General features: G+C 33.6%; 2 protein-coding genes across 2 annotated transcripts; both read left to right on the top strand.

Moving 5' to 3' along the window:
- Positions 1 to 33958: 33958 nt before the first annotated feature.
- On the top strand, positions 33959 to 34341 carry LOC124936589 (uncharacterized oxidoreductase At4g09670-like). The gene has a single exon (XM_047477101.1). The coding sequence runs from the start codon at positions 33985 to 33987 to the stop codon at positions 34282 to 34284; it is 300 nt and encodes a 99-aa protein (XP_047333057.1). The 5' UTR covers positions 33959 to 33984; the 3' UTR covers positions 34285 to 34341.
- On the top strand, positions 34311 to 35156 carry LOC124936588 (uncharacterized oxidoreductase At4g09670-like). The gene is made up of 2 exons (XM_047477100.1): positions 34311 to 34446; positions 34539 to 35156. The coding sequence occupies exons 1-2, from the start codon at positions 34357 to 34359 to the stop codon at positions 35154 to 35156; spliced, it is 708 nt and encodes a 235-aa protein (XP_047333056.1). The 5' UTR covers positions 34311 to 34356.
- Positions 35157 to 72089: the final 36933 nt, after the last annotated feature.

Here is a 72089-nt window from a genome sequence, read left to right as displayed (position 1 = left end):
GATCGAAGCCCCCTGAGATGTAGGTTTGTCGGCTTTGCTTGCCGATGATTCTGTGGGATTTGGTGGATGAACTTGTTCGGCTACGTTCTTCTCACCACCCAGATTGGCCGTAGGAATCTCCACATTGACCGGAATAGAATTAGAAGAGGTCGCGCGGTTGGCCGAGTCGGATGGTTTTATAGATAGAGTTCTTTCAGAGTCGTTTGACTGACTCACTGTTCTATCAACCACTGGCTTTTTGCCTTTCTTAGACATTTTCTTGACCGTAGGCTTCTTAGACTTTGGTTCGGTTTCATTTGTTGTCGGCTTCTTCGCCTTTGGTTCGGTTTCCTTTGTCACTTTTTCCCGTAGAGACTTTTCGTCTCTTTGCATGCTCTTTTCAATATATTCGGAATTTACGATTTTGGATGTGAGGAGAGGAGCACCTAGTCCGGTTGGGATCTCAAGATGCTGTAGGATCTTGCCAATCTGCAATGGCATACCCTAGAGACCGGTTTTTCGTTTCTACTACCATTGCACATTGGTTTTCAAACAACACGCCGACCCAGTCAACCTTATCCCCTCAAATTATGTTGGCCATCATCTCAAACTTGGGCGGAGTCAGGTTATCAAAATTACCTCATTTCCCTTCAAGGGACATGGAGAGAACATGAAGGAGACACCGAAATTCGAATTTTAACTTGCTCTTCTTCCTGGTGTGTTCGAATTTGATATTATCTTCCGCACCTCCACCGCTTTGGCTTCCGGTAGATTGGTCAAAAAGTCGCGCCCTTCTGAGTGCAGATTAAGGGATGCAGCAAACGTTTCCTCGAAAGATCGAAGGTCTTCCCACACACTATCGAATAGATCACCCTCTTCTTTAGACTAGCATGGTAGAAGAACTCTGTAACTTTCTCTTCATAGAGCGTGAATGGTCCATTCAGGAAGGTTTCCAGTTCAGAATCCTTCAAAGCATCTATCATCTTTTTGATTTCGGCAGTTCCATTTTCTTGAATCTCCTTGAAATCGACCTGCAAGATGTAAACGAACAGTGCACTATCACGTCCCATTTTGATTAGAATAGGCTTGAAGAGAGATTGAGAGGATTTGAGATCAAGAACAACAAGGGTAGTTTAAAGGAGAGAGAATAAGCGTAAATAATGTAATGAGCCATCATCCCTTTATATAGGGAAAGGTTTTGTGACGGTTATGTAACTATGCTGTCACGTCTTCCTGAAAAATGGCGCCAAGATTTCCCTCCAAAAGTTACTACGGTAACTGTTTGGCGGTAAATTGTGGGCGGTAAATTGTGGGCGGTAAACTATGGGCGGTTTAACATATTGGCGGTTAGTATAAATTTGAAGTGATCCGGATTATTCTAGTTTTACTGAATTTAGAGATTAGCCGAAGTTTTAGGTTTAACTGAAACTTTGAAATGTTGACCGAATTTTGGAGTTAACCGAAATTTTGTTGAGTGAACCGAAATTTTGAATTTGCACGAAGTGATTTAGCCGGAATATTTTAAAAACATGTGATTTAAAATAAGACATGCATTTTATGGATAATACAACCGGTCGTACAACAAAAAGGCCGAATTGTTCATAAAAATACATATACGTGAACAAGGATTTAGTCCGAATTGTTCACTCTCTTATCCCATTCTTCCACGGTTGCATCGGTCCTTAATTCGATTCTCCGAATCCATCATTCCAGTGAGTCAGCGGTTAGAATATTGTCCGGGCTCACCGGGATTCTTGGTCCAAGACTAGGAATGATGGAGCGAATGTATCGACCGATCTGAGGAGCAAAGTCGATCCTTCTTTTACAGGTTTTAATAAGATCCTTTAGATTATCGAAGATGAGAGAGACCCAGTTGATGGGCGCGGATTGATTTATTGCGATCATGATTTCAAACACCTGCCGATTGTAGTGTTGGTTCGGCATGTATCCCAGGATGGACCGCTGAATGATATCCTGGAAAATTTGAAGATGGGGAGCTAGATTGTCTTTTAGGCCGTGACAATCGACCGAATTTGCGGTGCTAGAGAATATGTGGCCGTAGAGTTCATTTGTCTAGGTGGAGAAGAATGGAAAATCCGAAAAGCCTTCATATGGAAGATCGAAGAGATCTGCGAATGAGTCCTCAGTGAGCCGATAGAAGTCGTAATCTATGTAGGTTGTGATACTTCCATCATTTCTCACCTCTGCATTGTTGAAGAATTCGGTAACCTCCTCTTCGAGGATGTTATCTGATCCTTCAAGAAATTTCCTCAGCCCAGTTTCAATTAGCATGTAAAAGAGGGTGTCTTTTGCTCTTAAGTTTCGGATTGATTCGAAGTTGATGATTATGGAGTTTCGGAGTTGAGCATTCATCTTTGAGGATGGTGAGATACACCAGTTTTTAGACTTAGAGAGAGTGGAAAAGAGGTGTGATTTGATTTATGAGTGGATGGGTTCCTTATATAGGGGAGCGGTTACAAAGCATTTAATGAGAATATTTCAAAATATCTGACCGTTACGTGTTATCAATATTTTCACATTGAATGTTTTGAAGATATGTTACATTTTTCAAGAGAATATGTCTCACTAAGAAGGTACAATTGTAGACTATTCGGCCTATCTTAACTAGTCACGACTTTTGAGGAATGAAGATGCCTTTTCCCAATATTTTGATTTTGAAATTTTTCGGTTTTAGTTGATTTTCGGTTTGAATAGGTGAAAGAAGCAACAGCTTCTCCCTAAGAGGATGCTTGGTTTAACAATGAAAGTTTGAACCGAAATTTTGAAAGAAAGATAGATTTCACTAACCGCAATACCTAACCGATATTACAACAAAATTATCGGTTTGGTATTGATCATTGAAATTACATAACCGATAAGGTGACAAAATTAATCAGTTATGAGAGGACAAGTGGATCCTTGAGTTAGTAGTGAGATGGACCAATTTTGGGGTCTTCTTGGCTTTTTCTTTATTCCATCGGTCGATTTGTTCTTGGATCCTTTCCTTCGTTAGAAGCTGATTCGGATGAAGTGTGATACCTGCGCCGTGATGGGTGTTAAGATCAATGAACAAACCGCTTAGCTGGGGAGCGTAGCCGGTTTGTCCCTTTTTAGATAGGATCATCTCCTCCAGGTTATCAAAAATGATTCGGGACCAGTTTACCGGAGTTCCTTTGGTGATGGAAACCATCATCTCGAAGATTTGTTAGGTGTATGATTGAATCTTTTCCCTGGCTAGAACGACCTTACCCAGTATTTCACTTAAAATCTGGTATTCATTTGCTAGCAGACTCTTGGGTCCCCAAGTGTTAACTGGAGTCATAGAGCCGGAGAAGTGATGGCACATCTCGTTGATGACCACCGGAGAGAAGGTAAGGTCGGTGAAACCTTCAGTGGGTAGCTTGAAAGTTATTACGAAGTTTGTTATTAAAGAACAACAAGTATTAAGTTGTATTTGTGAATCAAGTGTATTGTAATTCTGTGTGAGAGTTGTAAAGTGAATATCGAGCAGTAAATAAGTCTCGATCGTGTGTTGTATTGTGTTTGAATATTCCTAGTGAATATCCTTCTCATTGTTTGAGAAGAAAGGGTGACGTATGAGTTTTATCTCCGAACATTAATAAAATCTTTGTCTCGTGTTCTTTTTCTTTTTCGGTCATTTTTTATCCGAACCGATTTCTTTTTACCCTAACCGATCCTTCCTCATTCTTCTCTTTATCTGATTTGTGTGTGTTACTTCAGGTTGAAACAAGCTACTTCTGCACATGAACCCAATTCAAGAGCTTGTGACAGACCGTGTAGTGTTGAGACTGGTGTTAATTCTTAATCGGATTAGCGCCAACCGTTGTGAGTATGTAAGAGTTCTTCTTTAGCCGGACCCTGGTCCCCTATCGGCGATCCCGATCCCAACAAAGTTATATATTTTTATAAGGAAAGGTTCAAAGGGTTACACATACCTATCTTATGTAAATTCAAATGTTGAACCTTTCACCGGATTAATATGTAAATTTCTATTAATGTGGGAGATTTTTGGAATTTAAACTAATTCATAAATTCTATTAATGAATTGAAATGAGAATTTTTTGGTAAATAAAATCATAAGAAATTCACACGAAATTCAAACATGAATTAAAGTGAAATTTGATCCAAATAATTAAATTATTATAATTAATTTTTAATTGTTTAATTAATATTTAATAATTTAAGAAGAAATTAACAAATTAAATTAATTCAATGTTTTCAATTGTCATTGTAACCTTTATAGGATTATTGCTATAAATTTATTATCAATTAGTTAAAATCATGTAGCGTGTATTTCCTATTGAATATGAAATACTAAGGGCAATGGAGAGACAATCAATGTCAGTCAATGAATCAATGATTAATGATTGGTTTTATTATTTCAACAATATAAATGGCCCTTCTATCTAATTCTCACAACACATCATCTTATTCTTTCTCACTCTAGAATTCTAAAAGTCCTCCCCTTATTTTGTGAGTAATCTTTGATTTCTTCGCTTGACATTTTCTATTGAAAGTCTGTGATAATTCAAGTAAGCTGATCAAGTTTGATGCGTAGTGATTCAGTGTAGAATCACTACTAGATTTGTTGTAACATGGGAGACATTCATCTACGATAAGCTCGCACAAACGAGAGACGAATGAACTGTTTTTAAGGGAAATGTGCAAAACACATACGTCGAATCAACATCTCAAATTAATGATTTCGTTTCTTTGTATTTTCTATTTTCTTCGATTTATTTGTAATATCGTTGTTTTATATATTTTTTTATAATTTAAAGACAATAATATCTAACATTGAAAGTATTGACAACAAAAAAAAATCATTCAAAGTCCAACCTATTAAGTTAACTATAGCACAATAATAGTAAGAATAATTTTCATAACATTCTTAAATCTCAAGCAAACAAAGTTATTTTTAAATTATTTATATACAAACTCATATCACAAAATTACCACTTATAGTTAATTCATAACCGACTTCATATTAATTCAATATTGATTTAATTATTAAAAATGTTGGAGAACTAGATAAAATTTGTGTTGTTGGATTTTAAAATATTTATTCAATATTATTATTATTACAACGTTTTTAACGATTCGTTCGATAAAGATGATGTAGTTGATCGTCATTCTCTAATGTTTACAAGCTCGATAATTTGTTGGGCGACAACGAGTTCTTAGTTCTTATTTTAATGGTTTGTGTATTTTTTATTTTAGTTATCTTTACTGCATGTTTGTATTAATGTTTTTAAACCACGGTAATTTTTTTATTATAAATGAACTGTATTCTTTTTGAAAAACGATCAATACCATTTCATTAAAAATCTTAAAAGTGGGAGGGTCAAAAATTATAACTAGACAGACCCTAACTATGATCTAGCTATGAATTAAGGATGACAATCAACATACCCTAAAGTATATGATTAGTAACATTCACACAATCATACAACAAAGGTTACAAACTAAAAGAATACAATCAATAACAGCTCATAATTATCCAATTAGAGTGTTTATTTTTATATAAGCTAACAACGTCCTGTGGCCTTCTTCCCATTCCTCTCTATCCATTCCCCTTGCGATGAAAAAGAGATTGAATTGAAGAAGATGATGAAGCTTGCTTATTCTCATTGAGTAATATTTCTTTGAATGAACCTGTGCTAATCTGATATAAAAGATTCTTTTTCAGGATTTCAGGATTCTTATCTTTGTTGTTCTCAACTTCAGTTTCAGGATTTTTGTTTTTGCTTCCTTCAGCTTCATCATTGGTATCCTCTACAATAACCTTGGCAACCTCTACTTTAGCTTGATTATTCTAAGTATCATTATTTCTAGTTTTCTGTATTACAACTTGAGTTATTTGAGAATTAACTTCATTCATTATCTTCATTCTCTGTTTCATCACTAAATTTATTCTCTTCTTCAACAGAAATCTCCTTAACATTCTTCCTTCAATTTCATTTCGTTCTTCATTTTCAGAGTCCTCTTTAGTTTCTACTTCTTTCTCTTTCTCTTCCTTCACATTTATCCCTTTGCTTTTAAACTCATATGTTTCTTTTTTCTAAATTTTTGCTTCTTGTCCTTTCAGTATCTTCTGCTATTTTCCTATAGTTTGAGCACACATTTCATGCTGGTATATTAGAAAATATTGCAAAATGCACACTTATTTAGTCTTTACTCATAAGTAATTCCCATAAAATTAAATTTTCTTTTCCTGTTTAGCACTGTCATATTATTGGGCATTATGCTAAGAGGCCTTCAATTTAGTTTAACATGTTGCCTTAATTCCCTCAAGTTTGAATATTAATGAGAATGAAACTTTTATTTATTTTTAATTTATTTAAATACTTTTTTAAATAATATTTATTAAACTCCATTATCACATTTCCCTTTTCATCAATCAAATTATTATATTTATTAAACAAACTACTAGATTATTCTTAATTTAAATATTTTTATAATTTTATAACTAAATAAAATAAGGGTATTTGAGTAATATATACTTAAAAAATTATTTTTTATTTCCAAATCATATCAAATTGTTTTTTAATTAGTTTTTATCCCAAAAACCAACATAAAATGGGCTCCAATAATTTATCTTCTCTTCATTATTTATGTTTCTCCTCTCTTCCTACTTATTAATTTTTAAATGTATATATTTTTTAACTTACTTATTTATATATTTTTTAAAATAAAAAAAATAAAATGAATAAAATGAATCATTCAAATAATAAAATATATAAATATATATTTTAAAATATATATTATATTTGATAAATATATATAACAGAATATAAAGTTAAATATAAAAATTATTAACAATTTTTTTTATCTAATTAATTATTATTTTTTATCTATTAATTTTAAATATATAATTTATTTTATCTATTTATTATTTGTACTTTTTATTTTGATTTTCTCTTTTTTCTCTTTAGAAGTTTTTCTATTTTTTATGTCAAATTTTCTTATAAATTGGATTAGAATCTCAATCAAATTATACTCAATTAGCACACATTATAAAAAAAAAATCTATATTAAATTGCATTTTTCATATTATGTTAATTCTTATTTTTAATGTTTTCTTTTTATCCATGATAAATATTAATAGTTAATAAAGTGGGAAATTTGATCAAATAACCTCAAAGATGAGGTTATTTGATCTGATGGTAATTTGATAATTTATTTGCGCTCGTGGTGATTTTATTTTTTTTGGACGATTTTGCCCTTGTCGCGAAACGCTAAATGACTTAGCGTTTCGTGAAGTGACGATATGTGAAATGTCCAGATTACCCTTACTATTTAATATAACCTCCGTACTTTTTTTTCATTTCTTTTCTTCTCCTTCTCTCTCTTCCCGCTCTTCTCCTCCTTCTCTCTAAACTCCGGCGGCGGCGAACTCGTTGGAGATCTCGGCGGCGACGGTTCATTCGAAATCCACTATGAGCTCCACGACGTGCACGAGCACTGTTCCAATAGGTATGTCTATTTTAAGCATGTTTTATTGATGTTCGGTTTCTGAGATTGATTAGGGTTTACTTCCCGTTTCGCTAAGTGCCTAGCGATTCGCAAAGGACTTCCCGTTTCGCTAAGTGCCTAACGATTCGCGAAGGACTTCCCGTTTTGCTAAGTTCCTAGCGATTCGCGAAGTATTAATTATCCGTCTCTAAATCAAATCATGTTTTTTTATTGCAGCTGAAGTTTTCGTTTTCTATAATGGAGAGTGGAAACTAGATGCTGATGGAATACTGTATTTTGATGCATCTTCAATCAAAACATTTGATCTACCCCAAAGTACTCGTTATGCTGAATTACTTGATATACTCTACGATAGACTTAATGTGCAGATATCAACATACGATTTAGTGCTCCAAGTGAAGTATGATATTCCGAATATCCGAAATCCAAAACCGGTTTTTATTGATAATGATGGTGATTTGAACACATATTTATCACGCTTGATTTTGGGTCGAACAGTGTCACCATTGTGTGTATCTGTAGTGGAGAAGTCAGCATTTACTAAAGAAAAGATACCACTACTTACATACCCAACTCAAGAAAGTATACTACCACCACAACTTACTCAAAAATTTGTACCACCTGTTGTACCCTCGGAATTCTTTGTTGAAAGTCAAAATGAAGCCGGAGAAACCTCTTTGCCTCACATCCCCCTTACTTAGGACTTGCATGTTAATAGTGGTGAAAAAGCATCAATACCTATACAACCAAGTGCAAGAAGATCATCATTGGGTACACCAACTAGTGCAAGAAAGGCAATAATGGGTACACCAACTAGTGCAAGAAGATCATCAATGGGTACATCATCTAGTGCAAGACGATCTTCAATGGGTACACCGTCGACAGACCCGACAGACACATCACCGCCAGACCCCACATTTGCGATGGCATTAACTAGTGAAACCGTATTGGAAGTCGGTTCGTTGTTTGAAAATAAAAAAGAACTTCAACTTGCTCTATATAAATATGCGATGACCAATTATTTTGAATTCAAAGTGGAGAAGTCAAGAAAAAATCTTTGGGAACTCAAATGTTTAGATGAGACATGCAAGTGGAGCTTGCGGGCTGTGAAAGGTAAGTTTTCTGAGATGTTTGAGATCCGGAAATTTGAGCAACAACACTCATGCTCAGGTTTGTCGAGGCCCAAGAAAAAAATGCAAACACCAGCATGGGTTATTGGGCAGTGCGTGAAGAGCAAGTACATGGACCATCATCATAACCACTTGCCGAAAAAAATAATTGAAGACATGCAGACAACTTATGGGATATTTTTGACTTATAATAAGGCATGGAGGGCAAGGGAAAATTCTTTAATAGCTGTGCGAGGAACGGTTGAGGATTCCTATGGAATACTGCCATCATACCTTTACATGTTGGAGAAGTGTAATCCTGGTACCATAACCGACATACAGACAGACGAGCTCGGCCATTTCAAGTATATGTTCATGTCCCTAGGCCTCTCAATTAGGGGTTTCAAATCCTTTTGTCGTCCTGTATTATGTGCTGATGCTAGTTTTCTTAAGCACAAGGTGGGTGGTCAATTATTGGTGGCTATTGCATTGGATGCGAATGAGCAACTATATCTTGTCGCATTCGGCATTGTTGATTTAGAGAATAATAATTCATGGACTTATTTCATGCAAAAACTGAGAGACGCAATTGGATTAGTTGATGATCTCGTCTTCGTATCCGATAGACACTCAAGCATTGCTAATGCCTTGTGTGCTGTTTTCCCAAAAGCAGACCACGGTGCGTGCACATATCACATAAAAATGAATATTGTGGCCAAATTCAAAAGTGATAAGTGTCATGCGGAGTTTGATTCGGCTTCAAGGGCGTACACTGTCCACGAATTTAATCGGTGGTTTGACAAGATCAAGGTTAAAGATCATAGGATTGCTGCCTATTTGGAAGAAATTGGGTTCCAAAGATGGAGTAGAGCATTTTTTCCCGGTAAGCGATACAATCAACTCACAAGCAATTATGCTGAGAGTTTCAATAGTTAGAGCAGGGAAGCCAGAAAGTATCCCATTTCAGAAATGGCTGAGTATTTAAGATTCACAATACAACATTGGTTTAACGATAGAAGAGAAAGAGCGTCTAATCACGAAGAAGTTTTATCTCCAAATTATGAGAAGGTGTTACGTGAGGGATTCGAGAAGGCCAGATTCTATACAGTCCAATCGCTTAACCGATTCGAGTTTTATGTGCATGACAATCAGTCCCATTTCAAAGTCAATTTGAAAGACATGAACTGCACTTGTAGAGTATTCGAAGTTTCGGGTCTTCCTTGTACGCATGCAATGGTTGCTGCCCGTAGTCGGAATTTGGTTTCTTATGACTTCTGTTCAAGGTATTAATATTTAGCTCACGTGTTCATTCTGTTTAACCAATTAATAATTCGTTATATTTTCCCTGTACACAGGTATTACACAACTGAGTGTTGGATAAATTCATATGCCGAGACATGTTATCCTCCTGGTGATGAAGAAAATTGGGATGTTCCCGAACATATCAAGCAACGTTCGTGTCTTAAACCAAATGTAAAGGTTAAGAAAGGCAAGCCACTAACAAAGCGTAGATCATCCCAGGGTGAGGTCCGTAAGGTCCCGAGACGATGCAGCTCATGTGCTGGGCTAGGACATAATAGGGCAACATGCAAAGCAGTGATGCCTGCACCATCTACTGCAAGAGCTTCATCATCTAAGCAGCATGAGTCATCATCTCAACAATATGAACCTTTAGCTTGATAGATACTATGTTGTAATATATGTTGTTAATTGAACTATGATACTGGTAAGATACTATGTTGTTAATTCAGGTTTAAAGTTTATGTTGTATGTTATAGTAGTAGTATATGAGTAGGGAAACAATGAGTAATAACTTTGCAAAACGTGAGGTACTTAGCGAATCGGGAGGTACTTAGCGAAACGGGAGGCACTTAGCGAAACGATGAGTACTCAGCGAAACGAAAAGTACTAACTTAGCGAAACGATGAGTACTCAGCGAAAAGAAGAGTACTAACTTAGCGAAACGAAGAGTACTAACTTAGCGAAACGAAGAGTCAATTCGAGGTTATCTTTTTTGTACATTGAAGGGTCAATTCAAGGGTTACACTTGTTTTTTATGTTGAAGGTTTTCTGCAAATCAAGTTCAAAATAAGTTATCAATACATCAAAATAATTTATCATCCAACTTCCAAAATATTCATCAAGGTTTACAATACATCAAAATAAGTTATCCAATTTACATAATTTACTTCAAAATAATGTTTACACTAAACTAAGGTTCGATAATCTGATGGAATAACATGACCGCCGTCTTCTGCCTAAAAAACTCCATGTTTTCTGAGGTCACATTGTGCACGGCTTGATTAGCGGTCAAGTGTTCCATATACATTAGAGTGAATACCCCACAGTCCCCGCTCTCTGTTGCCCGTGGGACTTCTCCAACCTTAGCTGCAGCGGTTTTCACTTTGGGGTGTGGTAACCGTTTGTAAGTCATTGGTTGGATGGGGCCTTCGAAGTTGAATTTAGGATACCTTACCCTCTCACCAGGAGTGATTGTCTTTGCGAATATATGTGGAATCATGCCGTAGAAGGGTTTCAAATAAGGATCCAGATTCTTATAAAGATAGGCATCACAGTCGTACACGTCAATGCGGTACTTTTAAAGACGTGCTACACACAAAATCCAGTGTTTCTGGTTAATGTTCACAGGCATGTAGACATCGTCAATTGTTGATCATTCTGGCATATATCTATGTGGTGATGCCATGTAATAGTCTTTGAATTCGGCGACTAGATAGTTAGCAGGATCCTTAATAAAAGATCTGTGCTCTCGCCTGATTCTGTCCGACAATAAGCAATCCCCAATTGTCACATGTGAATTTTTATATGTCTTGGGATAGTAGGAAATCCTTTTCCGCAAAAGATGGCAGAATGCATCGATTTCCTGCACAATGGGAGTATACAACATAAATTCAGTATATATCAAACAACATTGACTAAGTACTTAGCGAATCGATAAGTACTTGGCGAAACGCGAGGTACTTAGCGAATCGATAAGTACTTGGCGAATCGATAAGTATTTAGCGAATCGATAAGTACTTAGCGAATCGATAAGTACTTAGCGAATCGATAAGTACTTATCGATTCGCCAAGTACTTGGCGAAACGATGAGTATTAATGAATAATGAATTGATTTGCACGACTTATAGTGTCTTCAAGCCATGTCAACCTTGTTATAACTCTAACAAACACATCCTTCTTTGCTTGGCAAGTATGTACATCCGTTGTCAAATTATCGGTTTCTGGATCAACCAACCACGCTTTTACTTTATCCAGCAGCTCATCTTCAAATTTTTGAAGGTGATTCACTTTCATTGGATCCTTTGTCTTGGGCATTTTTGACAAGGAAGGGTTGGTGTACGAGTCATCTTTCATTGGATCCTTAATGACGAACGAGAAGAAAGCAGAAATGATCAGCCTTGACAAGATTCAGTGAAGAGAAAATGGGTTAGAGAGAGAGAGTCGGGCGGTTGAAATGAAATGTTCTGAAATTTTTGAATATATAAGGTATAGCGCGTGTGCGTACGCGCGTCTCTTCAACTTTCGTAGCGAGTCGGGAGGCACTTAGCGAATCGGGAGGCACTTAGCGAATCGGGAGGCACTTAGCGAATCGGGAGGCACTTAGCGAATCGGGAGGTACTTAGCGAATTAGGAGGTACTTAGCGAATCGGGAGGTACTTAGCGAATCGGGAGGTACTTAGCGAATCGGAAGGTACTTAGCGAATCGCGAGGTCAACGAGCTCCAGCTAAGAGAGGATGGTTTGAATACGTTTTCGCTACTATATTTGTTTAATAACGAAATCGAATTCAAACCATTCTCCTAGCTGGAGCTCGTAGTATTTAGCGAATCGTCAAGTACAAAATTTTTTATTGGTTTCATAGGTAATCTATCTCGTTTGACAAGATATCAACAACAAAGTCATGGTTTTGAAGCGAACATGTGTTAGTAAAATAAACCTTATAATTTTACATGGAAACATTTAGATTCTTCAGAAAAAGCCTTTGAAGAAGCTATCATTGAACTCCAGATAAGAGAAAATTGTTTGAAATTTATTTCTTTAGCTTAATGACTAACGAAATCAAAGTCAGCCAATCTTTGCTTATCTAGAGGTCAATGATAGATTCTTCAAAGGCATTTTTCTGAAGAATCTAAATGTTTCCATTAATGTAAAATTATAAGGTTTATTTTACTAAAACAAGTTCTCTTCATAACCATGAAGTGATGTAGATACCTTGTCAAATGAAGTTCATGATTAACTATAAATAACAAAAAATCTTGACACTTAGCGAATCGCGAGGTACTACTTAGCGAAACGGTAAGTCCGTAGCGAAACAGGAAGTCCGTAACGAAACAGTAAGTCCGTAGCGAAACGGTAAGTCCGTAGCGAAACGGTAAGCAGATCTGAAACGGAAACACATACGCTCTTATCAGACAGAGATTTTCTGCAAATATGAACGAATAACAAATAATAACCTAACGAAATGTTCAAACATGAACCAATATGAACCATATAACAAATAAGAATCAACAAATACGACCAAATTTGAACCAGAACGAAATATGAAAAGGTTTTTGAAATGAAGAAAATGTAAACAAGAACATAACTGTTTATCACATCTGAAATGAACATCTACCTCGACGACCTTTAAATAGTTAGAATCGGAGACCTGCACCTAAACCCTAGAATCGGAAACCTGCATGCAAAATAGATTTAGGGTTAGAAATCGGCAATAGATAAACATAAATGAATTAGTTAGGTTAGAAGAGCTTGTAAATCTGATCTGTATAGATTTATATGGAGTGAAGGAAACTCCGTCGCCGCCGTCGTCGCTGCCGGCCGCCGTCGCCGCCGGCCGCCATGAAGTGAAGGAGAGAATTGGAGAAGAGAGAAAAAGAAAATTAAGGAAATGAAAATATTTGAGTATTTATACAAACCCCTAATCCACTTCGCGAAACGCTAAGTGACTTAGCGTTTCGCGACAAGAGCAAAATCGTATAAAAAAATATAGCACCACGAGCGCAAAAAAATTATAATATTACCATCAGATCAAATAACCTCATCTTAAGATGAGGTTATTTGATCAAATTTCCCTAATAAAGTTGTATTTATACTATCATTTTATAGTTTTATAGCAGTTTGTGATATGTGTTAAATCATCTTAATAATTAAATTTTTATCTCTTGGTGACAAAATAATATACATCAACATTTATCTTCTTATAAAATTATATATATATATATATATATATATATATTAATTATTTTTAAAAAGTTATTTATAATACTTTAATAAAATAAAGTAAAAAAGTGAAAAATTATTAAATATTTTTACTAATAATAAATTAAAAAAAGAAAAATTATTGAATGCAATTTATTGTGACAGGTATAATTTAAAATTAAAAAAATATATTAAAATGATATATAATAATAAAAATGTATATATAATTAATTTAAAAAATATTTGAATTTTCAAAATTTTAAAAAAGTATATTTTTTAAAAACAAGTAACAGTATATAATAATAATAAAATATTAATTTGTGAGTTTATTTTAAAGTGTTGTCTAGTTATAAAATTATAAAATTAAAAGTTTATATAAAACTATATAGATAATTTTATAAGAAAAACGATAAACTCAATCAAAAAATCAACGAAAGTTCACCGATCAACATTACATAACATGCGGGTAGAAAAGAAAATTTTCAAAATATCTCAAAACGCTTATTTCGGGTCTCGAAACAGCTTCAAAATATCCTGAAACGGTTTTTTCGGGTCCCAAAACAGCCATTTCGAAAAAAAACAATAATATTTTTTAATGTCCCATAATGAATGTTTTGGACACGAAATGAGCGCTTTCGGGACCTAATATGAGCTTTTTCGCGATCGAAATGAACATTCTGAGACCTGATATGAGCGTTCTAGGACCCGAAATGAGCGCTTCGGGACGGGAGACAACATGACAGGCCACGTTGGATTCGTGGACTTTCTTTCGTTAATTTTTTCGTTGAGTCTATCCTTCCTCATTTTATAATTATATATTATTTATTTATAAAGATAAATAGATTTACACCTCTCATTCTAACAAAAATATAACAAAATTCATTATATTAATTCATTTAAATAATTATTAGAAAATACCATTTTTTATTTTTCAAAATTGTTTCTACACCAACCCACATAATTTTCATTTCATTACAATTTGTTTGTGTAAATAATATTAAACTTCATTAAAATCACTAATCAGTCAACTCAAATTAAACTCATCCAAATAACAAAAAGAAACATTAACAAGTAAATAAAATACACAATTAAATTCAACATCTAACAAAAATTTTCATTAAAAGAAAATTAAATTACCTTTCCTCTCATAAACATATGAAACTAAACTATGACCTAATTCAATGGTGTTTTCACCTGATCATAAACGTACAAGGAAGTATAAACATAGATGAATTGAACTAAAAACAAAAGGAAACATTAACAGCAACCACAACTCGTCATCTTCTTGATTGGAATGAAGCTGAAAGGAGGAAATCTTGCTCTGGAGAGAAGAATGCATTATGGAATCGAGGTCAGAGTGATCTTTGTGATCAAATATGGTCGAAGCAGTACATGTATAGTCCGTTTACGATGGTTTATACCGAATCATGAAGACATGGTTTGATATAGGAAAATCTGGGTTTTGTATATACAAATACAAGCTAGTCAGATTGGGAAACCAATCTGTCACTCACTGGAAGTTCCATTCTGAAATTTCCTGAAATCCTTAGAAATGGATTACACAATGGATATTTCCAATGGAATAGAAAAACAGACAGTTTCCCTATTCAACGATGTTGACAATCATCAAGAACCGATCCATCATATATACATTCCGACAACAACCATAGACTATGGTTGAAGTTTAAAGAGGCAAACCACCACTCCCTCTCTATATAAACCATCATAGTCATGAAGTTCACCATTTAAAACTCTTTTCAACTGTGCGTCATCCTCGTCTTCAATCTCCTGATCAGAACTCTTTCTACGATTTTTCATGGTTACAGACAAATCTTGATTATTTTGTATCCTCCATTGTAATTCTGAACCGGTTATTTATATATTTTGAAAACATTGAAAAAGACGGCGGCTACAGTGGATAGAGAGATATGTAATTAGGTTTACAGTTTCTTTTGGGCCAGCCTTTTATCTAAACTTATTAATAAAACAATAAATATAATTTTGTTTATTTGGGTCGGTCTTTGTTTATTTGGGAAAAGAAAATCAATTCTAATTTTAATTCTAAATGAAACTAATTTTTGTTTGGGTGTAAGTTTTGTTTATTTTTTCTTTTTCAGTTGGATGTCTAAGCAAATTTCCTACCTAATATTTATTTTTTATTTTTTTATATTTCTTTATTTTTTATAAAAAATTTGTAACTATTTAAAGATTTATTTTTCTTTATTTTATATTAATATTTCTTTTTAAAATATTAATAAGGAAAATATTTAAAAATAATTTATTAAATAATTTAAAATAATATATTTTAATAATGTTATTTAATTTCTTTTAATATATATATATATATATAACTATTTTTTATTAAATATATATAAAAATGAAACTAATTTTTGTTTGGGTGTAAGTTTTGTTTATTTTTTATTTTTCAGTTGGATGTCTAAGCAAATTTCCTACCTAATATTTATTTTTTATTTTTTTATATTTCTTTATTTTTTATAAAAAATTTGTAACTATTTAAAGATTTATTTTTCTTTATTTTATATTAATATTTCTTTTTAAAATATTAATAAGGAAAATATTTAAAAATAATTTATTAAATAATTTAAAATAATATATTTTAATAATGTTATTTAATTTCTTTTAAAATATATATATATATATATATTATTTTAATTTTTTTTAAAACAAATGATTTTATAAATATAATTTATTTATAGATAAAAAAAATAATTAAAAAAATATATTATTTAAATAATCAACAAAGTATATGAGTTTGTTATTTAAAATATTATATTTAAGTTATTTTTATAATTTCAATTTATTAATATTTTATTTAGTTATTCCTTAAATGAAAGTGAAATTGACATTTTATTTAAATCTCTACCTTGAACAAAAATTATTTTTTTTTTTTATAATTTGCAATATTTTAATTAATCTTGTTATACATATTATTAAAATTATAAAATTTAGTTGTTATGTATAATAAATTAATATCTTATCCCGCTAATTAATTTAAAATAATATATATATATATATATATATATATATTAAAATAATACTGGTTTTTGAATAAATAAAAACAATGTTTACTTGTCTTTGTTTTGTTTTGTTTTGTAGGAGGGTCTATAATCGATGCCACAAAGCTAGCCATTTTAACTGATTATCGTAAGTATTGTGGGCTTCACCACGAGATTTTCATGCTAAGCGATATAGCACCCTTTGAGGAAGTGACTTAGTCATAAAAGTCACGATCAACCACAAGTCATATGCATTTTACTCTTTCGAGCGGAACAACATGAAAACGATAATGATCTCGACAAGGAAAGAGATTTGACATTTGTGGCTAAGTTTCTACAAGAGGAATGTCAATGCAAACGAATAAGTTGGAAGATCAAATGACGAGGAAATGAGGAATTCAAAGAAGACTCTATTTTCTTTTTCTTTCCATTGAACGTAACATATTTCTTCCACTTTGTAAAACATTGTGTGCATCGTAAGGTGAGGATGAGGATTGAAATTTTGTAACAATTTATTTTGTTTACTATTAACCCCACTCTTTAAATTACTTTAATTTTAAATAAAAATGACGAGTTAGAAAATGTGCACATGATTCTCCTTAAGTATGAATAAATGATGACACGGGTTGTCATACGATTGATGTGATTTCTCTTCTTAACAATCTTTCTAAGATTCACAAGTTATTCATAACAAACCAAAAACGATATTCATTGATTTTGAAAGTCTAAAAAAACCAAATAGTTGATTAGGCTTCACATGCACAACATTTGCATTGCATGTAAGTATTGAAGGGTCATCACTCTATAAGACGCGTTCATTACATTTTGACTTTCTTTTACTTCAAGACAAGGACGATCATGTCATCTAGACAAAGACATTTCTTGATTTACACAACGATCATTAATAATGCAAGGACGATAATAGAAATTGTTTACTTAAAGTCATATACATTGGTATGCTGAACCTAAATGAACCCACCAAGGTAGCATATGGTAAGAGACAACTTAAGAGACTTAAAGGTCACATGTTCGATTTCATCTGGAAGCGCTTTGAGTTGAAGTATGGACCATGGTTGTGGGGTGTCATTATAGTTCTCCTTCATTAAAAAAATAATATTTGAATTCATTCAAACAAAAGAAGTAACTAAAAAACTAATCACGTGACAATGGAGCAATGTAGTGTGGATAAACAAATATGCAAATAATGATAACTCGAGAGATTATGCACTCCATTGATGGGATACCTATTATAGTATAATGGAGCTTTAACAAACTACCATATGTATAAATGATGACATCTTAAAATAACTCAAGTGTGTGAAGATGTTAAGGATGAATATATGATTTGAGATGGTCACTCCTATTCATCGACCTCCAATCATGGACATGATTTTTTATCATAACCATCAACTTCAGAACCCTAGAGCTCGGATGAAGATCAAATACAATGACGATAATAGACATCACTCCTCAACATTTTATATACTAGTCGCTTAACAAACTCGAAGTGGCCTCGTCATATCCTTTGAAGAATCTATGATTCCATTCGAACGAAAGAGGTAGCTAGAACAACCAACCATGTAAATAGAGCAATGCATTGCGTGTAAGAGAGAATGCGGGAAATGGTAACTCGGTGTAAAAATTGAGAGATGATGCAGTCCATTAATGAGAGGCCTATTATGGTTTTGATGTGGCCTTAACAAGTTATTTATAAGACATCTCGGAGCGACTCGAGCAAGTGACGATATCCGATATAAATTTGAAGTCGACAATAATCGTGTTCGTTTTATTGGGCTTCAAGTAAGATATGATCTCTCAATCATAAGTAATAACTCTAGGTCCCAAGACCGCGACTAAAACTTAGACTCTAGAATAATTATTGTGGAAAGAATCTCAATATCTACTCAAACTAGTGAGTCAAATATTCAAGGTAAATCATAGAAGACGATGAAATACCTTCTGGAAAACCTGAGCACACAAAATTAGAACATGATCTCTTGATCATAAGCAATGGCTCTATGTCCCAAGAATGCAACTAAAGCTCAAACTCAATAACTATTCTCATGGAAGAACAATCTCAATGTCTACTCGAGCTAGTGAGTCAAAAATTCAAGGTAAAATCACATAAGACCATGAAGGATCTCCCGAGTAACCTAACGACACAATTCCTTCCCATACTTGATTGATGGTACACTTGGAGGTTTAAAGATGTCATGAATGAAGAATCTAAAAATGACCGACCCTTCGTAGGATTGCATTTTCATATGCATTCATTAACATCATTTGCATTAAAAACATTTGCATCAACAAACACAAAATAATAAAAATGATGATAACGACATCAACAAGAATAAAATCCTAATTTTATGCTAAGAGCACTAAAAAATGATGAAGAATGAAAAAACATTAATTAAAAAAATAAACGTTAATAAAACTCTAGTCATTATGCTAATGAGTTTCTAATAAATATCATCCTAGTTCATACACAAGGGCGTCTTAAAAAAACAAATAAAAAAATAAAAACCACGAACTACGTTGATGACTTGATTCTTTGTCAAAAGTTACATAGGCAGCCTATTCACGAGGCCCTGTCAAAACTAGGGGCATTCTTTGGAAAACAAGAATAAAATATATAATCCTAAAATAATAAAAAATTAATCGATATAAGACGTTTATCCCAGATTACGCATTATAAGTCATCCAAAAATAAGAATAAAAAAATGTGATGTATGACGCTTATCACCGATAGCACATTCTAAACCATCTAAAAAAAGAAAAAAAGATGAGATATAAGACGTATATCCTCGATAGCGCGTTGTAAGTCATCTTAAAAAAATGGTCATGAAACGTAAACCGTTTATCACAAGTAGCGCAATATTCACCATTCAAAAAAAGAAATAAAGAAAGAAACATAGTTCACACTATAGGCATTCCAAAAATAAAAAATGAAAAAAAGAATAAAATCATAGTTCACACTAGAAGCATTTGCAAAATAAAACCGACGTATTTTATCTTTGAACTACGTTTCGACATGATTCCTATCTAAAGAGGATACGTAGGTAGCTTTGTCTCAAGGCCCGGTTGTAACCATTCATTTTCAAAAAGATAATGTGAAGAAATGTCACCAATATCTCTCTCTCAAAAAAAGGAAGAAAGAAAAAATAATAATAAAACGGATATGAGAAAACAAGTACGAGTCGAGATGAGAGTGTTCATTCGACAATCATTTCAAAAGGAACTCGATAATTTCCTAGACGATTCAAGCAAAGGATATTTGATTGCATCGTTTCTTGTACTCGCGACTAATTCTAAAATAAAATAAAAAAGGGGAAGTTCGTGGAAAAAATCAAAGCCTAAGATAAAACCACGTGAATAAAGAATAGTGTTCTGCTTCTTAAAAGAAAAAGAAAAATGTTTAAAAAATGAGAGATGACTCAAGACTTGAAAAGAAAAATATATTAATAAGTGAGCCAAAGTAGTATCGAGGTTAAGGCAATGAAATGAACATTGCTTGTTCATTTAGACTCTTGTTCACTTAAAAGCAAGAACGTGAGTGTATCGATTCTATCTGATATACTCATATTTCTAAAAAAAGCTTCCTTCATGGTTGAGATTTTGAAATCACCACGTAGTGCTCACCCAAACTTTCGTCCTAATTGCTAAAAACAAGAGCATATATTTATCGATATACCGGGTCACTAAAAACAAAACAAAAAACATATAATAATACTCAAAATAGATGAGACATTGAAATCTCCACTTGATATTATTTATAATCACATCTTGATGTGTCTCAAAAGAAACACGAGTGTGCTGATTCTGTCAGATATTACCCCGAGTACAATAAGAGCTCTCTCAACCGAGAATGATGAAGAATATCTAAAATAAAAAAAAAAGTAATAAAAGAAGAAGGACAAAATTCCTAAGCATGTGGCGCAAGCAGAAGCTTGATTAAGATGTCAAAAATTATGCTTTAGCAAATATTCATTCCCTTACACAAAAAAAAAATGTTTTTCAAAATAATCACGAGAACACTAATTTGATTGCTTTATCGATGACCTTTGCGTTAACAAAAAAAAATAAGGAAAATTGGTCTCTTTTTGAGACGATCTAAAAGCGACACACAAAGTTAGATTCGAACATGCTTTAATCCGAAATTTGTTATAAAATGAGAGATCAATGCATGCTTTAACTTGCAAAAAAAATGAAAAATCCTAGACAAGTGCTAGGGGAATTTTCTACCAAAAAAGGAAAAAAAATGGAAAAAACAAAACCTAGGCAAGTGTATTATGGGAATTCTCCAAAAATAATAATAAAAATCTCTAAGTCTTGTACTAGAGGAATTTTTCAAAATAAATAAAGCGTCAAAGTCTTTAAAATGAAAAAAAAGGAGAAAACCCTCATGTCATGCACTAAGAGAATTTTCCATAAAATAAAAAAAATAATAATAAAGAAAACCTTCAAGTAATGCATTATAGAATTTCCAAAAAAAAAAAAAACCCCAAAGTCATTCACTATGGGCATTTAAAAAATAAAATGAAGCGTCGAATACTTCTTCATATAAAAAGAGAAACTCGAAATCATGATGGAAAAGTATTTTCTCGAACAAAAAAAACACTAAAGTGGTCTTGAACCGAAAATCGGAAATTTTAAAAAGCAAAAATGATGAACTGGTTCAAGAATATGCCTTTTGAGTGCCCTATTTCTAGGCATTTATGAGATTTGTACGCCAACAATCATCGAAAGATGTCTTTGCCCATAAATACCCCACCGAGGCATGAAGTAGTTGCAAAGATTAAGCAATAAGTCGCTCATTGTGCAAATCACGCAACCCAAACCACCCTTGTGTGATTAGGCGCATGACTCCCCGAGCTACACAATCACAAGACCAGTAAAATTGTTCAGACGTTAATCTACTAGTTGAAGCAAACCTCTCGCTATCTCACGAATTATGTCACGTAACTCAAACTAATTAGACACGTACACTCGGACTAATTAGATACACACTCAAGACTATGATTGCGAGGTAAATATGATGCAGTTTCCCACTTGAGGAAGGACACCAACCACTAGCTATCAACGCAGCTGGTCTACGGACTATAGTGGCATAAGATTAATGTATTTAGTTTTTCCACTCGATTCAAAAGACGATGAAAATCCCCTTTGGTTATTTCATGCATCTGGTCTACGGATTATAGTAGAGTGAAATTAATGTATGTGTAAGACGTACACCCGCACAAGGACGCAAAACTCTCCAGTTATCTCGTATAACTGGTCTTCGGACTATAAAAGTTTGAGATCAATACACTGTGTTCAACAATCAGTAGAATAATGAAAATCTTTTGGCTATCTCACATAGCTGGTCATTGGACCATAACAACTTGAGATTAATATACTATTTTCATTAGTCTGAAATATGACACAAAACCTCGTGGAACGTTTCGTAATGTCTCAACATCCATGTCTATACGAGACACATGCGTCACTAGTTAACACCTTAACCAAAGTTAGAAGTCAATACTACCACGTTTCATAAATGAAGCAAGACAAACATATTTCAAAATCTAAACTTCTCGACAAAGAAACCAATGAGCATCGAAATTAGGGTATCATCATGTTTTATTTATCCATCATTTTAATGCTTTCTAAATAAATAAAAAGTTAGTATAAGTATAATTATAAATTAGGTGTTTTGTAATTGTGGTGTTTATGGTATCAAACTTGGACATTCGTTTTTCAAAACTCAGTCATAATTTCCAAACTCTATCAAAGAAAGGCATTTAAAAATCCGCAACACCAAAAATCGATCCTTCTTGAGAAGGGGTTTTCGTTACTCGATAGTCACGTCCCATAACTCATCTTTCTCTCGAGTCTCGAGTGAGACGAGAAACAAAAATGGTGAGCTTAACTAGAGTGCATTTAAAACTTTGATTTATACTAACTTTGACTTTGTTTAGAGTCGCCACCTAATTTACTACTAGAGAAATAGGAAAGAAAAAACATTTTACGTATTCAAACGCATTTTAGAAATTATTTTCTTGGTTTGATGTTTGGTTACAAATAAGAAAGGGCTCCCACGCTATGTCTCATGTGACTATCACATTATACTCTCTATTTTAAACTCTTGGTCATTTAAGAAAAAAATAATTTTACACCTAATTTGTTCAATCTTAGGGCATGCGTCTGAAGGTAACTTCGGGCCTAAACATGTGTCTAGTTTTATATCATTATGTTTCTAAGGCATGCGTCTATGTCATGGTCATAAATCTAAAATGTAATGAAATAAAATAAAACTCTAGTACCTATGAGTAAGAAATGAGACTCAAAAATAATATCTAAAAAAGAAAGTTTAAATGTTAGTTTCAAAGGAAATATAATACAAAAAAACTCTTATTCAAGTTTATTATTTATATGTATATATTTTATTTTTATAAGAAATGTTTTTTTTTTGTATTTTGTATATATTTTAGAGATTTTCTTAAAATAAGTTATGAAAATAAAAGAAATAAGAGAAGAAAGGCAAAACTAGATGGATCTTCAAGGCACCTTTCATCCCTTCACGGAGCTCGTCTCTCTCCTTCTTGAGCTCGGCGATGTGTTCCTCTAAGTTCTCAGAGTTATCTTGTCCGTAAGCCATGGTGAGTTATACCTTCTCCAATCTTGCGATAATGTCAACGATAGCATCTCTTGATCTCTCTCTTTCTTTGGAAGTTTTGGATCCTCTCGCTTAAACCTTGCGAGGGTTCCTAAGATCTTCTCTGCTCCCGTGGGGAAGTTTCTCAACTTCATCCACGACATTTATACTATTGATTTCTTTATCATCTTCGCTCTGATACCAATAGTCATGGGCTCGGTCTTTCCATCAACGATCCGTGTGACACTAGTTACGATCTTCGGAAGAACGAGTAACTAGTCAGCCTTACTTGAAGCAACACTCGACGTTTGTTTCAATAAACATAAAACTCTAGAGAGAGAAAGTGAACTCTTACAAAGAATATTATTATATCACTTGAATACTTGGTGATTACAATGTAATACTTTTGAGGTATTTATAGGACTTATATCGGTAATAAGAGGTGAATACTAACCCTACGTTCCTGGGTTCGAGCCTATTAGACGGTGAGTTTTGCGCCTGATTAAATCGTTAAGTGTATTTGCGGGTTACATATACTTAATGTGTTATTCCATTATTTTTAAATAAAAATATTTGTGTGTTTTTGTTAGAAAATATATTTTTATTTTAGTTTTCTAAAGATATGTAATAGTTAGATTTGTTAAGGCATTTATAAAAACGAAAGACAATTTGATGTAGTGGATAGTGAATATAGGTCTTGTGTTCAATTCCTTTAAAATGATTTATTTTAATTTTAGTTTCTGCAATGTGGGAAAGGCTTAGCTTTTTGATAAGTTTTGTTTAATGGAATAAATGTCTCTCACACAGTGGCCAAATGCGCTGACATGAGCTGATACATGTCAAGACATTGATGAGAATTTGAGAACTAAGAGAAATAAAAATGAATAAAAAAAAATGAAAGAAAAGAAAGAAAAACTAATATAAAAATAATCAAAAAATTTAGAAATAAAATAAATTTAAATGATTTAATTAATTAAAGAAAAAGAAAGAAAGGAAAAAATATATTAATATTTAATCAATAAATCTATAAATGAAAAAATAAAAATTAACTTTGTTTATTAACAGAGGCTAAATTAGCCTATATTTGATAATACGTGAGTTTAAATGATCTTTTATTAGTTTATGCGTCTACGTGAATTAGTTGTACAAGTAAATACGTCTAAGTAACTTTTTTTTTTCCTTTTTTTATATCAAATAGGGATCTCAACTCATTCTTTTCAAAGCAACTAATCATTAATTGGTCATAACTACCAAATGTTGGATTTGTTATAAACAAACATAGTCATGTAATGACTTAGGATTAAACGAAACATGCATACACAGAATAACCTACTATAAAAGAGATCTTGCTACTTCATTTAGATGTCTATGCTTTCTTTCTACAACTCCATTTTTATGGATAATATACACAAGTCTTTTGATGTATTATACCCATTTCTTTAAAGAACATATTGCATTTTGAATTCACAAATTCAGTTCCATTATCACTTCTAATTATTTTAATGTTATTTGAATATTGAGTTTTGACCATTTAATAAAAGTTTCGAATTTTGTCAGAGACAATTTTTTTTATCAGAAATTAGAAAACTCCAAGTGCATCTAGAGTAGTCATCTACAATTGTAAGCATAAATGACATTTTAGTGTATGATTCTTCTTTACAATGTCCCCAAATATCAATATTAACAAGATCAAATTTATCTTTAGAAGATGAAGTGCTATTATGAAAGGTAAACGATGTGATTTACAAATTTTACAAGTTTCACAATGATCCATATTATTGATAAGAGAATGAAATATAACTCTAAGAACTTCATTAGAAGGGTGTCCACATCTAAAATGCACAATTTTACAATCTAAGGTAGAAAATGAAATTTCAACATTACTATTCGAATTTTTACTAAGGAAATCAGTAACTATGGAATAGAAATACGAGTTTCCTATACGTTTTCCAAGCTCAAGGATATCATCGAATTCAGGGTCATGCATCAAACATCCATTTTCACAAAATATGCATTTATCTTTAAATATTGTAACTAATATTATATTATACTTGAAATTAGTGTAAATAATACATCTTTATGAATCAATCTATCATTTAATTTAAGACTACCAAATTCATTTATTACCTTCTTAAATCCATCAACTAAAAATAAAGTAATTTTTTGTTCTGTTTTTTTTAATATTAAAAAATAAATTTTTATTATTGCAAATATGTGTACTAGTCCCTGAATTTATTAACCATAATTGTTTTGAACTATTTAAACAATTCATGCTCATTGAATTCTATATCAGTTATAAAATAAATATTGAGTCTAGAAAACTTACCTAAAGTTATTTCTTTATTTTTATCATACATGTTGGCTTTAGGTCTAGTGTTCCATTCAATTAATCTTTTCATCATGTCTTGCATTATTTTCATTTGAACTTGTAATAAAGTTGGTTTATCATTGTTGTCAGATGAAACTGAATTCACAACATTATTCCTTTTGTTTTATTATTATCCCATTAATCTGAAAAGACAATTAGGGGATGTTTGGTATGTGGTTTTTGTATTTAGGGGAACAATTAGGGGGTGCTTGGTATGTGGTTTTTGGTTGATGAGTTTCATTCTAACACAGTAATTTGATTAATGGATACTAAATTGGGAGGAGTGAATCTCATTCTCCGTGTGATGGACTCAGGGCTGGCCCTTAGAATTTAGGGCCCCTAAAATAGTAAAAAAAAAATTTTTTTTATAAAATATAAATAATTAATATATTATAATACGGAGACTAAAAAGAGATAAAATTTTTTTTTTATAATATATATTTAATATTAGAGGAGAAAAAAGAGAAAAATTAATATTAATAATATAATATTATTAAATATTAAAAAATGGGGACCTATAAAAGTGGGGCTTATGCCATGGTTGATTTACTAGGGGACGGCCATGATATCGACTGTCTTATTTTCTCTCTTATAATTCTAATATTATATATATATATATATATATATATATCTTTTTTTATAATTATATTAGACGTTTTCTATAATTATATAATAATTATTATTTTAATTAATTTATTTAAAGAAATTATTTCAATTATTTATATAATACAAGAAATTATTTAAAATAAAATATAATTAATAAAATAATATTTTAATAATAATTACAATTACTAACAATAATATAATCATTTTTATATAATTAATTTTAAATATTATATATTAATAATAAAGTTATAATAAATTAATTAAAAATAAAACAACAATTTTATATAAAAAAATTTAAAAAATGAAATATGAAATATTTTAATAAAAAATTGTTATTAAAAAGTTATACCATGTTATATTATTAAGTAAAACGTTATATTTAATTTGATTAATTATTAATATATAATATTTTAAAGACTTTGTTTTATAAAAAATATATATATATAATCAAATAATATTAGATGTTTATATTTTATTAAATTATTATACACTTTGATATTTTATATATTTTAAACCATTATGATATAAAAATAATAATATTTTATATTTTAATTATATAAAATATAATAAAAAAATTCTAACGTTATCAATGAGATTGGAAATATCCAAAAGTTATCAATAGAATTGAGAGTGATTAATACTGCTAACAAAATACTACAATTTTATCAATCATACATATTTCCATTCCACACAACTATCAATCCCATTACTATTCACATTCCCTTATTCAAACTAAGCACCCCTTAGTTTATAACATCCCTCTTTAGAATGCCCCTTCATATTATAGTAAGTACATGAGAGATTTCTTCTTTTGTCATTGTTGTAGGCCATACCATCATTTAATTTGAATCTTTTTGAACTACCTTTTTTGAAATCTCTTACTGTCATGGAAGATTGTAAGTTGGATTGTTGATGTTGTCGATTTATCAAATTCTTTGATTCAACATTCAAGAACATATTGAAAGCCTTATATACACTCGGTAAAGGATCCATAACAAGAATAATATCCTTTAGATTCTCATGAGAATCATCTAGACCCATCAAGAACAACAACACATTATGATTTTTATATCTAGTCAAAACTTGTTTTTCCAGTTTGTATCCCACACAATTTTCAATTTGGGATTTATCACAAGAGCATACCTGATGCGGTTCAAGATGTAACAATTCATCCCAGTTTAGACTGTAGTTCAAGATGTAACAATTCATCGCAGTTTAGACGTACCTTAGATTATTCTTCTAAATCAAGATTGTCCTGCTTTTCTGTACATATATTCTTTTTGACTCGATACAAGGTTGGACCATTGTTACCTTGATACCTCGCCTTCACTTCATTCCATAGCTCTAAAGAGGTAGTTGTGCTCTAAAAGTGAATTCTCTTCTTTTTATCGATTGTGTTCATTATTCATGATAGGACCATTGCATTAAATCATTTTCCAGCGAATTGCATCTTGAGGTGCAAGCGAAACTATGAATGATCCATCAATGTAACACATTTTCATTTTCGAAGTAAGTGACATTTGCATGCTATTAGACCATTCGAAGTAGTTATGGTGGTCAAAACTCTGTGAGTCAATATTGCTCCTAGAATATCGCAAGGATGAACATAAAGAGGATATGTGCAATCTCGCTTCAATGGTGCCAATGGTGGAAAAACTTGAACATGAACTTGAAATGGAACTTGAACCTGAACAATTAAGTGTTCTTGACGAGCTTCGAAATTAGGGTTCAGAGAAGCACTGACTCATCAAGAAGATCGTCGTTGTCGAAATAATATGGATTATCACATACTGAAGGTTCTTGAAGATGCATGATCGCCTCCTGCTCTGATATCATGTTGAACTTTAATCAAAAAGCAAGAATTCAATAAAGAAATATGAAGAATTATTGTTTGTTATTGATGAAAACCAAAACGTCTGTATTACAATGAGAATTGGGGATCGGGACATATCCCATCCTCATGTTATAAAATGTAACTAGTCCTTGAACTTATGTTATATTTTAAATACAATGAATAAACTTTAATTATAAATGTTAAATCTGCAATTATAAATAAGAAAATAAAAGTCATTAATATAAACTAGTAATTAATTAAATTAATTACTTATCTCAACTAGCATTTAACCCGTGCATTTGCACGAGTAATAATATAAAAAAACTTGAAAAAAAATTACGGATAACATTTTTAATTTTATTTTTAACCGTTTTAAGTTTATGGGTGGGTCAACCCACAATCCGACCCAAGTCTCCATTTACTCAGCATCATTATATATATATATATAGATTAGTTAGTTAAAAAGTTGAACTTATATTAATGTTAAAACGTCCCGCGCTCATCAAATTTTGTGTTGAATTTAAAATATAAAGTCTTAGTAGCCTATTGGTTAAAGGGTTGTACTTGTTTTGTTAGGTTGCAGGTTCAAAACATACCTCTAGCATTTTTAATTTTATTTTTAACCATTTTAAGTTTATGGAAGGGTCAATCCACAATCCGACTCAAGTATCCAAATTAACCACAGCTCTCGACCCGGCAATCCGGACACTTTAAAAATTAAGTATCATTATATATATATAGTTTAGTTAGTTAGTTAAAAAATTGAACTTATATTAATGTTAAAACGTCCCGCGTTCATCAAATTTGGTGTTGAATTTAAAATATAAAGTTGTAGTAGCCTAGTTGGTTAAAGGGTTGTACTTGTTCTTGTTAGGTTGCAAGTTCGAAACATACCTCTAGTATTTTTAATTTTATTTTTAACTGATTTAAGTTTATGAGTGGGTCAACCCACAATCCGACCCAAGTATCCAAATTAACCACAACTCTCGACCCGGCAATCCGGACACTTTAAAAATTAAGTATCATTATATATATATATATATATATTAATTAGTTAAAAAGTTGAACTTATATTAATGTTAAAACGTCTCGCGTTCATCAAATTTGGTATTGAATTAAAAATATAGAGTCTTAGTAGCCTAGTTGGTTAAAAAGTTGTACTTATTTTGTTAGGTTGTAAGTTCGAAACATACCTCTAGCATTTTTTATTTTATTTTTAACCGTTTTAAGTTTATGAGCGAGTCAACCCACAATCCGAACCAAGTATCCAAATTAAACACAGCTCTCGACCCGGTAATCCGGACACTTTAAAAATTATATATATATATATATATATATATATATATATATATATATATATATATATATATATATATATATATATATATATATATATATAAAAGAAATGTTAATATTCTTAAAATTAATTAAACTAACAAAATATTTAAATATTAGACTATCTGTTGAGATAAAATGCATAATCTTACAAAAGAATAAAAGGAAGAAGACATAATATAAGAAGAAGTTGATTACGGGCTAATTATGAACATAATTAGAATAATCTAGAATGAAGTACTTAATATATTATTGATAGTACTCCTCCATAATATTTTATCATCCACGAATACAAGTTTTTTCAGTAATTTTGAATGAAAACAAATATGTAAAAATAAGAAACAACGCAACAAGAACATTTATTTTTAATTCTAAGTTCATTGTGCTTTCTAGATAATAGAATTCTAAAATAAATAAGATATTAAAACATAATAATTAAAATATTATTTAAAGTTATTAAGTTAAGAATAAGTAAGTGATAATACACTATAATAATCAAGTCAAATCAAAATCAAGTAATAAATAATTATATCGGTTAAGTTATTTAACTTATTCAAACAATTCAACCTCATTTCGTCTCACATGTTATTAATTATATCACTTATATCATTAATAAAAAAAATTAAAATATAATTTATTTTAAATTATTAATTTTTATTATATTTATATATCATTACTCTTTAAATATTTTAATTAAAAAAATCATTAATTTCTTAAAATTATCACCAATCATTTTTTTTTATAAGTTATTCAAATAACCCCAATTCGAACACACCCTTAGACTTATTCAGTTTGAAACAAATCAAATATCATTTCATTCGCTCTTTCATCTATTACATAACTCAATTTATTAACAAAAATACTAAAATACTTTTTATTTTAATTATATATTAATAAATTTTAAATTTTTTTATCCAAAAAAATCATTCCTTTCTCAAAATCATCCCCACCATTTTTATTTTCATAATTTTTTAAATAACCTATATCATTAAGTCATTAGGGTTATTATTATTATTAGGTATAAATGTGACATTGCTCTATAGTTTCTTAAAATTTTCAATTTAATAAATGTAATCCATACCTTCTCAATTTAGAAAATCAAATCAATATTATGGAATTAAATTCATTAATTAAATAACTCAAATTTTATTTCACATTCCTAAATAAAAAAAATCACTTACTAAGTACGTCATAAAAACACATTAATTATTTTTTTTTTAAGATTTTAAAATGATAATACACTAAAATAAATATATTTTAAATATAAAATTTAAAATAGAAATTATTTATCAATGGAAAGTTTTTAGGTTAGTTTCATTCAGCTTATTGACGCCAGTTATTCAACTTATTCTGAAGTACGTTTGATATGATCTCAACTTATTTAATCGTTAAACTTGAGTATTTTTTATTCAACTTATACGCTAGCTTATTTATTTTTTATATTTATAATATTATTTAATAATTAATATTATATATATATATATATATAAGGTTATATATATTAATTAATTTAATTTTAAATATTAATAAATGATTTAAATTAAAAAATAGTATATATTTGAAAATAAATTATATTAATATATTAATATCTATAAATTTTTATTAATATATAATTTTAAATATTAATAAATGACTTAAATTAAAAATTAATATATTTTAAAATAAATGATATGAATAAAGAAAGTAATTTATTATTATTATTATATATATAATTTTTCACTTTCGACATTCCTCTCCTACTCAATTTTTTTAATTTTCATTTCATTTTTAAACTCTCACTTTTTTCGTATTATCATCCATTTCGATTAAGTTTGATTCATTTCAATTGAAATATGTAATTTTCAATAATTAATTAAGACTAAGTTGATTTCTGAAACTATAATTATAAATAAAAAATTACAATGTATCTATATTTTATATTTTGCATAATTATTTTATATATTAAAATATATATATATTATAAATAAAAATATATTAAATGTATGTTTTTTATTATAATAATTTTATATAAATATATAAAAATATTATAAATATATAGAATAGATAAGAGAATAAATAAAATGATTAGAAAAAGATTAAATAAATAAGAGAGAATGAATAAAATAATTTGAAAATGATGAGAAAGAAAAAAATCGTTGAGATTATAATCTTAAACACTGAGAAGGAAGGTAGAGAGAAAATTAAGTTTAAACGCAAATCGTGTGTTTGATTATAATATTTTTAGTAAGTTTATTACGCAAAGTTACTATAACAATTTATTACGTAAACACCCATACACAATTTATTAAGTTCGAATCAAACTAGACATTTATAAAAGAAAAACAAACCAAACTAAAATAATATATATAGTATAATCAACGAAAACAAATTCATCTTGAAGCCCGTCATCATTTATTATACATTATGCTGACGTTATCACATGCATATCATCGCATGCAAATAAACTTTAACTATTAAATTATTTAAATGAAAGAAAACAAATTAAAACTTAAATTTTGTTTCATCATATTAAATTATTTTATCTTTATATATTAGTTCTCATCATTTTATTTATGTAACTCTCAACAAATATCTACACTTTATTCACATGAACATATCATATATTCATATATTTTTTAAATTTGTATTTTATAATTTTAATAATTCTGGTTTAATAAATTTTAATACAAGTAATTTTTTTATATCAAAATCAATCGTCAAAACATAGTGATGTAAATTATGAATGATCAAAATAAATTTTATTCATATAAACAAATTATGATTTTTATTATAAGCAAATCAAATATCATAAATAATAATCACGTTAATAAACTTTTTAACAAAGCTAAACATTATCAATAATTATTTAAATATCAATCATTTTCATATTTTTTTAATCTCATTCCATTTTTTTTTTAAATCTAATGTTACTCAAATTTTGATGTTTTAAGGCTAATATATCAATTAATTACACATTCTTGACTACTAGAAGAATAAAAAAAGAAAAAAAAAAGTGTGATAAAGATTTTATCAATTTAATTTAGGAAGATAGAATCCCAGTTTTAGAACAAACTAATATTTTTTTGTTTACTTTAAGAAAACCCATACCGAACAATTCAATTCAATCTTGTCTTCCTTTCTCTCTTTTCTATCATCAAATATATTAAATCTTATCTTAGGATATGAATTTTATTCCTATATATATTTAAAAATAAATAAAATTATATATATATGTATAAATAAATGATAAAACACTTTATTACCGTATATTTTAAAAAAATACAATTTATTCCATATTTGAAAAAGTAATGTGTTTACCTCCAAATATTCTATAACCAAAATTGATGCGACGACAATAACAATAACAATAACAATAACAATAACAATAATAATAATAATAATAATAGAAATAATTAAGAGATAGAAATTTTATAGAGTAGTTATTTGATTTGCTGAAAAAATAACATTATATATATATTTTTATCTTTTCTCATCTTTATTGTTTTTCATTCTCTTCCCTAAATTTTCTCTTTATATCTTAATAGTTGTAGAGTTAAGAAAAAAAAAAAAAGAGTTTATAGATTTTTTTATTGCTAATTTGAAAGAAAAATTCATTAAACTTCACCAAGTTAGTTTAGTGGTAAAAATCAACTTAAGATATCAAAATATTGTAACTGATTTAATCTAAAAATATTTTAAATAAAATTAAGGAGTCATTAATATTATGATGTCTCATACTAGTTCTTCTTAATTTTTAAAACAAATTTCAATAATATGAAAATCGAAATCAGATTCATTTTCATTTAATAACATATTGTCATCTCTAAATAATATTATACTACCATATCAACATTGGTCATACAAAATTTGTCCCTAAATAAACACAAGATTAATATGTACATTTTTTAAAACACAAAATACATATGTATATATTAACATTTTTCTAATAATGTTTCCAAATGTGAAATAAATATTTGTTTATTTTAATATTCATTGCATATTAAAAATATTTAAAAAAAATAAAAAAAATATGACACTAGAAAATAAATAAAAGTAAGAAAAAATATACAAATACCTTACCAAATATATGGAGTACATAAAGAAACAATAAACTCTTTGACCCAGTCAACAACTTTCTCCATTATTTTCTGTTGTACAAAAAGAAATAATCAAATTGGAAGAGTCTTCTAGATATTATTGCCATGCCATTATTATTACATACAATGTTTTCTATTACAGTTTCCAACAAAATACACAAATAAAAAATAAATGATTACAAGATTTTATATTTAAAGAAACTAATTTAAAATAAGATGAAATATTACAAAAATCACAATTATATAAATAAGCTTATAACGACTTCATTTCTACCAAACTTTCTTGTCTAAACTAAGCTAAGCTTCATCCATGGCGGAAAATCCCATCCGATTCGGTATCTTAGGATGTGCTGACATAGCACGCAAGCTATCTAGGGCCATAAACATTGCTCCAGGCGCAGTAATCCACGCCGTCGGCAGCCGATCGCAGGAGAAGGCAACCTTATTCGCCTCCGATAACAGTTTCCCCGCCGGCGCCAAGGCTTACGGAACTTACGAAGCCGTCCTAAACGATCCAGATGTGGACGTCGTCTACATTCCTCTTCCGACAAGTCTGCATGTACGCTGGGCAGTCCTCGCCGCACAGAAGAAGAAGCACATCCTCCTCTAGAAACCGGTCGCTCTTAATGTTAAGGAACTCGACCTCATTCTGGAAGCCTGCCAAGAAAACGGCGTTCAGTTCATGGATGCTACCATGTGGGTGCATAATCCTCGCACTGCTAAGATGAGACAGTTCCTCGACGATCCCCTGCGTTTTGGTCAGCTTAAGACGGTAACAAAAAATTGATTATAACGAATTATGATTGAGTGATGATTTCATTTCAGACTTTCAGTAATATCTAATTTACTAATTACTTGCAACAGGTACATAGCTTCTTCACATTCGCGGTAAAACCGGATTTCCTGAAAAACGATATCCGAGTGAAGCCAGATCTTGATGGTCTCGGTGCTCTTGGAGACATCGGTTGGTACTGTACGAGGGCTGTTCTATGGACGACAAACTTTGAGCTTCCTAAAACAGTCATAGCCTCGAAGAAACCTGTTATCAATGAAGCAGGCGTGATCATAGCTTGCGGAGCTTCGTTGTATTGGGAAGACGGGAAAGTGGCTAGCTTCTACTGTTCATTCCTGTCCAATTTGACATCGGACATAACTGCACTCGGAACGAAAGGTAATTTGCATGTGAATGACTTTGTGATTCCCTTTGAAGAGGAGAAGGCTTCATTTACGGTTGTGTCGGGAAGTGGATTTAAGGAGTTAATGACGGGATGTGAGCCGGTTCCTAGCGAGCATATTGTCACGACCGGGCTTCCGCAGGAAGTGCGTATGGTGTGTGAGATCTCTCGGTTGGTTGCGGCTGTGAAAAACGGTTCGAAGCCTGAGAAGAAATGGCCGATTTACAGTAGGAAGACTCAGCTGGTTCTTGATGCTATTAAAGCTTCCATTGAGAGTGGCTTTGAGGAGGTTGAAGTTGGTAATTGATCGAATCCTTCCTGGCCGTTTGAAGTTTGAACTGAGTGATGGGTACTTAATAATTATGTTAAAATAAAGTTTGTTGGGTTTAGACTTGCTTTTGCTTATGTTTCAATTTAAAAAAGTCTTCTTCTTCTTCAATCCGCCATATATCACCGACCATTTCTCAGCTCATATGACCGGCCATGAATAAAAAGCTTCCATCTTTTGCTGTTGTGCTTTCATTCTGATGTGGGTTTGATTGGATTTTCTGGTTTTCGATTCTATTTAATGGGAAGAAGGAAAAATTATTCGAGTTTGAATCTTTACTCATCTATACTACACATTTCAACTGCCGTGGCTGATTTGATTTGGAATTGCTGACATGGCAATGTATATGTGGCCTTTTCTATTAAAAAAATATTAAAAAATGCTGACATGGCAATGGTTATATATGGCCTTTTCTATGAAAAAAATAAAAAAAATGCTGATATGGCAATGGTTATATATGGCCTTTTCTATGAAAAAAACAAGAAAATTCTCTCTTTAGCCTGACTCTTTTCTTTTTCTTTTTCTTTTTCTTTTTCTTTTTCTTTTCACTCAAATCTCAAGGATGCAGATTTGTTTTTTTTAATAACCTCAATCATTAACATGTATCCCTAACAATAATATAAAAAATTGTGAAAAAAATATTAGGGTAAAATTTTAATGGCGGGTCAATCCACAATCCGACCCAAGTATCAATTTACTCTTAAGCACAGCTCTCGATCCACAATTCGGACATTTTAAAAATTAAGCATTATTGTATATATATAGATATCTGTCTTTGTTTTATGAAGAGAAGAACATGTTGTAGAAGAATAAAGGGGAGCCGGAAGGAAAGAGGGGTTCTGGTATGCTCATGTTGTCCATCCGGGAAAGAAAGGTAGGCCTAGTTTGAGGAAGTGGTTTTTTGGATTTTGTCTGTGTTTTATCCAAAAAATCCTTGTTTGATAAAATGTAGGAAAAAACTTGTTTTTAAAATTTAAAGACTAATTTGCTTTTTGACTTTAGAAGATATGATGTAGGTGAGAGAATGATGGTTTAGAGAATATAAAATTAGAGGGTAGTTTTGGTATTTAAATGATAAAATTATTTGATTTGATGGTTGATAAAATATTTGAGTTTTAGGATAAAAACTGAGTTTTATTCCAAAAACCCATTCATCAAACGAGGCCGTAGTGTTATTTACTTATTTGGTATTCCTAGGGTCTGGGTAACTGTACCTAGGCCTATTTAAAGCAAAACAAAAGCAAAACAAAAATAAGTCAATAATATTAATGAAGGTGAAATTATTTTGAAGTACTATTATATTTAATAATTAAATCACTTTTTTTTTTCTCGTAAATAATTTTATTTTAAGATTATTTAATATATTAAAATTATATAACTAGGTGTGGAAGGTGGATGTCTACACTAACTATTAAATAATTTATTTATTATAAATTACTTTAATGTTTATTATTCTATTATTATTATTATTAAATTTATTTCTCTTAACATATTTATTAGATTAATATTTAATTAACATATAATACTAAGTTTAGAAAATATGTTATTTTTTATATTTATTAGTTATTATTTGTTTAACATTTTTTAATTTATTCTTTTAAAATTTTATATTTTTTCTTATTAATATATATATATATATATATATATATATATATATATATATAAATAATTTTATTTTACTTATATAATATAATTATATATTAAATATATGAGAAAGGATATGAACAACAAAATTGTAATGAAACCACACTTATAATTGAGAAAAGGAAAAAAAATTAAACTGAACTTTATTTTTTTTAAAAATCTAATTTTTTTTTAAAAACAAAATTAAGTATTCTAACTTAAAAAAATTGTTGAGCATGGAGTTTACTGTACTAAACATGGAACGGTTTCCCAACCAAATTTTGTTTGGCGTCCATCTTCCCAAACTAACCTAGTTTGTTCATTCATTCCCAAACTAACTTATTTTACTTGGGAACTCAATTTTATTTATTTATTTCTTTTTTTTACATAAAAATTTTATTATATATAAAGTTTATATTTTAATATATATTTTAAATTATTATTTATATAAACTAGATTATTTATATTTTGATATATAATTTAAATATAATTATTTTTTATAAATTTGATTATTTGTATTTTAATATATATATATATATATATATATATTTCAATTATTATTTATATAATGTAATAAATATTAAATAATTCTAATAAATAATTGTTGGATACTAATAAATTTAAAATATTTTAACCATAACAATATAATAATTAAATATTCGCGTTTTTAAATTTACAATTATTTATTAAATATAATAAAAAGATTATCATATTTCTAGGGCTAAAATATTAATTAAAAATATTATTATATTTAATAAATAATTGATAAATTTAAAAACGTTTTTATGAATATATAATTATTATATTATTATAATTAAAATATTTTAAATTTATTAGTATTTATCAATTATTTATTAGAATGTTAAAGGGAATATTTATTATATATATAAATAATAATTAAAATGTAAATATATATATATATATATATATTAAAATATAAATAATCAAATTTATAAAAAATATTCAAATTTAAATTATATATCAAAATATAAATAATTAAATTTATGAAAATAATAATTTAAATTATATATCAAAATATAAATAATTTAGTTTTATATATAATAAATTTTAAATGTAAAAAGAATAAATAAATAAAAAAAATTGAGTTTGAATAGTAAACCAGGTTAGTTTGAGAATGAATAAACAAATTAGGTTAGTTTGGGAAAGTGAACGTCAAACAAGGTTATTTTGGGAAACTATCCACTAAACATGCAGTTCAGATCTTCTGCTACCGATTGCTGTGTTCCCCTGTGGCGGACTAATCAGATTGCAGCATTATTATTTTAATAATAAATCAATCTGAGTAGGAGACGGAGGGAGGGAGAATCCGGAATCCGGGTTTCGGTCCGGGTTCACACCAGACGCCGTTAACGGCAGCGCCTGTTAACGCCAGGAAATTATATAATATTCATATGATACCCAAATAACATATCTTCGCTCAGGGCACCGTGTCAGAGGGAAGGGTGAGATGCGATGGGAGCGAAGATCTACACGCCCGTTGCCCTGACCCTCATGTAAACCCCCCATACCCACCCATGAGAAGACCGCTTGCCTTCCATGAAAATACAATTACCCGTCTATGTAAAGACCAAATTGACAGGGATTTTATGTTTACGTTTATTAAATATTAATTTAATTTATTAAAAAACACATGCAGCGATATATTATTCGCTTCAAGTAATTCATTCATTCTTTTTCTAGGAATTTTATTTAATTTTTTATTTCATTTTTTTGCTTGCAGACACTCAGGAGCGAAGATATATTTGCTTCAATTAATTTTAATAATTATATTTCCGTTTATTAAATATTAATTCAATTAATTCATATTTTTTTAATTAATTTTATTTAATTTTGTTATTTAATTTTTTTTGCCTCGAGACCCTCTGGAGCGAAGATATATTTGCTTCAATTAATTTTAATAAAAACATCATGTAAACCCCCCAACCCACCCATGAGAAGACCGCATGCCTGCCATGGAAAGACACTTACCCGTCTATGTGAAGACCAAAATGACATTGATTTTATATTTCCATTTATTAAATATTAATTCAATTAATTGAAGATGACATGCAGCAACCGAACAAATCTTCGCTTCAATTCCTTGGCTATTTTTTTTTGTTTTTTTTTATTTCATTTTTTTGGCTGGAGACCCTCATGAGCGAAGATATATTTGCTTAAATTAATTTTAATAAAAACCTCATGTAAAACCCCCATACCCACCCATGAGAAGACCGCTTGCCTACCATGTAAAGACACTTACCCGTCTATGTAAAGACCAAAATGACATGGATTTTATATTTCCGTTTATTAAATATTAATTCAATTAATTGAAGATGACATGCAGCAACCGAACAAATCTTCGCCTCAATTACTGGCTTGTTTTTTTCTTGTTTTTTTTATTTCCGTTTATTAATAAATGTGAATTCAATTAATTTAAAATGACATGCAGCGATATAATATTCGCTTCAATTAATTCATTAATATTTTTTTTATTTATTTAAATTTTTTTGCTGGAAGAGAATATTTGTTCGCCTAGACCATGTTCCATGTAAAATGGATTGAATAGTCGCTTCTCGAGAGAACACTTATTCGCCCCTGGTCCCTGTGTCATGTGACATGGAATGAATAGTCGCTTTTCGAAAGAAGACATGTTCGCCCCGGTTACATGAATATATATACCCCCTAATATGATTATTTTATAATCATTTCCGCCCGATTCATCTCTCTCTCTCTTCCTGCCTCCTTTCACGGCGATTCGCAACCGGCTACCCGTCGACCAAACCAAAATCAACATCTTCACGACTCCACAATGGTACGTATTCCTTAATAGTAACTTTTCATATTTAGGATTATGGAACTACTAAACTAGATTCTGTTATGTGATGTTGTTGTCTCGTTAATCTTTAGGAAACCCTACTCTCTTTAGGAAACCCTACTCTCTAAATGTCACCTTCAATGTAAATCCATCGGATTTAGGAAAACTTACCTAGTGTTAGGTTTTGGGATATTATTTCCATGAAACCCTAGTACATACTAACAAAGACCGTTTTTTTCATGCACGTGTAGGCAACCGCCACAACATCCATCCAAAACTTTGGCAAAGACTGGATTTTATGCCCAAATCAATTAACAAGTGAAGAGATAGTACTATTCTTGACATATCTCCCTTTTTTTTTCCATATTGTTTAAGTTGTCATCCTGTTTATCTGAAATATTTATGATTGTTCTTAAACAGCACTTGATGCAACAATATGCTAACACATGTGGTGCCACGGTGACAATGAGGTGGCGAGACGATGTGACCCACGTCATAGCATCCACCGATTCTAATGGTGGATGCGGTCGCACTATCAAAGTATTGAAGGCAATATTGAACGGGAGTTGGGTCATTACCATTGATTGTGAGACTCTGTTATTCTTAACCCTTTACTCTTAACTGAATATTCATTTTCACATATATGAAACTAAAAACACCTATTGCTTTTGTACATGGATAAAATCATCAATCAGATTTAACTGTTACGTGGACGAGGAACCATACGAGGTGCAGCGAGATAATCATGGGACTGTGGGCGGTCCAAGAGCTGGCAGAATGCGGTATTTGAACAATGTAAGTTTTGTCTTATTCCTACTACTCCTCCATATGATATTCAATTCTCCATGATTACTAAAAATGTTTTGTATTTTCTTTCAGCTGCCGAAACTGTTCGACAGTTACACCTTCATATTTGCAGGGGAATTCATCCCGGCTTACAAAGTGGATCTTATGGGGTTTGTAATTGCTGGAGGAGGTACAACTAAAGAAATGGAGAATCCGTTTGTCGAGCCCGAGGTCGACAAAACTATAGTTGTATTCGACAAGTCTCGGCACGATGTTAATGAACTTGTTTGGGTATTTGAGGCAGAGAATCCTTTGAAGACATATTTGGATGTGTTTGGTGTTCCTCACACAAGCTTGCTAGAATCCATTGCTGCTTGTGATTTGCAGCCTTTGTTGTTGTAATAGACATGTGTTGGTTGAATTTGTTACCGAATATTTTGCATTCTTCAATTCGTTAATGTCATATTTGATTTCAGATTTCTCTTTTTGGTTCTTCGAATTGTGTTTTTTTAAAACACCAGCCTTATATTAAACTAAATCTTGAAACATGAAGAAATAATGTATAACTTGAAGTATAAATTTTTATTCATTTTTTAATACATAGCCATCTATGTAAGTTAATCTCCCCTAATGTGATAAATAATTAATATGTTTTAAAACAACTGTCAAAATAATCTTTCTAAAACAATTGTCAAAATAATAATGTGAAGAAATCTTCGCTTACTGATTGATTGATTGATTTATTAATATTAATTCATAATAATTTTAGTCATTTAATTATTAAAATTAAATAATTTTTTTAACAATTCACCTCACCGCCACCTAACACCTGCCACCTTTTCATTAAATGCTGCATGCAGCAAGCCATGCTGCTAAGCTAGACAAAGTTTGTACCGTTCTCTCTCTCACCTGTACGACCATTTCTTCGCCGAAGTGATACTCCATTGTCTACCATCGACCTCTCCTTCGCCGGAGACTGCATTATAATATCAATCCATCTTCCTAAATTAGAAAATGATATGTTTTTGAATGTCATCTATACCTTCTTTACTTTTCATCCCAACCTTTTTTATGTTTTTCGAATACTCGACATGAAATGTTCTGTTCTGGTTGATTATCAGGAAGGAACACATATGAGCGAGAATGATATGAACGAGAATGATATTAATGATTTAAGGTAACATGGTTTAACTTCTCTAATTTTTTCGTTCATATGTAAGCGAAGATCTCTTCCCTAATAGCTTTTTTGATAATAAGTTTTAAAGCGAAACTATATTCGCCTAATATTACAATGTTATTAATGTTGAAGTGAAGCTCTATTCGCTTATATTGTTTTCATTTTACAATAATCTACAAGTTCTGTTTAGTTGAACCTTTATTTTCCACGTGTTCAAATTGAACAGCGAATCTGCTACTTGTCGTCGTCAATTGAATTTCGATGGAAACGGCCAACCTTTGGAGGACATCGAAGCCAACTTAATTCCACTTTTAGGTAGGGAATTTGAGAGTGAAGAAGAAGGCTACGTATTCTACTTAGCATACGCTAAACTAATAGGATTTGGTATAAGGCGCAGTTCAAAACATGTAGACAACGAGGGTAAAATACTGGATAGAGTTTTTTGTTGTAGTGCACAGGGTGAACGGGGAAAGGACAAACGTGATGTCTATGTGAAACGTAGACGTTCTGTGACGAGGTTCTGTTGTGAAGCGAAATTGAGGATAAAGAGGGCAGACAATGGAAAGTTCCAAGTGGTAAATTTTATTAGTGATCATAGTCATCCTCTTGCAAGTCCAAAGAAAACTCACCTGTATAGATGTCATAGGAATATTTCTGCAGTTGCAGGCTTACATATCGAGATGGCCACTAACGTTGGAATTCCTCCTAAGTCATCACATACTCTAATGTCTAAACAAATCGGTGGAAGGGAGAATCTAGGTTTTCTTCTTGAGGATTACAAAAATTACCTGCGCACGAAAAGAACCAGAGAGTGTAATTTTGGGGAAACAGGGGGTGTATTAGAGTATTTGCAGAAAAAACAATCCAATGATCCTGGTTTTTATAATTCTTTTCAACTTGATGCGGACGATTTGATAACGAATATTTTTTGGTGTGATTCCAACATGCGGTCCGATTATTCATACTTCGGAGACGTGGTCAGTTTTGACACCACATACAAGAAGAATAATGAAGGTCGTCCAGTTGCGCTTTTTGTAGGTGTCAATCATCACAAACAATCAATTATTTTTGGAGCAGCTCTATTATACGATGAAACAACGATGACTTTTGATTGGTTGTTTGAGACTTTCACCAAAGCTATGCGTGGGAAAAAACCAAAAACCATTCTTACAGATCAAGACGCGGCCATGGCTAAGGCCTTGGCGTCTACATGGCCCGAAACAAATCATCGTCTCTGTATTTGGCACATATTTCAAAATGCAGCCATACATCTTAGCTCGGTGTTCCATAATTTCAGAGATTTTTCTAAGGATTTTTCTTCGTGTATATATGATTTTGAAGAAGAGATAGAGTTTGTTGAAGCTTGGAATCAAATGTTGACAAACTACGGGCTTGAAAACAATGACTGGTTGAAACGCATGTTTAGCATCAGGCGAAAGTGGGCATTAGTCTATGGACGACAAATGTTTTGTGCTGATATGACGACAACACAAAGAAGTGAGAGTATGAACAGTATGTTGAAAAGGTACTGCTCCTACAAACACAAGTTTTTAGAATTTTTCAAACACTTTGAAAGACTACTCGATGAAAGAAGATATGATGTGTTGAAAGCTGATTTCAAATCAATTACCAGCCAACCAAGTCTTAACTATCCAATTTTGATCTTAAAGGATGCCTGCAAAGTTTACACCCCAGAGGTCTTTAAGTGCTTTGAACAACAATGGTTTATGTCGCATGATTGTGGTGTAGAAATGTTAGAGGATGTCGACACACACAGAAAATACAAGGTAACACCCCACACTAGGAGATGCTCTCATACAGTTACAGTTCATAAGAATGACGATAAGAATATCGAGTGTAGCTGCTGTAAATTTGAATTTGGAGGGATTTTGTGTGCTCACATCCTAAAGATTTTCACAACGATTGACGTGTTGAAGATTCCTCCGGCGTTGATATTGAAGAGGTGGACAAGAACAGCCAAAGATGGAATATTTGGAACTGATCCAATCGTGGACAGTACTAATGTTGATCCGAGTGAGCTTCATAACATAAGATACAGAGATTTGTGTGGGTTGTCCATGCATTTATTTACCAAGGCAGCCGAAAGAGATGACACTTACAAGCATGTAAAAGAAATCATGCTGAGCCAGTGCACGTTTGTGGATAAAAAATTACAGGAGAGTATAAATATGCAAACTCCACCAACCGGTGTATCACGTTCTGCCGAGGGTGCCCCTGTTCAAGCGAAAGGAATGAAAACTAAGAAGCCAACAAGGTCTGGTAAGAGAAGGAAAGGTGGACTAGAGAAGAACTCCAGAAAAAGAAAATAAACAAGAATAACTAGCCAATCACAGATTCCGGTATGAATATGCTGACTTAACTTCTTTACTAATAATTGGGTTATTCTTATTAATTTATTAACATACTTTTCAATAATTTCATATACCTTTCCAGCCATCAAATGCAATGCCAACGACCACTCCACAGTTCTCAACTCCTCAACAATGGGACGAAAGTTTCAGCATGGACGCCAATACTCCGTTCACTGTTCTTTTGTCATCTCAACTATCGAATTCCAGTTTCATGTGAAATCTGATATGTATATAGTATTGTATGTATGTTGGATTTGAAACCAAGAAGAAGGTCGAATGTATGCATGCGAAGTTTTATGCAATACCAAATGAATGACCACACTAATTCATTTCTAAAAAAATGAAAACAACTAAATCAATCGAATATTTATTCGCCCCCAGTCGACTACTATTAAGTATTAAGTATCCTATTAGTTACAAATTGAGAATATGAAACACAGAAATGAGGCGAATATGTATTCGCTTCAACCTCACCAAGTATCTGGGGCGAATATTTATTCTCCTCATATTTCTTTCATGAAATTGATATTTATGTGGAATTTGGTATTTACATGTCAGGGTAAGTGTAATGACATGACAAGTCATCCCGCTTCTAATGGTTGGGTTGGGGGTTTAACATGACCAATTATTTGAGGAGAATATGTATTCGCTTCATAGAAAATCAGTATTTGAGGCGAATATTTATTCTCTTCATATTTCTTTCATGAAATTCGAGTCTTCACATATAAATTTCATAAAAGTTTATTAAATGAAGAAAAAAGATTTGAAGCGAATATTTATGCGCCTCATGTTTCTTTCACTTAATTTATTCATTTAACACATAAATGAACAAGTATTTGAAAATCAAATTTCATAAAAAACAATCTGCATGTATACATGTTCATTATTGTCAAGATGTGAAGTAACATTTTTTGAGAATTGAAATTACACAACATATTCTTTATTGTAACAATAAATCATTAAAATTATATGAATAGTTTAATTACCCAATCTGTCTGCATCTACATTATTGTACTCATGTCAACTAAAATTCTTTGTAAAATTTAATTACAAAATATGTATACATTTCCTAATTCATGGACTTATCCATTTACGGCAGGAATTGTAGACCTTGCTCCTGGCATTGTTGAGCTCCGAGCCAATGACACGCCAACAATATTCTATCCTCAATGTCTTTATTTGGTTCCTTACATTTCTTTTAACGCCAAAGCCAGTTTTCCAACCCTTCACCTCACCATCATACGTCTCCATGTGTCTCATGCAAAAAATGCCGCAGTCAGTGTAATTCTTGGAATCCTGCCATGGCAATTTCAAACATATCTTTTCCAAACCGCCATACTTTTCAGCAAGAACGGGGTCTACGTCGTTCATATATTGTTGAATGTAGTCATCCTGATACATCATTACAAACAACATGATGTACTGTATTTTAGTGCTACTAGAATTCCAAAATTGAACTATTTTAAATTTTAATTGTAGTGTCATACCAAGATTTGTGCATTCTTATATCTTCTTTCGAAGGGCGATTGCATAGGTGACTGCCTGTTGTCAATTACTTGAAATTGCCTTTGTATGAAGTTATAGCAAACCAAGTAGAAATGTCTGTCATCAATGATTGGGAAAAACAACTGTGGATAGAATTAAAAAAAATTAGATTTGAACTGAGTTGTACATGCTATTATAAGGTACCACATCCAGAGATGTACTTACGAGGTCCACTTCGAAGAAGTCCTTTTTCGAAATTTGGAAAGCCCGACCTTCTCGACAGAACCTTTCATTGAATTTGTCTCGGGTAGTTATCCCACCTTCACGAAAAATCTGTTTACAGCAGTCTTTAGTCTCACAAGAATAACATAATTGATAAATAACAGTGCTAGTACAACTTACGGTGAGCACGGTTGTGTAGAAAATCTTATTGTAACGACGTTTTACATTTTTCCTAGAAAGGTCGTGCAACATGTATGACCAAACGTCAATAATCATACTGTCTACCCAGGTTTGATCAGCCATTGTAAGCATCTCCCCGCGCGTCACGTGTAGACATAGGTTATCCGCAATAAATAACATTTCACTGCATGAAAACAACAAAACATGTTTCAGAATGGTGTACAAATCATATTTTTTATGAATAATTAAGCATTTGCAGGAAACATTACCTTGGATCAAGTCCTGTAGCAAATATGAAACCCACAAAAATCTTCTGAATATTTGTCATTTGTTTTACATCCCTAAACATTTTATTGAAAAATGGGGTTTTCAAAGCTGGAGGCAATTCCAATGCTTTAAGCCATTCTTTCATTTGCATGTTTGGACGAGAAGAGACAGTTTGAAGTGGCGGTAGTAGACTTGAGATGCCTTCTTCCGGTTCATTCTTTACTATCTCCAAAGAAGAGGCAGTTTGAAGTGGCGGTGGTAGACTGAAGATGCATTCTTCTGGTTCATTTTTTACTATCGCCAAAGAGGGGGAGTTGTTGTTGGTTTTGGTTTTGATGACATCAGTTAACCAATCCGTTTTCAAATTTCGGGGGGCTTTTCTGTAGACATTTAAGGCCTTTGACGGTCCTGCTTCCTCTTTTTTTGGGATAATTTGGGTAGGAGGCAAGGCTGGGGTGGTTGGAGTGCTGGTGTTCGTGTTGGTTTCTGTTTTGGGAGTAATGGGGTTGGCTTTGGGTTTGGCTTGTGCCATTGGAGGGGCTGGGGTTTTGAGTGGAGGAATGGGGTTGGCTTTGGCTTGTGCCATTGGAGGGGCTGGGGTTTTGAGTGGAGGAATGGGGTTGGCTTTGGCTTGTGCCATTGTAGGGATTGGGGTTTTGAGTGGAGGAATGGGGTTGGCTTTGGCTTGTGCAATTTGAGGGGTTGGGGTTTTGAGTGGAGGAATTGGGTTGGCTTTGGCTAGTGCCATTGGAGGGGTTGGGGTTTTGAGTGGAGGAATTGGGTTGGCTTTGGCTAGTGCCATTGGAGGGGTTGGGGTTTTGAGTGGAGGAATGGGGTTGGCTAAGGCTTTTGCCATTGGAGGGGTTTGGGTTTTGAGTGGAGGAATTGGGTTGGCTAAGGCTTTTGCCATTTGAGGGGTTGGGGTTTTGAATGGAGGAATTGGGTTGGCTAAGACTTTTGCCATTGGAGGGGTTGGGGCTGTGGTTTTGGTTTCTGTTTTGAGTGGAATGGGGTTCTTGTGGGATTGGGCCGTTGGTGTGAGGGTGGTTTGTGTGTTGTCTTGGGTGTTTAGAGGAAGGGTGTTGGATTTGGCTTGGTTGTTGGCGTTGATATTTTTTTGGATGTTGGGAGACAGGGTGCTCTTGTTGGATGGGGCCGTTAGTGGGGGTTGGCTTTTGTCTTTGTTTCGGTGGTGGGGGTTAATGTGTTCTTGTTTGCTGGGGCCGTTGGAGTGGTGTTGGCATGGATTTTGGGAGGAAGGATGTCTTCTTTCGCGTGGGTGGTGGTTTCTGTGTTGGGGTTAGTGCCACTTCCTCTAGGCTGCTGATGTTTAGTTTTGTCCAAGCTCCGTTGTAACCCTTCCCTCAGGATTGAATGGGAGTTTAGTACAGTGGCCAATGGCTCAAATGCAGACTGTACAAGTTCCATTGCGTTTATCTGGTGCATCTCATTCAGATATTTAGCCCCTTGTGCCAATTCGTCTACAGCGGCCGCAACCTTCCTCAAACATGATGCCAGGTTCTGTGGAATTGGAGCCTGCTCAGTTTGATTGTCATCTCCAGATTGTGGTTGTGTTGGCTCCACATTTTGTTGAATCGGTGGTTGCTCATTCGGAATAGCTATGCGAGCAACTACCCTACCATGTCCAAACCCCCCCTGTGCAGCCTCATACTCAACCCTTTCGTACATCTTCTTCTCGTCCCAACATCCTAAAATAGGAAAACTCCTTGAGATCTTACTGTTTACCTTGAACTCAACCACACGGTCCAAGTAGCACAACTGATACATTAGCATAAACAAATACATGTTACGTTCAAACTCATGAAAAATTATGAAGGTACAACCTACAGCAAATAGATTTCTACACTCACCAAAAGAAACGTTAACGGTCCATGGAAATAGGATGTCTTCTTTTCTTTCCACTTATAAACACTGTCGACTAGCCCGTCTAACGTGAACTTGCACTAGTTGTAGTCTTTGATTTTAGATACATCCTGGAGGGATTTCAGTACTTTGAATCTGTACATAAAACAGGAGTGACTCAAGCCATTTAAAATGATATTGAAGTTCTAAATGAAATCACAGAATTAATGCTAGGTTCTTTGGGTATACCTGCATTGTGGATTTTGGGATGTCCACAAAAAACTGGATACAACAAACACCACGAAGTCCATCTTGAAGTTACTGTCTCCTTATGTGTTCTGTAGAATTTTCTCAGGCATTTGGTAGGTTGAAGGACCTCCACTGTTCTCGTATCCCCATCTCCTTCTCCACGCCGTGAGATGGTCCTTGTACACCTTGTCGTTCGTGTGATTTCCTAAACACTCTGCCACTACTAATTCCCCTCTGGGTATGTTCAATACACATTGAACATCCTCTTCATCAATCTGCATCTCCTCTCCACTGTGTAGGACGATGCTCCTCCTTCTGGGATTGAATAGACTCACAATGCACCGTGAGAATTGAAGTGGGCATTTTGATATGCCAAGTGACAGAAGGGAACCAAATCCTATGTCCCTCACAACCTGCTTCTGTTCTTCCGATAACCTGTTAATCAGGTGATGAAGTGACGATGGAGAGGTTCTGCTCTTGAAATCAACATCAGGGTCACGAGTTCTTCTTCTTTTCTTCTTAACCTAGTTCTCACTAAGTGCTTCATTAGCCTCGTTTGCCAGAATATCCAGTGGTGTCGTGGGCGTGCCTGATGCCTCGGGTTTTCTTTTCCTTTGTTGAATACTACATTATCATTAGCAAATTGGATTACTTCCCTAATCCAAATATAGGCAAATTTGTACATTTTCTAACATTAGCGTAATTACCTTAGTGTGTTAACTTCCGTCGTGGATTCAGTATATGGAACTATTTGCATATCGGAATCCTAATTCTGAGATGATAGAGTCACATTTAGATTCGAACGAACTAAACTAAGAAAACGAAATAGACCCAAGCATGCAACCGTAAACTTCTTACCATTTTGGCAGGAGCAGAAGATACTAACCGGAAGAGAAATGGATTCGTAGTCGAAAGGCCGGAGACGATAGCGCTAGGTCAGATTGTAGAATAACCTGTGTGTATGACGGCCGGAGTCGGGCTTGAGATGTTTTACTTTGTAAAGTGCTCTGTTAGTGTGAATGTATTTTCATGAGGCCGTATCGGTTTTCACAAACATGAATCAGGAGTTTCTCATGAACTTCGTATGAGTAGAAGCGATATTCGCTCATGGAATGTGACATGTAATCCTGCATTATGAAAAGAAACATACTAGAATATGCGAGGATGTATTCGTGCAGAATTCCGCATTGTACGAATATATCTTCGCTTAGGACATGTATTTATCGTTTCACATTATTTGAAAAAAAAATCCCACAATGTGAACAACTATTTGCTTCTCAATGCGGAAGAAGCGAACAAATCTTCGATCAGCAAATCTAACAGATCGAATCCAATCTAAAGGATTGACATTTGATTGGATGGTAGCGGTGGAAATGACTTGCCGTGGTCACAAAGCCTGAGACTTTGTGACAGTTGAATTGACATGTCAAAAAATTTTTGGCGCTTCATTTTATTTATTTCATTTTTAATTGAGCTGTGAATTAAATTTAATTTATTTTTCTTCAAATATAAATAACAATATATATATTTTAGTTTTACACTGATGTAATAAATATAATGTTTGTTATGTATGAATAATTTAATATTTCATATATTGTTAATCATATTAAATGTAATTTTTTGATTTATGACCGGTGGATTGAGCCTTTATTTCTATAACTTTTTGGTTTCGATAATAAGTGTACCAAGATCAAACATCACCTAATTTTTGTTTCTACTTTTTAATTAACAATATATAAATTATGAATGATGTTTCCTGTCTAAAATACTGAATACTGGTCCGATTCGATATGTAATGATTACTTTAAGATATGATATACCGTACGAAAAAATTTCAGTAAAGAATTATAAATAAAAATGAAATGTGATTTACGGGATACAAATTGAAAAATTGTTTTTAGCGAAGAAATCTTCGCTGCGTGTATTTTCCTGCCACATTCCTTACTAATTTTGGTCTTCACATACAAGCGTTGGTGTACTTACATCAGGGGTAAAGGGTCTTCTCATGTAAGGGTTGAGTGTTTCACATGTACGTCAGTTTAGAATTCATTGAAGCGAAGATTTATTCGCTTTATATAAATTTTTCATAAATTGCAATTTTCACTGAACACGGATATATGTTATCTGCTTTTCATCTTTAATTAGATGAATTCATGTGTTAAAAAAGTGAACAAAAAATTATTCTGACGATATAATTGAATTATATGAATTTCTTTAATTAATATTATTTTAAATCTAAATTATATTCGATATGATGTTGCTAATATAGAAATAATAGTATGTATAATAAAAATTTATACTTATTTCCTGACATAATTTTATATATATATAAATAATATTTAATAAAATATAATGTTAATTACACTATTGTAACAATACTTTATCAATAATGAAATATTTAATATAATATAAATACTTTATTAAAATATAATATTTATTAATTTATGTGATGTGACAAAAAGACTGCACACTGTTCCGATTTGACCTATGATGACGGGCTTAATAATTTTCCTGAATTCCTAGATATGAAATGATTTCTTTATAGGGTTTTATACAAAACCAAACTACTTTTTCAATGATGAAATATAATTTAATAATGATGTGACAAAACAAAGGACTGCCTACTGTTCCACCAAGTCATTTGAGCGAATATTTGTTCGCTTAATGTCATTTTTAATAATTTAATATAATATTTAATAAACGGAAATTTAAATTACATTTAATTTTGGTCTTCACATACACGGGTTAGTGTCTTTCCATGACAGAGAAGCGGGCTTCTCATGGTTGTGTTGGGGGGTGTACACGGGGGACAGGTGGAAAACAAATATGGCGAAGATTTCTTCGCCTATGGAGTTATGTTAGCTATAATCTCTTCGCTGTTCGAATTCTTTTTTTTATATGATACACGGAACTTCAAAATTCATGTTAATTTTGGTAATTTGTGGGATATTAAAATGTTTTCACGCTTAATGTTTTCAATAAAATATATTTTAATTCTTATTTATATTGAACATAATTTCCTTCATACAGCAATAATATTATATTGAATATAATTTTATAATTATTTATGAAAATATTTTTATTAATGTAGAAATAATTTATTATTTAATATAATGTTAATGACAATATTGAATTATTTGTTTCATTTAATATAAGTGTTATTACTTTTTCGTTAATGAAATTACTTTTTCATGATGTGACCAAAGGACTGCAAACTGTTCCGATTTGATATTTGATCACGGGAAATTTACTTTTTCTGAATCAATAGATCTAAATATTTTATGAAGAAAACAGATTTTCTGTTTGCTATAAATGTAGGGATTACATAAACAATCTTCGTCGGCAGCATGAAATATTTCGTGAGCGTTGTTGTTGAGAGTGTGTGTTTTTTTCAGATAGTTTGTTGGGTTGTATCATTTGGGAGATTCTCTGTGATGGAAAACTTGTACAATGAAGATCAACTGGTGGAAAACATCTTCAGTTACCACGAATGCTTGATAACTCAAGTAGAAACTACCGATCAAATGAAGATCATTCGTGTCCACTGCTGGTGGGAAGCGCCAGCTGTGGGAGATTCTCTGGGATGGAAAACATCTCAAGAGATAACTCAACAGGTGTATGACCCCAGTTATGCGTGAAAGATCCGCTGTGGTCGCTTCAATGGAGATGCCTTGAAGCTGGAGATGCAGATGAATATTGTTAAAATGCACAAATGTTTATGAAACGTAGAAATGTTTATGAAACTTGTAATGAAATTTTGTACGTCGAATTATAATAATTATTTGTTATTTATATTTTCATGCACATGTCATTAAACATTTATAAAATAACGAATTTATTATAAATATTAAAGTATTATAATATCTACTCTTCTGGCTAATTATACGTTTCCCATAAGTGAAATCATTGCCTTAATTGTAATCTGACGTGACATGTAATGTAAAATGTTTTGGCGCTTCTTCAATCATTCAACCATTCCTTGGATTTAATATACAAGCGAATACATTTTCGTTCAATGTGGTCGACCTCAAATATGAATATCAAGCGAATAGTATTTCGTTTCGTAACAATGTTGTGTTTAATATAGAAACTTACAGGCGAATGGTTCTTCGTTTTCAAATTCATTAGAGTATGACATGAAAGTGGCACAAATACAATAATATGTAACTTCAAAGATGTGATGCGACTTCATCTTCGTTTTCAATCACATGGTAAAAAGTAATACACTAACAAACAAACGAAGAAATGTCCGTTCGATTTACTGATTAGATACTGTGTAATGAAGCGAACAACCAATCGATGGATCAATTTAAGGGTTTTACATGAACACATCAGTTGTTTTACATTATACTTTGAATTGATCATGACATCCAAATTGCAATCAAACAATCAAACATAACGAAAATGATTTGATTTATATCACTCCAGAATAAACTAACTACATAATGTAAAATATAACTTCAGACTATAATCAAACATAACTTCATAATATTGTTGAATACAGAAAAACATTCCATAATCCGTTTACATAAGTACTGCACAGATTAACCAACAAAATAGCTGTTCAAAAATACAAATGAAGTTCTAGTCTGATTCATGAGAGGATGACTCGTCAATCGGTCCTGTCAGCGACACGACCTCATGTTCGATGACGGGTGGAATGTATAGCTGAATGGCTTCGTTCACAGCATTGATCCATCGGTTGGGGATTAAAACCGTCAAAGAATTTTCAATTATTGATGCGTACTCTAGGTAAAGATGGTGAGGAGTAAGCATGAAGTCCTCCGGAGGATTGAGTCCATTCGAAGGTAGGGGATTCCGTAGGCGAAATTGTCTGTATATGACAGTTGTGCAGTAGGAGGTACTTCCCTCAAGGCCCAACAAAATGATGAATGGAGAACCCCTCATCTCGTACATCATTACAGTAAAGAGATACCACGGAACAATGAACCTAATTGGGTGAATATCCGAAATAAAATTCGGAGGCACGAGTCCATTGACCCTTTGCACTTGTAGATTGGCAAAGGAAGTGTAGGGAATTGAAGGACGGGGCAACCAATGCAACTTGTCTAACAACCAGAGGTAGAGAACCAAAGGTGATCCACGGCGAGAATAGTTGTTTTCCTCTAGAACAAATTCGTTAAGACCAAGTAATGTCTCAGCAAGTACCAGGCTAGCCAGGTTTGGGGCGTTTCCCATCAGTGCAGGAACTACCGGCAGGATCCTTTCCGAAGGCCGTCGTCCTGCAGCCGGACATAAAAAAATGAGCCAGAACCACAAGCATGATCAGTTTGCTTTGTGTGTGGTTGATGGTCCTCTCAGCTCCCTGGACACGCCAAATGTACTCGTCTATGTTTGTCATATTGAGAAATCCATGTTGGAGGGTAAACAAAAGAGCATCAAACATTGTACATCCATAGAAGCTGTCGCAAATGTGGACGGCCATATGAGGATCTTGATTGACAGGCAAAATCATGAGTGCAAGACTACCACACCTAAGGATTAAAGCAAAGTCCTCTATCGTCGGGCATATGTGCATTTCCCCAATAACAAAAGAACGAGAGTCCGTATTCCATCTGCTTTGCATGTGGGCCATCAGTCCGTCGTTAACGTTTATTCGTAATAGAGGTAGAATCTCATCTACATGATAAACACTAAAAGGGACAGGGTCATCGTTGATTAGACTTAAGTATCGCTCCAGCTGTTGCTGCGATAAAACAAGCATGTCTGGGTCCATCTCTACATCCATCTTATGAGTTTTACACTAAATGAATGAAGGAAAGAGTCAAAACAGAGAGAGAGGTGAGAGTGAGAGTGGAGTGTGAGAGTGAGAGTGAGGGTATGAGAGTGATGATGTTGATACAACAGTAGTTGAAGTAATAAATGAGTTTTCATTCTTGAATTCACATCAATACATAACTCCGGTAGGTGCATTACATGTTGTGAAGATATCTTCGTATTATATTTTTTAGTTCATGTCTATACGAATATATATTCGTCTAGGAATTTAAAAACATATATTGAAGAAGATATCTTCGTCTCTGATTTTCAAAATATCGATTGTACCCCAAAAAAAATTAAGAAGATATCTTCGTTTAGGAATTTCAAAATATATAGTGAAGAAGATATCTTCGTTTAGTAATTTGCAAACATATATTGAAGAAGATATCTTCGTCTCTGATTTTCAAAATATGGATTGCACCAAAAAGGAACATAAGAAGATATCTTCGTTTAGGAATTTGAAAATTGATAGTTAAGAAGAGGGCCACAAGAAGACATAACAAGATAATTTCGTTTCAAAGGTGGTCATCATGTCAATATTACGGTTGCAAGTTTATCAGTTTCATCATGTTAAGAATATATCTTCGTTTAAGAATATTAAAACATACAGTTAAGAAAATAACCTCGTTTAGGATTTCACAAATATGGGTACAAGAAGACATATCAAACATCAATACATTATAAGCAATTCATTATAACTCCATACATTAAGATCTGAATTGCCTTCCATACATTAAGATCTGAATTGCATTATAAGTTATAAATCAATATCAAACATCCATACATTAAAAATAGGTCAATTGACCTGTGTAAACATAAGAATTACTGTACAAGTATAATTCCGTATAACACATACAAATCCCTAACATCTTGATCTAATTGCAGTCTTTAACTTGAACCTATTGACATTGTGCTCAGACATAAGAATTCTGTATAAATATTTTATCCTCAATGTACTCAAAGCTTCGTCGGCCTTCAAAAGAACAAGAGAAAGTATAAGAACATTTAAAATTGTTAAATGTCATAGAATAACATATGGTATAACACTTACATTATTTTTGTTGATGTCACAAGACCAACCCTTCATCGTTCCTCTATATGTTTCCATATGTCTCATTAAATATACACCACAGTCTGTCTTGTTTGTTTGGTCTTGTCAAGGCAGCTTTGGGGCCGTTATCTTGTATTTCTTAACCTTTTCTGCAAATCTTTGTATGCCTTGCCTTTCCAAGAAAGTCGAAAAACTATCGAGTTGATTCCTCAACTGGACATACTTGTCCAAAATTTTCATTCTATGCGGACGACCGGAGTTGTCTAGTATATTGATTTGGGAGTCTTTAATATTCACACATACAAGAAAGAAATGTCCGGAAGTGACGACAGGTAGGAATATCTGCAAAAAGAACATAAACATTTGTTATTTTATGGCATTCTCGTTACTTGGAATTGCGGGATATGTACATACCAGGTCAGCGAAGATGAGGTCTTCTTTTGTGACATGGTAGTTTCTCATGTCTTCTTCAAGGGATTGACAAAATAAGTTCCTATCATACTGCAGATTAACCTGCAAAATAAGGGTGGAGACTCAAAGTCATGAACATTGAAGGATACATAGCACAAAACAAGAGAAGCACTTACATGTGAAATTGATGAAAAACAAATTATTCGTGGTTCATGCCTTGGCAACCTACGGCATTTGAAGTGCACAATTATGGACCAAGCGTCCACAACTTCGCTCGCAATTTCATGACCCATTTTCACTATTTGAAATAGCTTACGGGTGATATTACCCGGTGCACCTTCGTACAGAACGTCCCTGCAAAATACATTCATTTAGAAGACCATAACTAACTAATTTCATATTTGAAATTCCGAAAAGCATGAGAGGTAACTTACATTGGAGGCAGGTCTTCATCAAACACAAAATCGGCTAATCTCTGTTCCTTGTTGGTTATGTTGTGGTCCAACATATCCGCAACCTATTGCATGTAAGGGGATAGAAGGTGCACAGGAATTTTCGTGATCTTCCTCTTAGGATATTCTCTAATGTTGATGCATCCCCCCCCATCATCTTCATCTTCATCTTCAGAAGATTCAACGGCCTAGAAGCCTCAACCTTTTCCTTGCCTTTAACCTGATCATTTGGTGCAACAGACTGAGCTTTGGGTTCCGCAACATGTTCCTTCCCTTCACCCTGATCATTTGGTTCAACATGATGCGCTTTGGGTTCCTCAACCTGTTCCTTCCCTTCACCCTGATCATTGTCTTCAATAGTGGGTGTCTGCACTTTGGGTACCTCATCCGGTTCCTTGACTTCACCCTGATGATCAGTTGGTTCAACACTGGATGAGTCATCTTTGTTGGGCAGAACTGCATCCTCAGATTCGTCCTGTTGAGAAGGGGGTGACTTGGCTTGAATGCAGCCTGTACATCTTCCTGTTCAACAAGGAGTGATTCATCGTCAATGTCATGACCTACATCCTCAACATCTTTCGGTTGAACATGGAGTGACTGATCTTCATTGTGCAGAACGACATCATCGAGAACATTCGGTTCAACGTGATCTGAGCGATTTTCTTGATTTGGCATAACTGCATCCTCTAAATCATTCTGTTCAACCCGTGCTGGTGGATTGTCTGCATGGTCCTCCACTGTAGTCTCACATGTGTAATCAACCCGGGGACTATTGATTTTCAAGCCCGCACACTGTAAAGTGTCCCCAAGTGCCTCCCTTGTAGGATCTTCCACACCTACACGAACCTCACCATCGTTCACCACCTTCAAGTGTTTCATGAACCCTTCAGACTCTCTAAGGTTCAGGAAACCGGCCTCAAAAAAGGGCTTCGGATCGATGTTGCGTTTCTCCAACTCCCCTGATAGGTAATTCAGCTGTTGGGCGGTATCTTTAAAAGTTTGCAGGATTTTGGATGTCAACATCTGTACATTATGAAAAACAGATTTCATTAATCTTGAAAACAGGATAATAAAGAACAATGGGAGTCAATTTATTGTTTCCACATACCTCATTATCGTCTTCTTTTAATTCAACCGAGTCAACTGGATTCTCGGGTTGTTTACCTGCTAGGCGCGCCCTTGCCCTGCCCAGCCCAAAACCACCGGCACGAACTTCTAAGTTGGTAAACTCTAACACGGTGACGTCATCCCAGCAAGAGATTATTGGAAATTTCCTTTCGTAGGGGATACGTTCACCTTCCACAAAAACACCATCTAGGTAGCAAATCTGGAGTAAAGGAATGGGAAACATGTTAGAAAATATTACATATCTATAAATCATATACAAGAGAGGCAACAATACTTACCAATAAAAGGGTTATAGGTCCATCGAAATATGGATTTTTATCTTTACTTGCTTTTTCTTTCCAACTTCTTACACTGTCAACCAATCGTTGGAGTGTGAAGTGGCACCAGTTCAGTTCCTTTAGGTTATCAACATCCATTAAGGATTTGAGAATTTTGAACCTGAAATGAAAAAAATACATGTGTCAGTATTCACAAATACAATTAGATATATAATAGGTTTGAATACATGTTTACCTGGCTCGTGAATTTTGAACTGGACATAAAAAACTTGAGACAACAAAGACAACGAAGTCGATTTTGAAATCGTTGTCTGCACTTGTGTTACTTAATATCTTGGGGATCATAGAAAGTGTTTCGGGAGCTTTTGAGTCTTCCCCGGTCCATCTGGTCTTCCAATCCCTCAAGAAATTAAAATAATCAGGGTCCTTAGTCTTGTCCCCCCCAACAGACTCGACTACGTTCATTGCCCCTCTAGGGAGGTTCATCACGAGTTGTACGAGATCTTCATCGATAAGGATCTCATCACCGTTGTCCAATACCAGAGAACTCTTATCCGGGTCAAAACATTGGATTACGTGTCTGGAAAAATGCGCCAGGCACTTGGAGACACCCATTGTAAGAAGAGAACCAAACCCGATTTCCTTCACGGCTTCCCTCTGTTCTACGCTCAATTTAGGAATCAGTTGAGCGAGGCCATGAGGTGATGATCTGGTTAGAAATGTCAGTTTACGTTTCTTGAGGGTTTTGGTTTTTGGGGGAGATGGTGGTAACTCTTCATCGAATGGGGTAGTACACGGAGAAATATTAGTGGTTTCTGGGGGTGGTTCTGGTAACTCTTCATCGACTGTTGGAGTGGAGGTAGGAATAACATTGGTTTTTTTTTAGGGGGAAAAGGTGGTGGTAAAATCTCATCAAAATGGGTAGTACCTGCAGCAACATCAGTAGCTTCGACATCAACTGTGGAAACTGATTCAGCAGTCGATGACGACTTAGTATTCGTCTTCGGATTTCTCTTCCTCTTCCTTTCATATGTAAAGTTATTAAACCTCGAAGTCATTATTTTTGGTGGGATAACATAAATCAGTATTCAACGAAATAAAGTGAATAAATAGGTGTAAAATTAGTATAAACACAATAAGATTAACATACCTCTCTGGTTTATTGCTGGGATTGACGTTGGATGCAGGAGTTGGGGCAGTTTTGTTTTCGTTTATGCTCCTACAGACTTCCAAGACGACCTCTTGGGAGTCGATGGTATCCACTTCCATGTTGTTGCCTTGGTTCCCTGACATCTTCAGAAGAAATCCTTGTAGAATAAAAGAAATATCTAGGGTTTCGACGTTGATTGTTTGGATTATCGCCGGGAGATAGAGAGAGAAGAATATGAACAGTTGCTTATGAAAATGAAAATGATGGAGAGTGGGATTGTAGCGGGAAATTGAAATTATATCAACTAGTAATGGAAGCGAATAAATATTCGTTCCATATCGTAACTTCTTAAAAAAATTCAAAAATTAAATTGAAAATAAAAACTGTTATTCAAAGCGAAGATTTATTCGCGGGATGTAAATGCACGGGTAAGTGAATTTACATGAAAGGCAAGTTGGCTTCTCATGGTAGGGGAGGGGGTTTTACATGAACGTCAGGCTAAAAATAATTGAAAAGAAGAAATCTTCGCTTTCAATCGTCTCCTTGAAAAACAAAATTAAAGCGAATATTTGGTCGTTTACTGCATGTCCTTTTAAATTAATTGAATTTACATTTATTAATAAACGGAAATATAAAATTAATAAAAATAAAAGAGCCAAGTAATTGAGGCGAAGATTTGTTCGGTTGCTGCATGTGATTTTTAATAAATTAATTTAATATTTAATAAACGGAAATATAAAATCCATGTCATTTTGGTCTTTACATGCACGGGTAAGTGTATTCACATGGGAGGCAGGCGATCTTCTCTTGGGTGGGTTGGGGAGTTTACATGAGGTTATTATTAAAATTAATTGAAGCAAATATATCTTCGCTCCTGAGGGTCTCCAAGCCGAAAAAATGAAATAAAAAATTAAATGAAATTCCTAGAAAAAAATGAATGAATTACTTGAAGCGAATATTATATCGATGCATTCGATTTTCAATAATTAAATTAATATTTAATAAACGTAAATATAAAATCCCTGTCAATTTGGTCTTTACATAGACGGGTAATTGTATTTTCATGGAAGACAAGCGGTCTTCTCATGGGTGGGTATGGGGGGTTTACATGAGGGTCAGGGCAACGGGCGTGTAGATCTTCGCTCCCATCGCATCTCACCCTTCCCTCTAACACGGTGCCATGAGCGAAGATATCTTATCTAGGTGCTATATGATTATTATATTAATTGATGCCGTTAACAGGCGCTGCCGTTAACGGCGTCTTGTGTGAACCCGGGCCGAAACCCGGATTCCGGATTATCCCTCCCTCCGTCTCCTCTCCAGATTGATTTATTATTAAGATAATAATGCTGCAATCTGATTGGTCCGCCACAGGGGAACACAGCAATCGGTAGCAGAAGATCTGAACTGCTAAACATGTAGGCTAAAGATGAAAAACAATTAAAATAAAAACTAAGTAACTTATTTATTTATTTAAATATTTTTTAAAGTAATAAAAGTAAAATAAATAAATCAAATAACAATATATATAAATTATAAATAAATATATATATATATATATAAATATATATATATAATTAAATATATAATTTATTTTTATTCTTTTAATCCAATTAGTTATTTCTCTTATCAATTCATTTTAAATATATAATTTCTTTTATTTTTAATAATTTATTTATTTATTTATATAATTTTAAAATAAGTTGTAATATGAAAAAAAATGTCAATTTTATCATATAGTTAAATTTCCTCCTCTCGCTTGAACCGACTTAGTGATGATGTCACAAAGCGGTATATACTCCGGTCGCAATGAGGACTTTTTACCGGATACCTTTACCGGATCCCCGGTTGCCGAGAGAATCTGGCAAGCCGCCTCGAATGTGGTTGGCTCTAGTTCCATTGAAGCGTTGCGGCCATCTGTTGGAAGACGTAGGATCTCTGCAACCGACGTTTCAGTTATATCGAATTGTTTACCGCCAACAGTTGCGGTTATATTGTCGCCAGAGAGAGATGTGGTTTTGAAGAATTCTTCAACCGCTTCTCTGTAGAGAACAAAAGGACCGCCTAGAAAATACTCGAGTCCGGCTTCGGAGATCCGGATAATAACTTCCTTTGCCGCCATCGAACCGTTCTGTCGGATCTCCTCAAAATCCACCTGAATGATGTGTTTGAATAAAGCCGAAGCACGACCCATTGTAGATGATTAAGAGAGTTTGAGAAGACAATAGAATAACCGCTGTGAGAGAGTTTAATAGCTTAGAGAGAGAAAGCTGTTTCGCGTTAGAGTAAAATGAAATGCCCAAGGACCTCTTTTATAGGCGCGGTCTGGAAGCCCAACCGTCCCATCAACTTTTGGCGGGATTTTCCCCTCCAAACGAAAAGGCGGCAATCAGTGTGCGGGAAGCCAAAAGGCGGTAATCAAAGGGGCGACAAACTATGGGAGCCAAATCAGAGGCGGGAATTTTGAGCGGGAACTCTTTGGCGGGATATGTTGGCGGGAACTCTTTGAGCGGGAACTCTTTGGCGGGATATATAGATCGGTTTGGAAATATAGAAAGGAGGGAATACAAAAGAGATAACAAGGAATATGGCCTAGGCAATAACCATCCTATAGAACTTATCCTCTACCTCATACACATCAAGAATGTTTGAGAGAGATGCCGGTGTGCCCGGTCCAAATTCTTGTCGATATTTGAGAATGAGCCGACTTATGTGAGGAGCATAGCCGAGACCTCTTTTAGTCAACACCATAGTTTTCAGGTTGTTGAATATGACCGATGACCAGTTTATGGGAGCATAACTCATGATGTAGGTCATCATGTTGTACACCTTTTTGGAGTAGCGCTGATTGGGGGATTGGCAGATTAACGAGCGATGGACAATCTCAAGAAGAAGCTGGACATGAAAACGAAGGCAGGTTTTTGGCCCGTTGTTCTCCACCGGCCTCCCGGTTCCTGAGAACAGCCAAGAGTAAGACACTGCAGCTCTTCCTTCTCTGGGAGGGAAATCCGAAAACCCTTCGGTGGGCAGATTGAACATCTGAGCAAATTCGGCTTCATCAAGCCAGAAGGTATGGTCTCTCACCGTGGAAACAATATAGTTTCCTCTGATGCAAGCACTTCTAAAGAAGGTCTTGACATCTTCAAGAAGTATAGGACCGGACTCTTCGAGAAAGGGTCGAAGACCGGTGTTGATGAGGGATTCAAATAACATTTCTTTTGTTTCTTGATCACTGATCTCCAAGGAGGAGTCGAAATCAACGCTTAGGAAGTTTGGTAAGGTTCTGCTAGGCATGATTCAAGCTTTGCTAGTAGAGAGAGAAGTTGTACAAGAAATTTATGTGTTTAGGATGTGTTGAGTTGATTAGGAGATAGCCCTTTATATAGATTCGGTTTTGGAGGGAAAATATCAGCATTGAATGTCAGTTTTGTCTTATTGTAGAAGAGAATATTTATATTTCCAAGGTGCGTTGGGAAGAGGTTACTTTTGACTAATTGCGGAGCTCGAGGTAGGATTTAGTTGAAAGGTAACCAAGTTAGTTGGGTATTGGTTACTCATGTAGTTGGGGGTTACCTCATTAATTAAATGTTACTTTTTCATTAATGACTAATGCAACAACACACTGAAAAGTAACCAAAAGAAACCGAAGATAACTTAGACTAAACCGAAGAAAACATAGATAAAACCGAAATGATCATAGGGAGGTTGAACAAAGATACACCCGGTTCGTGCAGCAAAATGACCGGGTGTAAGAAGGAGTAACTTAGTGTCCGTTGGAGTTTGTGTGGCCGTTGCAGTGGATGTAACGGTTCTTCCTCTTCCAAGCCCTCTCAAACCGCTCATAGAATGAGTCGGTGACTTCCTTGGATAGAACCTGGGCTTGGTTCAGCCCTTCCCCCGGACAGGTTGGAACTCCAAGCTCTAGAAGCAGACAGCTCAGTTGGGGAACGAGGCCGACTGCTCGAATGCCAATCATCCAGATTAGCACGTCGAACAGTACTCGTGACCAGTTAACCGGTGTTCCAGTGGTTATAGCAGCCATCATATTAAAAGTTGTGGTACAGTAGGTGTTCGTCACATCTTTTCCTAAGATGCTTCGACCGATTACATCATTGAGGAGCTGATATTCAGCTCTCAATAGTGACTTCGTACCATGGTCATCAACGGGTTGACTTGACCGTGAGAAGGTTAAGCAGATCTCGGCTTTTAGGTCAGCCGGTACGTTGAGATCAGTCAGCCCTTGTTTTGGTAGGCTGAAACATCTCGCAAAGTCATGTTCGGTGAAGTCAAAGACTATGCCTCCCACCTTAGATTGGATATGGGTGTCGAAATAAGGAGTTCCTCTGAACACCCTGACATTGTAAAGAAATTCCAGGACAGATTCGGAATAGATGACATGCTTGTCATCTAGAAAGTATCGAAGACCAGTATCTTCAAGTGATTTGATCATCTTGAAGATCTCATAGTGCTCAGTGCTTTGAGTAGAGTTGAAATCCACTTGAAGAATGTTGGGAAACTGAGACATTTTAGTCTTAGTGAGAGAGTGAGATATACAACTTGTGATTGTTTTGTTTAGAGCTTGTTCAACTTATATACTAGTGAGGGGAGGATCCTTTTATCCAGGTATTACAGGTGATAATGTCTATTAACCATAGTGTAAAGAGTGTTGCATAAAATAGGCATGTCTACAGCCTAGGGTGTTGGTCATAGGCCTGGACTATGAAAGATATCAAATCTTCACGTCTTTTTAGGTGCGACCATTTTACTTTGAAAAGGCAATATTTCAGGACAGATAAGTTTAAACACAGGTAATTATTCCACTTTTGTTTGAAGTTCAAATCATCTAAGATAACCTATTTCCGAACCGGTCAGTTACCAGTTGTTCGTCCCGATACGGTTATTTGATGCATGCACTGAATAACCGGTCGGTTTACCCTGACTGGTAGACCAGGCGGTTCTTCTATAGATACCTTGGGAATTTGAAGTTCGACAATTTAGGAGGAACCACCGGTTTTGTCTGTCCGTACCGATTTCCCTTTTAAGCATTCTTAGAGATGATCTGACTAATGTCGGTTAAACCGAGTGTAAGTCTGAATTGAGAGAACTTAGCTTCCTGTAGAGGCTTGGTGAAGATATCGGCTACTTGTTGATCTGTCGGTACGTATTACAGCCGGATATGCTTCAGCATGACATGTTCCCGAATGAAGTGGTGCCTTATGTCGATGTGCTTGGTTCTAGAGTGTAGAACCGGGTTATAGGTAATCGCAATGGCACTTGTGTTGTCGCAAAAGATTGGGGACTCTTCGGCTATGACACCGAAATCCTTCAGTTATTGTTGGATCCAAAGGAGTTGTGAGTAACAGCTTTCGGCCGCCAGGTATTCCGCTTCTGCGGTTGATGTGGCCACCGATGTCTGTTTCTTGCTATGCCACGAAACAAGCCGATCACCTAGGAATTGACATGTTCCGCTGGTGCTTTTTCTATAAATCTTGCAACCTGCATAGTCTGCATCTGAATAACTCGTTAGATTAAACGATGAGTCCTTTGGATACCACAAACCGACGTCAGTTGTTCCCTTTAGGTATTTCAGGATTCTTTTTGCGGCTGTGTAGTGAGATTGCTTTGGATTGGCTTGGAATCTTCCACACACACCGACTGCAAATAGAATATCCGGTCTACTTGCTGTCAGGTATAGAAGAGAACCGATGATGCCCCGGTAAGCGGTCAGGTCTACTGATTGACCCTCATCATCTTTGTCTAATTTGACCGATGAGCTCATTGTAGTAGTCGCTGAGGAGCACGTATCCATCCTAAATTTCTTCAAGTGTACTTGGGTTGGATTATGAACGTTCCTTCTTCGAGTTGCTTAACCTGAAGACATAGGAAGAAGCTTAATTCCCCCATCATACTCATTTTAAACTTGTTAGTCATCAGAGTTGAGAATTTATCACACAGCTTAGGATCGGTTGAACCAAATATGATATCATCTACATAAATTTGAACGAGTAGGATATGTCCCTTTTTCTCAAACTTAAATAGCGTTTTATCAACCGAACCGATGGTGAAGTCATGTTCTAACAAGAATGCGGTTAGTGTGTCATACTAGGCTCTAGGAGCTTGCTTTAGACCGTATAAAGCTTTGTTTAACCGGTATACATGGTTGGGTAGTTCAGCATTTTTGAAACCGGGCGGTTGTTCAACATACACCTCTTCACGTAAGTCACCATTTAAAAATGCACTTTTAATATCCATTTGGAAAACCTTAAAGTTTTTGAATGCAGCAAAAGCTAGAAAGATCCTAATAGCTTCAATCCTAGCTACAGGGGCAAATGATTCTTCAAAATCAATGCCTTCTTCCTGTTTGTAACCTTGTGCCACTAATCTGGCCTTGTTCCTCGTGACCAAATCGTCTTCATTGAGTTTATTTCTAAATACCCATCTTGTTCCTATGACCGGTTGATCTTTCGGTCTAGGGACTAGGTACCAGACTTTATTACTCTCGAATTGGTTTAATTCTTCTTGCATTCCCAAGATCCAATCCGGATCTGACAATGCTTCATCCACTCTTTTCGGCTCAATCTGGGATATAAAAGCGGAATTAAAGTATTCCTCCAGAATTTGACGCCTAGTTCGAACAGGTTCTGAAGGGTCACCTATAATTTGCTCAGGAGGATGTTTAGTATTCCTTTTGAATTTCGGTTCAGGGATGTCTACCAGATTACCGTTTACTCGATCAAGGCTAGACATATCGGTAGGCTGAACAGGATTGTCAGACCGACCAATTTCCTCGGTTTGGACCGAAGTGTCAGCTTCCTATCGTGGGACAGCTTGATCCGGCTGGGTTTCAACATTACCCATTTGGTCATGGACAAACCACCTGAAAACCGGAATTTCATCTTCACTGTCAGAATGGATATTGTTATTTTCCAATCTGTTGTGTAGATCAAAGCATGATGCAGTATTACTTTCAACCGATTCATCGAAAACGATATGAAGTGATTCCTCCACGGTTGAGGTTCTATTGTTATACACTCTATATGCCTTACTCACTGTTGAGTAACCTAACATGATCCCAGTATCGGTTTTGGCATTAAAAGCAGAAAGATAGGTTTTACCGTTTATATATATGTAGCATTTACAACCGAAAATTTTAAGATACCTGAGGTTAGGGACTCTATCAAAATACACCTCATAAGGTGTTTTGTTGTGAAACTTGTTAATTAAAGACCGGTTTTGTGTATAACATGCAGTGTTGATAGCCTCAGCCCAAAATTTCTGAGCAATGCCCGAATCGGCTATCATGGACCGTGCAGCTTCCTTGAGAGTCCGGTTTCTTCTCTCGGCCAGGCCATTTTGTTGAGGAGTCCTAGCACTAGACAACTCGTGTCTAATACCGGATTCATCAAGAAATGCGGTTAAAGTACTGTTGGTAAATTTGGTACCTCTATCACTTCTAATGCTATTAATGCGAGTTGATTTTTCATTTTGAAAACGTTTAAGTAGTGTGATCAAATTTGATGCGGTTTCACGTTTGGATTGTAGGAATATTACCCATGTGAACCTAGAGTAATCATCAATAACTACCATGGTGTAAAGCATACCTCCTAGGCTAATGACCTGAATCGGTCCAAATAAATCCATGTGAAAAAGATCTAAGTATCAGTTAGATTGTATGTTTCCTTTACTCTTAAACGTTGACCTAGTTTGTTTACCCATTTGATATGTTGAACAAACTTTATCCTTATTAAATACTATGTCAGGAATGCCGTCGACTAACTTTTTACCGCGAATATAGTTTAAGGTTTTCATGTTCAGATGATTTAGTCTTTTATGCCACAACCAGGTTTGATCAGTTTTAGCTATCATGCATACAAGATATTCTACTTTAGTTTTCCAGTCTACCTTTTAGATATTTACTAGCCTATTTCCGGTTAGTAGTATTATGCCTTGAGAGTTCTTAACTAAGCATGCATGTTTAAGAAATTCTACCGTGTATCCAGCATCACACATTTGACTAATACTTAGTAAGTTAAAACGTAGGTTTTCTACTAAGAGTACATTATCAATTGTCAGATTACCATGGACAATCTTACCCTTGCCCACAGTTCTACCTTTTGAGTTGTCGCCGAAAGTGATTAGTGCACCAGTTTCTATTCAGATGTCGGTTAGCAGGTTGTTGTTCCCGGTCATATGCCTGGAGCAACCACTATCCAAGTACCATTCAGAATTTCCTAGTCGTCTCTTTAAATCCTGCAAAATGTACATATTTACAACTATTTGGTACCCACATTTACTTGGGTCCACAGGCGATTAGTCCCTTGGGTATCCAGACCTTGACAAACCGGACAACTTTTCTTGCTAAAGTCTTAACCGTCTTTTTGGCACTCGGTTTTGGATATTTCGGTTTTTCTACGAAGGCCCTAAATGAGGATGATTTTTGGTTTATCCTATGCGGTTGAGGAATGGCTCTCCTATTTTTGAGCAGGTCGGCTTTCCTTTTCTCAGGGTCAAGCCACTTCTCAGAATCGGTTGGACCTACATAGGTTAGTTTTTCTGCCGTATAGTATGCGGTCAATTCTTCTTCAGCGGTTAAGGAGCTTCTTATAAAGGTTATAAAGGGAAGGTCATTTTTTGTGAGCCTTACTTTGTTTACGGGTTTTTGGTTTTTGGATCTATCATTCTTGTATCCTAAACCGAACATGCCAAAAGGATGTCTATTATAACTACACATCTTCTTTACCATGTCACTAGATCTCTTATATGCGGCCATTTTATACTGGAGGCGGGCATTTTCCTCCTCGGTCAGTTCTCGAGCTGATGGTTCCGGTGCTAGCTCGGTTTCTAAGGTAGGGGTTTCATCAGGTTCTATGATCTCTGGTTCGGTTAGAGTGGGTATTTCTGGTTCTGTCGGAGTGGGTGTTGTAAGGTCGACTCTAAAGTTGGGTTGCTTAGGTAACATGGCTAGTAGGTTCTTATACTCTACTACCATATCATTCAATGCATTATATAACTCATCTTTAGTAAATTCTTCACAAGGAGAGTCAAATACTTGTTCCTCATTTGCCATAAGGCATGTGAGTTCATCATCACTGTCACTATGAGCCCATAGGCTTCCTCCATCATCGGCTATTAGTGCTTTCTGAACCTCACTTCCTCCACCGGTTTGTTGATAGTTATTTCGGTTATTCTGGTTGTCCGGTTTCTGGTCATCCCTCCTCGGTTTTCTGCATTCCCACTTGAAATGTCCCAAACAGTTACGGTTATAGCATCTTACATTGGATTTATCACCATACTTGTAGTTTGTCGGTTGACTCCTTTTCATGAACCTCCCAAATTTCTGTGCAAACATTTCCATGGCATCCTCGGTGAACTGTTCGACGGTTCTGATCGGTGCAGGTGCAACCTGTTCTGTGGATGTGATCAGTGCTCTGGTTGAGGTTGAGGCCGAAACCTCTTCTTCAGTCCTAGATCTCATTTCGAACTCATATGCCTTAAGATCTTCGAATACATCGTGTAGTTTCATCTTACTTAGGCAGTTTGATTCCTTCATCACCATTGTCTTTATGTCCCACGCACTTGGAAGAGATCTTAATGCTTTCATGATGACCTCCTTGTTATCATACTTCTTGCCAAGAGTTGCTAGCTCGTCTAACACACCTGTGAACCGGTCACTATATTCTCTCATTGTTTCTCCCGGTTTCATCTTGATGCTTTCAAACTTCTGAGTAGCTACCATTACCTTATTTTCTTTGGTTCTTTCATTTCCCTCATAAATCTGAATAACCGTGTCCCATGTTTCCTTTGCGGTTTTGCAGTCTCTGATCTTGCAGTACGTGTTTCTTTCCACGCTGTTGGAAATCCGGTTTCTGGCATGGTTATCCAGGTTATTTCTTCTTCTGTCTTCAGCTGTCCAATCCTTCCTGTCCTTGTCGATGATTATCGGTCCTTCGGCCAGAATGAACTGCATCTCATCATCCATGGTGATTAAGTATAGATGCATGCGTGCCTTCCAGTTGGCAAAGTCGTCACCTTCTGGCATTGGTGGCCTATCAAAAGACATGCTTGCTTGAGTATTGAAACTAACTGCTCTGATACTAATTGTTAGGATCTAGGTCGCGGCTGGAGGACTGGGGTTGGACCGGTTAGCGCGTCTCACTCAAAGGTGGTGATTAATCCGGTTAGAGATTAACACCGGGATTTCAATACTACACAAACTGTCACAAACCCTTGAACCAGGTTCAAGCGCGGAAGATGTTTGTTTCAGGTTGAAGCAGCACACTTACAGGATAGGCAAAACCGGTTTTTAGTAAGACAAGTTTGGAAATTGATGGGTCGGTTTTTGTAACTTGGTGATTCGGTTTAGATAGTGTAGAGTCGGTCAAAAAGGTGTAGGTAGGTTAGTACAGCTCGGTTACAAAGTAAGTCAGACGGAAAGTAAATAACAAGACAAGTTTTTATGGATGTTCGGAGATAAAACTCCTACGTCACCCCTTCCTCTCGAAACCGCGAGAAGGATATTCACTAAGGAATACAAATACAATCCGATCGAGACTTATTTCCTGCTCGATAACACCCGTACAATTTACACCGAAATTGTAAATACACACTTTAACTTTAGCACTTAGGCCTTTTCTAGAGAGAGAACACAATCTTATCACTTGTAAATTAATTTTTCACTGTGTCCCACATTCACTCCTCTTCAGCTGCTCATTTTATAGGTGAAATATGTCAACGGTCATATTTCATTTCCTTGAATTTGATTGGTTGAGCAGAGGTTCAGTGATTCAGACCTGGCGGTCAACTTTTCAGACCTGGCGGTTAACCTCACAGAGTTGGCAGTCTGTTCTTCCAGTATGTAGGACAAACCGGCTAGGTTTGTCTTTTACTCAATGTGGTAACTATCGGTTAGACAGTTGTCTGTACTTGGAAGATTGCCTTTCTGATTTATCCTGAAGTGGAAAGATCTTGTAGGACTGTCTTCTGCAGCCTGCAGACTTTCCTCAGACTTGTATGAATATGGAAGTGTTCAGTCTGTTCCTTTGATATTATTCTCAATAGATACCCGAAGTATCTTCTTATGTTGGTCGGTCATTTGACTTAACCGGATGACTTCCGGTTATTTGATTTGACTTCTGAATGACCGACTGTCTGGTGTTTTTCGGCCTTCTTTGAGCGGTCATGTTTCTGGTCGGTTTGATAGTTTGAGCGGTTGAGCTTCTTAACCGGTTGAGTGATCTGACCGACCGATTTTGTCAAACCGGTTGGTTACTTTGACTGGTCCGGTTCTTTGTTCCTGCATGGAAGGTTTATTTGTGTTAAGTTCCGTTGACCGGTCTAATTTTATCTAACAGAAACATTAACAAGTAAATAAAATATACAATTAAATTCAACATCTAACAAATTAATTTAATTTAATTTAATCAATCATTTCATTTAAAAAATAAATAAATTACATTTCCTCTCCTTTTCTTCTACTAATACCAAACACATCAAAACATATGAAACTATGACCTAAATCAATGGTGTTTTTCAAATTATCTTATGTTTATAAGGATGTATAAACATATATGAATTGAACTAAAAACAAAAGGAAACATAAACATCAACAACAACTCGTCAAACTCTTGGTTCTCGACAAGTCCAAACACCCATAAACAAAAACGATAGGAATTGAAAGGTGCCATTTCTTGATTGGAATGAAGCTGAAAGGAAGGAATATTGTTGGTAATCTTATCTCGTAACAATTACACTAAAATATTATATGAATAAAATGAAATGATAATAGAACAAATACAATAATTATTAAATAATGTGAAGAAAAGTCTTCTCGTTTGTTCTAAGGCCTGTGAAATCACATTTTCCTAAAAACAGTTTCACCGTCTCCCGTTTGTGCTGGAGTGTTTCGTCGGTGGTTGTTTTCTAAGGTACAACGGAACCTGCAATGATTTAGCACAGAAAACCACTACAACAACAAACTTGACAAAAGTACCTAAATCACAATCACCGGGTTTCGCACAGAAATGATCGAGTCAAAAACTTGAAGAACACTCACAAAGAACAAGAAAGACTTTTGTTAATCTAGAGTAAGAAGTGATAAGATAATGTGTGGAGAGGAATAAAAGGTGAAGAAATATTTATAGTTGAAAATTAAACTCAAAATCAATTCTTTAATCTAATAGCCACTAATTCATCATCCATCCATCCAACATCCTTTCTTGACTTTTCATCATCCTTGCAAGTTATATCCAACAATAAGTATTTTGTAGTTACAATAGCAATCAACACCATTTGTTAATTACCTCATTCAATACATTAATGTTAATTGTAATAATTAGCAAAATTCATTTTCATTTGAATTAAATTTCACCTTAATTTACAATGAATTTAATTTGAATTTCATTTTAATTAATTTCATCTTAATTCACATTTGAATTTGTTGTGAATTTCATTTTCTATGTGAAAGTTTGTAATCGTTTACACAAAAGACAGAATAGTTCAAGGCCATCGAGTCTACTAATCGGTTAGTAAACTTATATACATTCATAAGGGAAGGTTCAAAAGATTACACCTACCTACCCTATGTAGAATTCAACTGTTGAACATTTCACTAGGTTAATCTTTCAATTTCCATTAATGTGGGGAATTGTTGGAATTAAACTAATTCCATTATTTAAATGGAAATGATATTTGGGCAAATGAAATTCACATCAAATTCAAATGTGAATTAATGGTAAAATATAATCCAAACGAAATTCACACCTAATTCAAATGTGAATTAATTGTAAAATTTAATTCAAATTAAATTCACACCAATTTCAAATGTGAATTAATGTAAAATATTATTATTATTATTATTATTTTTAATAATAATATATTTTATAATAATGAATAATTAAGTAAAATAATATTTTAAATTAATTATTTTAAAACAAATTAATATATTAAACATTTTTTTAGTTTTATTTTTTTTTAAATTATTAATTATTTTTATATAAATACATACAAAATATATAATATATATATATATATAATATATATATATTTAAATAATAAAACTAATAAAACTATATTTAATATTATATTTTAACATATTTTAAATAGTTACTCAATATTCTTTATTTTAATTTATAATGTTCTATATATTTTTACACAAAATATTATAATATTAAATTATTATTATTAAATAAAATAACAAATAATGTTAGTTTTTTAATAAAATATAATTATTATATATTTTTAAATAAATTTTTAAACATTACCTGACATTTTTTAGAAAAGTAAAAGATGAATCTAGCAAACAAAAGTTGTATATTCATGCCATCATGACCTGGTAACTCGAGCTAGGTGCATCTAGAGGTGCATCTAGAGAGCGGTATCACATCTCTTGATTTTGATATGAAATCTCGAGGGATGGTTACTAAAACTTCGTCTTAGATCTTGATAGATATCTGTTATCATCTTAAAGAAAACACAAATATAAGTTTAGCACTCAAAATATGTCGATTCATGCAATTATGACATAGTAACTTGACATAGGTTCATCTAGAGAGCGATACAACGTCTCTTTATTTTGATATGACATCTCAAAAGATGGTTCCTAAGACTTCGTCTTAGACTTCGAA

This window comes from Impatiens glandulifera, chromosome 4 (assembly GCF_907164915.1).
Source record: "Impatiens glandulifera chromosome 4, dImpGla2.1, whole genome shotgun sequence".
Taxonomy (NCBI): domain Eukaryota; kingdom Viridiplantae; phylum Streptophyta; class Magnoliopsida; order Ericales; family Balsaminaceae; genus Impatiens; species Impatiens glandulifera.
This window is presented reverse-complemented; position numbering and strand designations above follow the sequence as displayed.

Coding starts and splice junctions, on each gene's coding strand:
- LOC124936589 (XM_047477101.1), top strand. CDS start 33,985: ATGGCGGAAAATCCCATCCGATTCGGTATCTTAGGATGTGCTGACATA.
- LOC124936588 (XM_047477100.1), top strand. CDS start 34,357: ATGGATGCTACCATGTGGGTGCATAATCCTCGCACTGCTAAGATGAGA. Junction 34,447..34,538: donor GTTTTGGTCAGCTTAAGACG/GTAACAAAAAAT, acceptor TACTTGCAACAG/GTACATAGCTTCTTCACATT.